At 33.2% G+C, this 72,089-nt stretch overlaps 1 protein-coding gene across 1 annotated transcript; it reads left to right on the top strand.

Moving 5' to 3' along the window:
• Positions 1–25,468: 25,468 nt before the first annotated feature.
• LOC129797952 (uncharacterized) lies at positions 25,469–51,220 on the top strand. The gene is made up of 3 exons (XM_055840847.1): positions 25,469–25,829; positions 48,519–49,454; positions 49,512–51,220. Exons 1-3 carry the CDS (start codon positions 25,827–25,829, stop codon positions 50,757–50,759), a joined length of 2,187 nt encoding a protein of 728 aa, XP_055696822.1. The 5' UTR covers positions 25,469–25,826; the 3' UTR covers positions 50,760–51,220.
• Positions 51,221–72,089: the final 20,869 nt, after the last annotated feature.

Below are 72,089 nucleotides of genomic sequence, written 5' to 3'. Positions count from 1 at the left end.
TCCCCTATTATTGTAGGCAGAAACGTCAGAATTTTTTAAAAAGACAATTTTTTACAATTTAAATGTCTAATGTATAGACAGCATTAAAGTTTGAAACGCAATATTAATATTACAATTTGAATTTTTTATAATTTCTTTTTAAGGAGTGTTGTTTGGAACCTTGTAGATAATAATCGTCTTTAAAATCATTCTCATATTTTTTCTTTAAAGTCATTTTTAATACGTTTTAAAGTGAATAAAAATATACATATACCTTTGGGTAATATTTCGCCCATTTTGATTCTCCTAACTCATTGACCTTCCAAAGCCTTTTTCGCATCATCTGGTACGTTAAAGCAACATTTTTTCTATCTTTTTGCATTATGTAATCTATAGACTATGCATAAACTATAAATACTTGAAAATTTGAGGAACAAAAGAAGTGGCCGAAATTGCAAACTGGCCGAAATTTTGTACAGTTCGCCTAACGCTTCTAATTCAATGAAAAAAAAATATTTTTAACACTTTACTGTTCTCAAGAGCTTCGACTTTTCTTTGTTGGTTCCTGTCACGACTGTTTGGTGGTTCCGGAATACGATGATAATTAGGGAAAAAAAGTCGAGACAGTAACCATTAAAAAGAAAATTCAATTATGGAGAAGCATTGAGAACAGTCATATGTTACTAAAAAAAAATGTTCAGAAGAAAGACTTCCCTTTTTCAAATATTCCCTTTGGAATAGCATCATAAGACTTTAAAATTAAAGATTTATTATTTAATATTTCCAATTGAGATTTCGAACCGAATGTCAGATGATAGAACGCCCAAGAAGCTGCTGATGAATGCGAAGCCGGAAGGAGTTCGTTCGCAATGAGGAAGTTCATGAAAAGGACATTTATCTTAATAAAATTGCAATTCAAACGTTCTGCTATCCTGAAATTCCAGAAAACTACACAAAAATTCACTTTTTGCAGCAAAAGTTTGCACAATTTTGTTGATATATTGACGATTGAAGTGTAAAGAATTTCGAAATTCGAAATGGTAGAACAATCAGCGCTAACGCGGTGAGTAAGTAAATTTGAACTTTAGGCTTCCGGTAGATTTTCGAATAGGTTTGGGTTGACTTTGTCTCTCCGAAAGGTTATTACTGAACGGAGCCAATGTGTCTCGGCTTATGAAAATCCTTTTTTTTATTTTTCAGGATTTTTTGTCCTTTTAAATTATTTTATGACACAAAGTTTTTAAAATTACAAATTGTGAATGCTACGAAAACACACAGATTTATTTTATCATACTTAATTAATTGGTTAACAACCTCGAAAAAATTAATTTATTGAGCCATTCAAAATTTAATTTAGTAATTTAATTTCCAAAGATAATGACTTAAAATAATTTTCTTTTTTTTCATATAAATGTAATTATTAAATTTAAATTTTACACGAAAGCATCCATCTGAATGGTAATAATTCACCCCCAAGTGCTCATAGGTTCACCCCAGAAAAAAAAATACATAGGAATGCGCATAAAAAAATATTCACAAGTGAACAATCACAATGGCATAAATTCCAATTTGGCGTATATTGAGTGCAATAAATTAAATTGACAATCAAATGAAAATATATTTATTTATTTTGATGCTACCCAGACCCCTATACTAAGTCTCCCCATTTGCAGCTCATCCTGGTCAAACACTATGAGCATTGAATTTATGGTACGTGACAGAATTTCCAGTGAATGTGAGACATGATCTATAAAAGCGAAATTCCATTTATCCACAATTTTTGCCCACAAGAAAATTAAATAAAAATGAAATTCATGTTTACAGCACTATCTTTTTCTGCCACTGTCATCCAGGATTTTACAGTGGAAAAAGATGGGATACACAACTATATGCAATTTTTAATTCAAACAACTACTAGTCAGGCTTCTTTTTTCAGTGTTGCAATTCTTGGAACGACTGATTGAATGTCTACAAATCTTTGTAAATCACTAGAGGAAGCAGTTTTATTTTATTTTAAATTCAACACTCGTTCCACGCATTTTACTTCCCCAATTTTAATTTTTGTAAATTTTTCCGGAAATTTTTTATGGTATTTTGACCGTCTTCTTGCGCAATGAGTCGATGTTGTGGGTGAGAGCGAAAGGTGGAAATTCCATTGCTTCGGTGATTGAAATGTTGAGATTATTTACTCAAGATATATTGATCACTGTTGGTATAAGTTAAGCACATTTTCACTAATTGCACATCTTACATCAGACGTTGAATTTTCAGCGAGAGCGAATCTCAATTTCAACCCACAAAAACGATTTTTGCTTCAGGCCAAAGAGCCGTTTTGGACAATTTAATTCAAAAGTGAATTAAATAATTTTAAATTGTTCCAAATTTACTTCAATCACATGAAATCAAATTAAATGGCATAGAGAAACAATTTTATTTGACAGGTAGATGAATAAAGTGAATAAATTCTTTATCATCATTTTATATTGGCATTTTTGAATTCATTTTGAATCATTTTTAATTAATAATAAATATTACAAAAATATCATCTACCTCAAAATTCTCTTTTATTGATTTAAATGGGGTTTGAAATATTGATAACAAATTAAACTTTTGAGTCAGAAGTACGTTTTGTTAGTTAAAAGGAAATTATTTGCACTGGAAAACAATCGTGACCTAATTATAGGAGCTGTAATTTATTAATATAATAAGTTAGGTTACCATAAATATTTTCTGAGTGGCTAGAATTTCATATATTCAATTCAATTTATTTAATTTAAAATAGGACAAACTATCCACTGTTCAAAAATGGCCCTATACAATAAAGTAAGATAAATTAGGAGCCTGCAGAGGCCACATGACTCAGGATAAGCTCCCTCTCTCGCTCTCTGGACAAAGTGTTCCAGAGTATGACACCCTCCACAAAAATGGAGTTAAGAAAATTGCGACTCCCTGAATCGGGCACACGGAGACACGAAGACCTGGAGGATGATCCAACCACTACAAGCTCTACGAGGTACCGCAGCTTACCAGTGGAAAGAAGCCTGGAGATGAAATCCACCACACAGATATCGAGATAACCGGGCAGTGGAAGACCGAGACTGGAGTCGGTAAATGCAGAAATATGATCATACTTACGAAGTCCGAAGACATACCGCGAACATAAGTTAAATGCCAGTCTCAGACGATTTAAGGCGTCATGGTGTGTTCGAAAGAACAGCTCACACCCATAGGTGAAGAAGGGCACAATCAGCGCCCCGACTAGTAGTAATATAGTGTTCTATTCTGGGGCGTAAAAGATTAAAAGCGCCGCAATGTACGCAAGGTAAGAAAAACCTTTCCTTGGTAAGAAAAATAGACCTCTCTTGATTTTTACTCTTTAATTCTTCCGTCCACTATCTGCTAAATCTCATCAGACCGAAAATTCATTCAGTATATCATAAGAGCCCACCCTGTACATTTGTGGATAGAAAAGAGGCGGAAGACCCGGAAAAATCCCACTAGAGTGACCTAGCAGGAGACAGACCAGGGAGACGTATACCACATACCCCAAAAGTGTAATTGAGTTTATGAGATATCTCGAAGACAATGCCCGTAGGACGAAAAAACGAATTCTGGGAACATTCAGGAGCGTCAGAGCAATCTGGTTCCACTGTGGGCTCTCAGGTTTCGTAGGAGATCATTGTAACAGGAAGGTTACCTGGAAAATAAAACACTTTCTAAACAATTTGCTTATTCGGATACGATAGAATATTTAAATAAAGGCTTTGAGAGAATCAAAAGGAAAACCCCCCGAGAAAATTATCTGTGCTTTATATTCTTTTTCAGAATTTTTTTGGATGCTTATATAAGATTAATTCCGATTAATTTGCCTAAAAATTACCAAAAAACCATCTTGAAGTTGAAAATTGTCCAAAAAAAGATATTTTAAAAATGATTAATATTTTAATTAATTTAATTTCATCAAATCCGTTGAAAATTAGGCCCTTGCATAATTCAAGATGGCAGTTTAACCGGTGAAAAGTGTCGATATTTTAATGTTCAACTGGACTAACTACAAAACATATCCGAAAATCATTGATATCGCTATAGGGCCAATTTTGTGTAAAGTTAGAAAAACCCAACCTTATTTTTTTACTTATTTAAGGGGGATAGGGACCGCATGAAACGGAAAATTAAAAAAGAAAGGGATTAACTTCGCGATTATATGTTATTTTAGGAAAGTTATCGAAATCCGTAAGTCTCCGTAAATCTCTTACCCTTTGAATTTTATATAGGTCAAAAGACTGAAAATGTTTCTTAGAATAATATCGATTCTTGTTCATACTGTGTGGGAGAGCCGATATGTTTGAGTCAGTTTTTTATGTTTATACTTAAGACATTATTGCTAAAACTAGTAAAACTCAGAAAATTACCTTGAAGTTCTATTTTGCGCTTAGTTATACTCACTAATTATAGACTTTATTAAGAAAAACTCGATTAGGGTAAAATGACGTAATTTGGAAGCATTTACAATTTGGGACATTTGAGATTTTCTCACTGTTTTAGAGATTCAAAAGGAATAAAAGCTGTTATTTTTCTTTTTAATCGTCTTTTTCTTCTATTTCGCTGTTTTTTTTTTTGTTTTCTATTCGCTCATCTGAAACAATGAGAAAATCTCAAATGTCCCAAATTGTAAATGGTTCCAAATTACCTTATTTTACCCTACTGGTTTTCTCATATTTATTTAAATATTCAAAGAATAAAGCACCGCGCCTCAAACTACCCACGTCTCAAGCATGTACGGCCCTCCCTTATTGGCAAAACAGAATATTAACCCTTTAAGGAGGATTGGAATGCCGGTGTTCCATAAAAAAAATAGTTTTTCCTAACTACCTAAAATTTCTTTTTCTAATTTTAGTTCGTAATTGCAAAATAAAAGGTTGAAAGAATATAGGGCAATTTTTGCAAGTAGATAGAGATCTATTTACTATCTAGTAAATATCTAAGCTCACAAGTGAAGAAATTTTAAATTCTCGTATTCATAATTGATTTTAATTATTTTTTGTACTTCCAATTTTTTTAAGCAAACTCCTTTTAAGAATAAAAACTATTATACAATACTCATAATTAATGTTTTTCTAGATCGAAAATTATTATTCATTATGGTATTGTCAGAAAATTGATTTAAATGTTTAGGCTATTTTTATTCATATCTCCCATAGAGGCAGAAAATGCATCATATCAGACTCTGTTGTACTTTTCAAAATTAGATTTAAGAGTAAGACGTTTCACAAGTTTTGTTTATCGATTTTATTTTTATTGTTGATTTTCGATCCCAAAAAAGTCTCTCGCCCTTAAAGTGTTAAATTAACAAACAAATATACTAACCGAAATATAGGGTAACAGGAGTACCTATTGACATTTTAAGAACTCGTGTCAGGACCTATTGACACCTTACTCCGCACCATTTGGAATAAGAAATTTGAACACTTACTTATCCTTATCGAAAAACGTTGATTAATGAAAAAACGCCATATTAGTTACATCTTATTAGATACATTAAAAAAAATCAACATTTTGATAAAAGTGACAACAAGGGTTCCCTGTCGAAGAGGTGTTCATTCGACCCTACTTTCGCTTTTTTTTCGTTTGATATCTAAAACTGATAGGAAATCTAGCTGTTCTAAATTAGACTTGATTCCAAATTACCCCACCTTACCCTAGGAACTATGGAAAAATTATGTAAAAGTTTTGTTAAAGATTATTGGGATCTGTTTTTTTATTTTAAATTGTAATATATAGATTTTTATCTATCTAATTACGTACATACTTGAAATGTGACGAGTTCCTCAATGAATTGGCTTAGAAAAAGGCGTACCCTTTATATGAAAGCATGTCGTTATTTCTTTTTGGTTTTTTGTCAATGGTGTCAATGAGTTCTATCAAACATAGTATTATTTCTAAAGCAAATTGTGTCGGGAGAGTGGCTTAATTGTTTAAGCCACGCCCACAATTATAATCGTAGGAAGGGCTTATATTATTATTTCAGTTTCTATAGCATACTTAATTGCAAATTCTGAACGAATAACTTGTGAGCTTAATTAAATGTGTTTTCTTTAAATATGCACTTAAAAACCTTGGTTTGTTTTGATAAATAATCCTAATTACAATGAAAATGCTACCCTTACAATAATTCACATTCCATCAGAAGAAGCTATTGGGTAAAACTTTCGAACAATTCCCTCTTAAATTTACACAAGTTGAGCAACTTTTCAATTAACTTTCCAATTTTGGTGATCAAAGCCAAAATTACTCGTATGTTTGGTTTCCCGCTATTAAAGCAAAGAAAGTCTTTTCCATGGTTATAACATAAATTCACATTCGTCTTCATTTTCACGTGAAAATGGCAGAGGTGATTTTTTTTGTGTTTCAGGCAGAAGGGGGAAGTACCAAAGAAAATTTATCTCTAAATTGTTTGAGTTCAAAAAGAGAGATCACATGACACAGGAAGTAGTGAAAATTTTCAAGGAAATTCATGAAGAGTTTGATGCAATTTCTCACTCTTATCTTGTGGGAGTTTTCTATGACAGGGAGTACAAAAACTGAGACATACATCCATTCAATAAAGTTAGGGATGCACTGCAAAGTGATGCACTGATTTATTGAAAAGTTTTGCAGATCCTTTTTTTTTTTGCTTCGGACATCACCCATAAACATCTCAATCCATGTCTTGCAGCGACATGGGAGAAACTTTTAATGGATTTTGCATTATTGAACATTCAGGGATGTTCCATGTGCAATTCCCACTTGGCAAGGTGAACAGAGAAATCGCAGGGGATTGTGTGCACACAGATTTTCTTCATAAAGACACCCTTTTTTGGTTTTGAATTCTGTGCCAGGAGGAACAAATGCGAAATCAAGTTGAATTTTGCTGAAAAGTTTTCCCGGAAAAGAGTTGAAATTGTAAAGTTATGAAGACTGTTCTATTATGGTAATCGAAAATTTTTGAGTATTTTAGTAATATAAAGAGACAAAGAACAAAAAAGGAAATGCAGTACAATATATAATAGAAGACTAACCTAGTTTGCCTTTGAACCATAATCCAATAGGTTTAAGATAAGGACTTGGGGTTTAAGGAGCCCTATCCCCATCATTAATTTGCCTCTAAATTAGTTTTTTTTAGAATAAAAACTTATATCTAAATATTTTTGGGTATATTTCAAAATCAAACTTGAATGAATTGAAATAAACCCAATGAAACTGGTTTTAACTTACAGTAGGTGTCAAAAGTTTGTTGCCTCATGTATGATCGGGAAACCAGGTGCAAAAAATTATAGAAAAAATTACTTTTTCGAATTTTTCTTATTGCAAATTAGTTACCTGTAATCCGTAGATCTTATTTATATATTTAAAAAAAATTAATTTTATTTCATATAAAAAATTATTGTTTTCCAAATGTTGATCATTTTTGATTGGTCAAAAGTTTGTTGCCCCATTCAAAAAACTAATACAAAATGGTCAAAACATGCAACCAACTTTATGTAAACCGGTTACATTTTGAGTTTATGTCATTTCAGAGGCAAATGGTGGGTTTGTATGTTGGTAAAGTTGTCAATGGAATGTATATACATATAAAAATATTGATAAATAACAAGAAATAATCTGTTTTTTTTTATAATTTATAATTTAGATTAAAAATTGCAAATTACTAAAACTTAAAAGGAGGGAAATTGTCCAGATATACTGCTGGAATGAAATTTCGTCATCAATTGTTTAATTTTATGGAAATTCTCTACAGGATATACATAAAATCGGTAAAATATATGGTGATAAAGTAGGACCACATTTAAAAAAACGTTACTGGCAGACTTAAGGTTTCGACTCAGAGGGTCGATAACAGCATTATAATTATCACTGATAATGACACTATGATGTCTGCTCCAAAAATTCAACGTCAGTTGGTTGCTGAAAGGACACAGGCCCCTACTGCTATAACGTTTCCCTTACATGAACAGAAAGAAGACTTGGTAAGATTGGTTCATGAAATGAAGAACAATGGGCATCCTGTTGAGGCGGATTAGCTGTCCAAATTTACAGCCAAGTTGGACAAATTAATAAACAAGTTGTCCAAAATAAGAGCCAAAGTCACCTCTACATATCAATTCATTTTTAAACGTATTAAAACTAATTTTAATAAAAATAAGACGATAAATAGCTTGCTAAGTTTCTAAACAACCCTTCTGAAAACAGAGTAACAAAAAAAGTTTATTAGTATCGAAAATATTGCACTTCAAACTTGGAACTTCGATGCTTATAAGCAGCCTGGGCAAGATTATGAGCCCTTACCCTATCTCTGGACGATTTCCGACCTTTTAACTCCTTCTAACTTGCCATTTTAACGTAAATTATTAATTATCAAAAAACAGATTATTTCTTGTTATTTATTATAACTCTTATACAACTTTAGAAATCTCAAAACCCATCATTGTCCCCTCAAATGACATAAGCTCAAAATACAGCCAGTTTATTTTAAGCTACTTGCATGTTTTTGACTATTTTGAGTAACTTTTCAAATAAGGCAACAAACTTTTGACGCATGAAAAATGAACAAATTTTGGAAAACAATATATTTTTAATGAAATAAAATTAATTATTTTTTTTAAATATATAAATAAGATCTACGGGCAACTAATTCACAAAAAGAAAAATTATAAAACGTACTTTTTTCTTTCATTTTTTGCACCTGGTTTACCGAACATACATGAGGCCACAAACTTTTGACACCTGCTGTAATTTAACTTAAACAAAACTTTGTGAACTTAACTCATCCTCCCCTATCTCGAAAACTTGTTGTGAATTCTCTCTCATTCTTGAATACATTTTAGAGGTCGCCTAGGCATAATATTTCCTCGATATACAAAAATGCCCTTGAATTCCTCCTTCTAATGATTTCAGGCGAAAAATTATCATCATGAATACCGAAAACTATAAATTTCGACAAACTTGCAATATTTAAATCAAATATTAAGAATTGCAATCTAATTATTATATTAAAACATTTTGAAAATGCTTTACACTTTCACACATGCAAAAATAAAGGAGAATAAAAAGCTCAATAGTTTGAAATTCAAATAAAAATCAACTAACTAAAAGCATCAAGTGTTTAAAAAAAACTCATGCGTACAAAACTGTCCTTTATGAAGCATATAAATATTCTGAGGGAAAAATGTAGCTATTTGTAAAACAAATAACGCAAAAATAAGCCTACAAATTACCCTCAATCACGAACGAGATGGTGAGAAGGCGTAAAAAAAACAGAACGACAAATTCAATCCAATTAGGGTTTCATCAATTATAGCACATCCAATAATGAATTCAGAATATTGCACGAATAATTGGGAGCTTTTTTCCCCAGATTTTTTCCCATGTATTAATCATCTGTGTAACAATGCTCCCGGAACTTTCATTAATGAATGACTGCATTTTTGTACAACACATCAAAATGATTTCATTGCAAAATCCACCCTTTCTGTTTGGAAAAGCTCACTGAGCTTTTTCGATGTTTTTAGTTTGTGAGTAAATGCGAATGTTTGTAATTAACACCCATCAGATTTATTTTATTACGCCTCTTTGGGATTTATATCTTTTTGTAGTTATAATTATTCCACAACACTTGGTATGGGCTTACTTATTAATCAAACATGCAAATATAGGTGCTCAGCGGGAGCTCTTCTGCAACCATCAACATTTTGACAACAGTTGAACAAACAACGAGCTGAATTATTGCCAGGAATGTGATGAAATTTAATTAACTCCTAATAAGAAATACTCCGCAGAACTTGTTGTGATTTCCGCGGGATTTTCCAGAATGCCAAAGTGCTTCCCGCCGAAAGATCTTCATGTTTATTCAAGAGACTGATGAGTAAATAGGGTGAGATTTTGAATGTGTCATACTAATAAAATCAAGATAATTGACTACCGTTAATTCATTATGTTAGGGGGACAATTTCTCCAAGAATTTGCCTAATTTACCTCGTTATTTCGCCATTATTGGAAGATTTACAAAATTAATCAGGTACCCAGTTAAAACATGACACACGGGATACCTTTAATATTCATATAAATCTTTAAAAAGAATTAAAAATAATAATATTACATTATTTAAATGAAATTTTTTAAGGACATTGGAACAAAAAAGAATATTTTTCTGATTTTTACACAAAATAACAAAATTTAAACATTGAGAAAAAAAGGGTGCGATTAACATTTTTTCCTCAGAAATTTAACACTTTTTAGGTGTAAAAATATATCAACATTTTTTAATGTTAATTTTACACCTTTTTAAGGGTAAAATTAATATGAAAAAGAGTAACTTTAACCCCTAATACACCTAAAAAAGGTAATATTTACACCGATTTTGGATCACTACTGCAGGGTAAAATTAACATTTCCGGAATGTTATTTTAACTTTTTCGGATTTCTCTCAGTGAAGGTACAGATAATCTTTCGTGGTTTTTGTGCGTCTCAAATTTTAATAATAATTTGCACTTCCTCATTTTAATAAAATGTCCATGAAAATATTTCTTGTTTTTATTAATATTAATAATATTATTAATAAAATCACTAAATAATTAAAGACAAGTAAGAAATATTCACATCAAATAAAATAAGGCTATTAACATTTAGACGCATCCAGATGAAAATTGTCTCTCTAATTTCTATAAAACACTAAATCTTAGTTTGAACATTTAGCTCAAGTCTCTAGTTTGAGCTTAATTTTTAAATAAACTCAAGTTGACTCAGGCTGATCCTCGAGAATATTTAGCTCGTAAAAGTTGTTGGTAAAAGATTTATTCAGAAATCTCAATTGAATTTAATACCAGTAATTTCATTTATTCACAAATTTTTATCGAAATTAATTTATTTGATTTAATTGCAAAAATTTCATTTGTTCATATATTTAACTCGAAATTATTGCATTATATCCCCATTTCTAAATTGAATTTGCATTCATTGTCAGTTGGCTCACATAAAAGCCTAAATAAACGCAGGATGATACATAAAAATATTTAGTTTTGCAAGCCCTGATGAAAATATGGAACTGATGTTGTCACCCTTGTTTTAACTTCTTGAGAGTGAACTGTCCACGGCAACTGATGCTCACTCACTGAAGTACTGATGTTAATTATCATAAGCAACAAAAGTACCATATAAAACCTTTAGTACCCGTTTTGGGATGGTAGGGGTTGGGCGTTAATAGAATAAATGATTTAGATTGGTGGAATACAGCCGTCGACAGGGTTGACATGTGTCAAAGAGGCCGTACGCTCTACTGTTTGTAAAATTCGGCAATACGGATTTATTCCAAACTATGATTTACAAAAATTTTGGGACTAGGGATTAGGTAGAGAGATAGAGGGAACAGATTTTCTCTACGTGATTCTACACTGAGAGAAATCCGAAAAAGTTAAAATAACATCCCGGATGTTAATTTTACCCTGCATTATTGATCCGAAATCGGTGTAAATATTATGCTTTTTAGGTGTATTTGGGGTTAAAGTTACCCTTTTTCATGTTAATTTTACGCTTAAAAAGGTGTAAAATTAACATTAAAAAATGTTAATATATTTTTACACCTAAAAAGAGTTAAAGTTATGAGGAAAAAAAGTTAATCGCACCCCCTTTTTTCTCAGTGTACACTTTCCTACATATTTACACTCTTTCCATAAATAATTCATCCCATTAATACAAGGAGCATTTTAAATCAGGAAAAGATTTTTTTAAAATTCTTTTTAAGATAATTTTTGACGCAGGTTATATTAGTTAAAAACTAGTACACAGTACACATCCTAAATGAAAATGACAATATAAAAAAAGAACTTTTCATAATGTTCAAAGTGTGTATCTCCTAACATTCAGCAAATTATTTCTCGCCCATCTTTTCCCTCTTAAAATTCTGCTTATCTTCATGTTTTTAGCAAATTTATTTGTTTGAGAGGCCAGCTCAAGTGAATACCAAACATAAAAGTTCGGCGAAAGGGAATGTTTGTTAAACTTTAATTAACATGACAAAAAGAGCGTGATTTGAGCCTATAAGTGGCTCCTCGACGATGTTCAAGAGATGGTATTAAGTGGTACGGAAAATGGTCTGAAATAAATTCAAAATGTATCTCAAGAAGCGCCACAATGAATGGCAAAAAGTAAGAGAAATTGAAAGTGATTTTGTGGTTTGTTTCTGAAGAAGCACTTTCTAATAATTGCACATACGCCAGACTAAACCTGAATTACCTCTGAAAGACTTTTTGACTCTAACAGAAGCATCGTAAGTGAAAAAGTCTAATGATGCGCCAAGGAGAAGATGAGATTTTTATGAGTGATCCATTGTAGAGTAAATCGAGTTTCTTGACCATCACGTGCCTCTGTTGGCATGTTGAACGGAGAATGGGGGAGATTAAAAAGTGCTGGAAATGCTTGTCATATGATGTACGATTGTTGGTCTATTGTTGCAAAACAACCAATTCACGATCCGCAAAGTGTTGTGCACCATTTCAATGCGATGGCAATTCTTCAGAAATGACGGGTACAACGCTCTACCGTGTTGGTCGGGAGAGTCATCGCGATTCTATTCCATAAATCCACCAACTATTTCGAAATTTACCGTCAAGAAGGAAATAGCAGAAACTGACTGTCGCCAGAAATGGGAGCCGAAGTGGTGGATATGAAATATTTCAAAATATAGATCAGTGCCAAAAATATTGAAATCTAACGCAGACTACATTTAAGACTGACATAAAATCTTACAAAAAAAATTTTTTACGCATTTATTTATTGCAATCTATATAAATAATACAATAAGCAACCGATTTGTCTTACAAAGATTTAAAAAATGACACGAAAACAGCGAATACAATGATATGCCTTCAAAAAAAAAAGTTTCATAATTACAGTAGACTCTCTCAAATTCGGGCATATAGGACCGAAATGTCAGCCGAATTGGACAGAAATTCGGGCGACAAACTTTTTGAAATGCAACGATTTTTTATTCATGTGCATATAGATATTGAGTTTACACACTCAAATATAACGTAAATTGCATGAAAATCCTTCAATAATGCAAAATCACATCAAAACTAAGACAAATCATAGCACATTTGAGCATATTTGATTCATTTGATAATCACAATCAAACTTGAAAAATGACAACAAACGTTTTTCAAATGTAACCGCTGCCCGAATTAAAAAGTAGCCCGATCTTAAAAGAGCCGAATTTGCGAGAGTCTACTGTACAAACTTCAATTGTCAAACTCCAAGGTTCTACTCCTTCTTAATATTCCCATAGGTTGGATATTAATTTGCGGAACAAAAAAAAGATAGATAAAGATAAAAATAAAAATAGAAAATGTCACGCCCCTGGTATCGATCGTAATTCGTAAAGGATCGGTAACCTTTTACAATCTTGCTTTTTGATTGTTCGTATTATTGCTATCGAATAAGAAGCTAAACAATGACAGATATCGACGTATAGTCTTGGTTGACCTCTGTCTCTATTAGTCAATATGTCCTAGAAATTATTTTTTCTTCATTGCTTCGAGTCTTTCTTTAATTTCAAAGCCATGTTTTATCTTTTGTTTCGCAAATGAGTTTGAAAATTGTCTTTCTTTTTCTGATAAATTTTGGGAATTTTTATTTCAAACCTTTAAAATTGAAAACTATATAGGGAAGTGGGGTACCTTTGAATTGGGGCAGCTTTAAAATTGGGCAATTTGCTCCAATTTTAAAATCAAATTGGACATTGCGATAATATAATTTAGCTCTACAAACCAATTCCGAAGCTAAATTACAATATGATAAGGCTCAATTCCATTTGAATATAGGAGAAAAAAGTCCTTTTTCAAAGCTGCCCAATTTAAAAGTGTCCCACTTCCACTATATCTTTTGGTACTATAACTTTTGGTAGAATACTGACATTAGCAATAGCACATGTAAATCAAGGAGATGAACTACCTCTGAATGCGTCAAGAAGTACAATCCTTTCAGAACAGGCAAACACAAGGTTCTTTGCCAATGTTTTCGGTGCTTCAACGTGCTTTCCTCAGTGATCTAATCTGTGATTTTCTTTTAGAATTTTGTCCGCAATCCCTATCCATAACTCCAATTGAGGATTTACATTGAAAATTTGGAAATTCATTGCAGATGCTCATTCTTGGACAACGATCTGAGTCCAACTGATCCTATTGGGGGTAGATAATTGCGGAAAAAATTTCAGAGATAGGGTAAGTGTGCCCAATTTCGGCATAGTTGCATGCAAGCGCCAAAGTCTCAAGTTTGAAATGTAATATTTTTAATAAAAATTGATTTTTTTTATTCTTTCTTCTTAAAGAGTGTTGCTTGGAACCTTGTAAAGAGTTTACTGTCTTTATTTACTCTAAAATCATACTTAATATATTTTAAAATGAATAAAAATATAGACATAGCTTTGGTGCCCTATCTCAGCCACCTTCATTCTCATAGACCTTTGCCCTTAGGGAATTCTTTCAATGTCCTTTTCACGTCATCTTGTTTGTGGAAGCGACATTTTTTGTCATTCTTTTGCATTGTATAATCTCTAGAGTATGTAAAAACTAAAAATTCATGGAAATTCGAGGAACACAAAAGGTGGCCGGAATTGCAAGCTGGCCGGAATTTGGCACACTTACCCTATATCTCTTTTTTGAGCAAAAGAAAAGCTTTTTATATCCCAGCTTCTTCATGGAATACGGTGGACAAGGAAGCGGTATTCAGACTAGTGTTGTAACCCAGTTTCGAAACGTCTAAAAAAATCCTAAATAAGAACAAATTTTATGAGTTTTTCAGTATATAATATATCATTTGTAATTAATATTCCAGTCATAAGTTATATTTTTCCAAAAGATTTTAAACTATTACGAAATTATAAGCAGTTAAACCATACGGATACGACACTGATCCATCTATACGGATATCCATACGGATACTGTGTTGGCGGGAAAACCAACTACAATAGGTGTAAGGAATTTGCTTGAATATGGACATAAATTTCTCCAGAATGTAGAGGCCGTAAAGGTCTAAAGATTATCAAATGGTCCACTAAGGTGGAATCACCACTTCTCGCCAGTGCCCCACTTATCGCCACTTGTATTGAGATCGCTATTTTTTGGAATTTGTGAAATAAACGAGCCACAAAGTTCTTATTATTTTTACTGGTGCTACGTATAGAGTCGAAAAATAATTATTATTCTTTTTGTATTTACGATTTTGAAAATTTTTAAGAGTAATATTTTAAGCAAGTGCATCGAATCCAATATTTCTTACCAAATTACTAAGTGTTATCAAATTTTCATCAAGCAAAAGATACTTTTTTGGATAAATAATTTGTCTATTGAATATTTAATTACACTTGTGGAATGTATAAAATTTGTATTTAGTTAATTAATATTTCATTTTATATTATTTTTATATAAAAATGAGGCATGGCGGAAAGTGGTTATCTTCTGGAATTGATTTTACTACCTGTCGCCATCTATTTTCAATAGGCTACGCTAAATTCACTTCATAGATTCTCAGTTGTCAAATTAGCATTGTTTACTTTCTGCAATAGACCTGTAATTTGATTTCTCGAATAACAGTGAAGGAAAATCGTTTAAAGTGAGAAATAATAAGGTGATCATGTGGAAAAAGAAATTCTGAATGTATTCTTTTTATAACATTGTCTAAAATAATCGAGTATGGATTTTTTTAAGTGGGTGGCGAGAAGTTGTTACAAAACTGGCGAAAGGTGGTGAAAAGTGGCGACGAAATAGTTATTTTTGCATTGTTAATAAAAATCAGTTTTTTAAGTAGTCCGGTGTTAAATTCTAGGACTATTGTTTTCACGAATCTATAGCCAATACATCTAAATAGTTTTGTGTCATATTTGAATTATCTTGTAATAAGAGTTCAAAAGTTATAATATAATTAATTCCTCTTTTTCCTAAACATGGTGATAAGTGGTTACACCACTTACACCAAAATTGAAAATAAATAATTTTAATTTAAAAAATCTTTTGTTACATTTTTTATTTTATTAATTTGGGTAAGTTGGCCAAAGTTTAATTCCAAAGAATACCTAATAACTATAATTCTAATTTTTGAATATTTGTTAATATTTTATATATTTTTTTAAGTGGAATGAAAAAAATATTTTTTTTATTTTTCCAATTAAATTAAAAAGTCACGACGTATAATAGATAAAGCCTTGTTCATTAAAAAGGATTTTGAAAATTTTCGGCTTATTTCTGCGGCTGTTAAAGTGAATGTCTGATGCCTTTTGCAGCCTGCTCGACTCTCATCTCACGATCAAAGCTCTTGCAATGTTTGATGACGGCACTGGTCTGAAAGGGAACGTCAATGGGAAACGAGAGGTAGTTTGAGAATAGAAGAAGACAATTGCGTATTTGACTTATAATTGCCATGAATTATTTCCCATTACATCCACCCACTTCTTCATCCAAATTGCCAGCATTTATGCCACTTTGCGGAATGTTGCATAAAGAGATCACGTGCTCAGCACATAATCATGCAAAGATTTAGTGTCTCTTGCAACCTGACAAATTTTCTTGTGATCTTTTGAGCAATTGTTGTGCAAGTTCCAATGGAGACAACGAGGAATATTTACTGAAACTCCAGGGGATCTTCCGGCAATTGTGGGTGAAAATTAGAAAGGGGCAATATGGTGTCAATTTTACTTTCGTCGAAAAAATACCCATTTAAATACACTGATACCTTTTTTTGTGCATGGCATAAACATAAATAAATCATGGCAGACAGTTAGAGATTATAAATTACCTCCAGGTCCCTCGTGAAACATTTGTAGCGTCACTAACGACCGCCTGCATTTCATTTAATTAAATATTGCAATCGCAACAAATCGGCATTGGAGGAAATGTGGCAAGTACACTGACAAAATTCTATGCACATCCAAAGGGGCTTATGCCCATCCAAAAAAGAAGCTCTGGTATAAAAAAAGCTCCACGGGTAATAATATTTTATTTTATTGTCATACGACAGTTGGTTTTTGCTGCTGCCGCTCTTTTTTGGCATTTGCGCCTTCGACACGGAAAAAAAATATCGGCTTGTTTATGTACTTTCTCCATGCCACAATCAGCAAAATAAAATGTTTGCGGTCGTTTATCTCTTCACTCTTCACCATCAACTGATACATTCCAATTTTGGCCAAGTTCCGGCAATAATGTGGGTGGGTTGAGGCATTTTTCCTCATTATTTCCCCAGAGGAACATTGCCCTCAATCCCAAACCATATTCCTCAGAATTTTCTTAGAAAGATCCAAAAGAGCTTTTCAGTCGCAACAGCATCAGAAATTGTACAAAACAAACTTCTCTCTAATACTTTATCATGGTTACGTTTATATGCTGTGTTAAAACCGGATTTATTTTTAAATAAAAAAAATGTAAGAATGTCTGACATCGTATTCTTTACTTTCTTTAATAAAAATGATTCTGCTAATAAACTTAATTATGACAAAATTACTAAAAATTTCCGCTGCCTTCGGACGACTCAAACTTCGAATAATTCAATTTTTCTCTAAATTTCTAATGGATTTCACCCTTTGCTCGTTTCTGAAAATTTGAAGCAATGGACTAGCTATTAAAAATTAATATTATAATGCGCCAAATTCATTTATAATACATTTAAAAAAAATAATTTGTGTGAAGCATTAATCGTCCGAAGATAGCGCGTTTTCCCCTACCGTTAATGTTCGAAAATTCAAACTGATTGTTTATACAGTTTTCGGACATTTTGTAAAATTTTACCTAAAAGGTGATTGAGGTTTAATGGTTCATGAAGAATAGTCTAATGATTCATGAATATTGTATGATTTGTTGATTTGATTTTCTTTACAGAAAAATACAACTGCCAGACGACAGTTCATGACAGTTCGAAATTCGAACTTAAAATTATACAAGTCTTCAAATAGATCTCACAGCAAGTAAATTTTGTATTGAGAGCAAATACCTACCTAATCAGAGGTATAATTTAGCTCATCAGTCTGTTCTGAATGTTTCTTTTTTCAAATAATAAATAACACTAGGTTTAAGTAAAATATTTTTGATGTTCGAAAATTCAAATAAACCTCCATGAATTTCTGTGAATTTGAAAAAGAAGTTTATTTAAATTAGGTTGGAAAGGTATGGCTCAATGGTAATATTACCAAATGTATAAGGTTTAAGAGTACTAAATACTTCATTGTTCCTAATGGTGCAGTGGCAACTGTTACTATTGATGTTTGTTACATTTCGGAATTCTAAGAAAAAATATACGTGCATTCTTTCGAAATTAAGATGAAGTATAAAAAAATTTCCTTGATCGATCTATAAATGTATTTTCTTTTAAAGCTACAAGACCTGTAATTAGGCCAATCGATTATAAGAATTCGATATTCTGAGAGGAAAATTTTTCCATTATGTCTCAACTATTCTCGATTTGTCGCTATAGTGTTCACCTGAGCACCATATGCTGTCATTATTATTTAGGATCATTGATAAAAATAACCTTATCCCTATAAGAGTAACTTAAATCCTGTTCCAGGCGGAGGATTAAAAAGGTTCCAAATAAAATATCATGTCGCCGGTCATCAAATATTTTTCTCCTAAACGCCTTTTCAGCATGTTAAGAACCCCTTGTATCAGAGCAAAAGAATGCTTTGGTAATTGCAGATTCCAATTAATTCTTAGGTACATATTATTTCAAATGGAACTATTACATTCTTAATATTTGAAACTAAACTGAATGCAGTTTATCTTCGTTAACAGTTAACACTAAAATTTCTCCTGTAATAGTTTTAAACCAAGATTATTTAGCGTATAAACGTACTCAATGGCTAAAACGGTTTTTATAAGAAGATTTCGCCCAGTTTTCGAAGGTGTCGAAATCATAATTTGAATGCAAGTTTAGTGATATTTCAAAATCTATTGGACCATTTGTCCTCAGTAACCAATTCTTTATCAAACTGTTCCCAAAAATCTTCTCTAATGAAATTGGCAAAGTTACACTATATGCTTGAAGCACAGGTCAGAAGCTTGTATAAATTCTATATAGAATTGTTTCGAAATTACAAACAATTAATTAAAGTCCGAAAAATATTCTGAATCCCTAATTAATCTATTTGTCAAAACTGTTTCCATTTTCGTCGAGATTTAGGTAATCTTCAGTAGCACCCCAACGCCACTTTATCAATTTCTGCAATTTTAAAGCTGGTTGGATCTAAATTTAGTACGGAAACAGTTTATTTCTAATAATTCCCCATTACGAAAAATATCGCACGTTTGCTAGTACATTTTGTATGCAACAATGTACGATTTTTTAGGAACAGAGGGAGTATTATTTAGCATAAGCATTAAGTAAATTAAATAAAAACAATTTAAGGTAGTGCGACTTACGGTGCCCATCCATTAAAAAATAACATATTTTTTAGCACTTTACTGTTCTCAAGTACCTCTACATAAGCGAATTTTCTTTGTTTTGACTCAAGTTACGACTGTTTGGTGGCTTTAGAATACGATGAGGACTGGGCAAAACGATTGATACAGAAACCAACATAAAGAAAAGTCGATAATGCAGAAGTATTTTAGAACAGTATAGTGCTAAAAAAAAGACGATCAGTTTTCACTGGGTTTAGAACTATCATGTTAAGGTATTCTCCGCAATTTATTCTATCATAATGATCATAATTTTCAACCACTTATCTAATTCAACGTTATTGCGGTCGCGGGCCCATGACATTCAATTTAGCAGCGCACGCTTGTCAATCCTCCGTCACTCCACAAAGATGTTTTTGGTGTATCCCAAAGCGCTACTAGACAAGATCCTGAATTTGATTCAGCTACCTTGTCCTAGTTCTGCCTCGAGGTCGACACCTCCTCACAATGGCTTACATAGCTTTCTGGGATATCCTGCAACTTATTCCATGCTTTCCACAACTGTTCCCATTTTCTCCGTAACTGTTCACAACTCACAAAGTTAATCCGAGATTATCAAGCGTATAAACGTAGTTAATGTTATCCCAAAAAAAGGTACTAAAAACCACAATTGCTCTGCAAAAACTTCCAACAACACCTCTTGTCAGTGAATCTTATTGCAATTGCAAGAACAATGAATTCCTTGGTAAATTTCATCACCTGCAATTTGTCACACACCTTCTCTTCCTTGCTCTAAATCTTCCACCGAAAAAAAAATTAGCAAATGCTTTGCGAAATTCCCAAGAGATTGACGATATAGCTAGAAAAAAAAGTTCGCGGATCATCAAAGTGTGAATGAGCTCGTAAGTAAATCGTAAAGACTGAATGTGCAATTAAAGATTTAGTAGCACAAAATACAGAGAGAAAAATATCTAGAAGACTCTATTAAGTCTGGTATTAACTGTGGGAATTCCTGCATTCGTTGACTTTTCCACTCAACAATTAAAACAGCAACGACTCTTGCAAAAAAAAAAGCCAACATCCGATGGAGCAGGAAAATACGATTTTCAAATAATCCATCTCCCAGGAAAAAATATTGCATTACAATCACAAGAAAGTATTAATTAAATTTCGATGCAAATGATTGAGTTACTTTTCCGACTCTCGTCGATCACAATGATTCATTAAAATATTGCGGATTTAATCACGTCTTTCGCTTTCGGCAGACGCAATTGTGAGTTTCTGGTTATTTTATGCTCAATGAGTTTGAATTAATAACTAAAAGTGAATTTTATGCCAAGACGTTAGATTGTGAGAAACTTTACATCACAGTTTTGTTTTTGAATTTTAATTGAGATTTTTATTGTTTAGGGATGGTTTTATAAATGTTTTAATCAGTGTAAATTACATAATTCTGGTTCAAAATTAACTGTAGATATAATTGCACTGTTGTAAATTGTTTTTAAATTGAATTGAAGAAAGTGATGTAGATGATTTTATTTTCTATTGTACATAATCTTGAGATTTTAAATACTAAGATTAAATTTGAAAAACATTTTAGCACAGATTGACCCATTGTACTAAATTTAACTACTAATTTATTAATTAGTACTAATTAATTTTTACTACTGCTCTAGTTAAAATTTCAAAAAACTATATACTTCAAACTTATCATTAGGAATTGTGAATTTTAAATAAATCCATTCACAATTTTTATTAATGGAAACTTTTTTCAGTCCAACACTGTAATTTTAATTTAGTACTCTTTATTAGTTTATTAATATATATGTTGTAATTATTTTTTATAGCTACTAAACAACTTTAATATAATATAATCCTATTTTTAAACTACTACTTTTTAAAACTAAATATTATTATTAATTATATTTAACATCACGTTAAGGTACTGTACTAAAATTTAGTGTAGTGTTTTTCTTTAAATTAAAAAATATTTGTATTGATATTGGTTAATGATTTATATCAAACCCAAAATAAAATTATTTAAAAATATAAATTTTGACTCAGAACCTGTTCTAAATTTACTGTCAAATATTATTTTTCTTGTAAGAAAGTTATACTAAATAATTTAGTAATAAAAAAATTGTATTTTGCATGTTATAAGATATTCATTAGCATCCTATTCAAGACAGATCTTAGTATTAATTTAATGATCTTTATAGTGCTATTGCAATGAAATATGTACATGTTTTTTAGCACTTTACTGTTCTCAAGTGCTTCTGCATTATCGACTTTTCTTTGTGTCGGTTTCTGTCTTAACTGTTTTCCTGATTCATCGCCGTGTTATAAAATAGCCAAAAAGTCGTGCTAATAGCCAATATAAAGAAAAGTCGATAAAGCACTTGAGAACAGTAAAGTGCTAAAAAAAATATGTTCGCTTTTCATTGGAATAGCACAATCAAGCGTATATTATCAAAACAACTATTTTTTTTTCAGTGTCTTGTACTCCCTTTAGAAATCTTTCCTAAAATTGTTCTGCAAATGTTACAAATCCACTGCACTACTTTCGATTTGAAGGCGTGCGCAGCGTGAACTTAAACTAGATCTCTAATCGAACATTTGTGTACTCTGACGCAAATCATGGCAATATCAATTCAGACATCTGCCTGATACCAAAATTCGATTCGCTTGGCATTTTTTCAATGACCTAAAAAAATAGCCAAAATAATTCAAATGACTTTTAGAGTGACAAGATCAGCTCTGTCGAAAAAAAATACCTGAAATTCTGACATGAACTTTGGAGGTTGATCAGAAGCTGACACCTTTGTGATTTAAATTGCTGAAGATCAGCCCACGGGTTCGATCGCGCAAGAAGTGATCTGATGTCGTGAAGTGCTAATTTCCGTGCAATATGGAGTCATAAATCACACGTGATCTGTGCTGACAGGAAGCGTGGGTGGAATGGACAGGTAGAGGGTGATCGTGAGTGTGGAATCCCAAGGTGATCCAAAACTGAGTCACTGGTGTTGGTGGTGGTTTGGTGATCGCGGAATTGCGGCCCCACTTTCCATCATTTCTCCTGTTCGGAACTCTGCTTTGGGGCCCCCATCTCGACCCCACGAGATGTTTCTCTCTCTCCATCACTGGCATTAAATTACGTGGATCTTCATTTAACTACATTTGTTTGAGTAGAAAATTCATATCTTTTCAGCCAAATACTATAAAATGATATCAGTATGAAATCTGAAGTAGTACTGCATAACTTTTTATTACATTCTTCATGCTTACAAAATTTTGAAATTTTATTAGAGAAATTGTGAACATAACCTCAAAGTTTAATGCTGTGCAATACTTTCTCTAGTTGTGAAACTTTGTCCGTTTAACCTTTATTAAAAAATAATTTTTCAAATTGAAATTAATAAATGCTAATAGCTCAACGAGATTGCCCGGGGGTAGAAGTGAAAGAACAAAATTTTATAAAATATTTAAACTTTGACAGGAAGATATTTGGTTACCGAAGAAAGCCTAGAAACCATAACCTAAAAAAATCTGCTTTCTGCTGTTAAATTATGGTAAACTTAGCTCAAAAGGAAATTTGTATTGAACACTAAAGGCATAACGATTTTCTCAGTTTAATAACTACGATATTTGTACATAACCTCAAAAAGAAAACATTTCACTAGTAGCCATTTGAACACCAAGATGTAAAAAATCGGTCGTGGTTCACATATTTCAAAAAATAAAACTTGAATTATAGCTTTATGAACTTTAGAAAATTGATCACAAAAATTTATGAAATAACCTAAAAAAGAAAAATAAAAAAAATAATAAAAAATAATGGCTTGCAAATGAAAATTCGGTGTTTAAATTCTTATAAAAGGCATTGTTTTTTCTTGCTAACGCAACACTTCACGTATTATTAAAAATCTCATCTACTACATATAATCCTACCAAAATTTCATGTCCTCCAATCGGGTCCAAATTTTGCCAAAATGTGTCTCTCTACTTTCTGATCACGAATATATGAGTGATTAAGTAATGTTCCCGGCCGGTCGCTCTTTGGAGCTTAATAGCTTCCTAACCAAGAAAGAGGTTGACTTACGGTTTTCACAAAGGTAATACAATGCCCGCTCTTTAATCCGGAACGGCGTAATCCGGACGAGTTCTCGACGGTTACATAAAAAACAATTTTGAGGTTATGTATGCATGTCTGTTCAAAAATGAAAATGAATTATCTTCTGAAGTTTTTGTTTAATAAATAAAGTATAATAACATAGAATTCTTTAATTATGTCTTTTTAATCTTCCTTAAAACTTTTATACTAATTGTGCAAAAAAATCTTGTATTATATTTTCGAGACGTTAAACAAATTCAAAAAATTCATCCGGATTACGAAGCGGACATCTGTCATATTGTCTCCCAGTCATCCGGATGACAAAGCGGGCACTGTATATCGGGCGAAAATTGTCATTTTTTGTTTTCTCAATAGTTCCGCTCCTATGGCATCGATCGGGCTCAAATTTTAGTATTTTATAGCTGTCCTTAGATCTTTCGATAAATACCAAACTTAAGGTTTCCTGACCCCCCTGACCCGAGATATAATGGTCCAAAAAATTTATTAAAATGGCCATGACTCCGGTTTTAATTGTCAGAATTTAAAAAGTGAGCGCTTTTTGAAAAGCTCTCGTGAAATGTCACTTACCTTTTGATTTCGGAAGTTTCTCAAACCGCCGCTAGGGGCACTATTATTAATTTAAAAAATTTTCAATTTTTTAAGTTAAATAAATCAAAAACACCCTTATGCATCGGGCTGAAATTATAGTACTTGTAGTCGCAGATTATACCTATCTAACAAAAGAATACTTAGGTCGATCGATAATCTCTGACCCGAGTTATAAGGGGCCAAATTTCGAAAATTGACCGGCCTCTATCTTCGGTTCTAATTAACATTTTGAGCCAAATTTTAGGATTTTTCAGATGTAAGTTAAAAAAGTCACCACAGGTGGTTCGACGATAGTGGTAGAATTCAAACTCATTTTCCTCAAAAACGCCATTGGCATTATGATCAAATTTTAGAGTGTTGTAGTCTAGGCTATGACGTTTAAAAAATAGTGGCGTGGGTTTGCTGTGGTTACAATAGAACCGGAGATATGAGGGGTCACAGTGAACGAAAGTTAAACCGCCATATCTAAACGTAGAACAAAAACTGTAGAGGAAATTCTGGTCTATATTCCACTATCATCTTTCTACCTGTTCAGTTACATTCTGGATATTTTGATTTAAATAAAAAGTTTGCAATTTTTCAGAAATTTGATTCCAAATTGCAGTGTAATATCTCTCATCTTTGGTTCCAAATCGAATTTGCATGCTATTCGAGTTTGCGTATGTTAAGAACCTCACTTTAAATAAGCTGATCTAGGCTTATCACTAGTTTTCAATTTTTCTCTAATTTCCCAAATGTCCTGTTCTATAAATTGCAATTGAGAAAGACTCGATTTCGGGGCAGACCGGAACTTGCCTTGGAGCGGCTTGGAATACACTGAGACCATCTTTATGAAGTGGCAGAGAATCGGCGGACTTGGGTTACTAACTTGAAAATCCTAAGCCCACGACTCCAATAGGGATAAGAGGTTGAAAATAATGATGATTTTATTAAATTCGACTAATATTCTTCGAACAATGCAGCATTTGTTTTGTAAAACCTAGAAAGCAGCTTTTCGCATTTGGCTCAAGGGGCTATTTCTAAGGGTAAGACAGCGGTGAACAAAATTCAATCTAGCCTTTTGTACGAAAATCACTGTACTCATATGATTTAACAATGTTTTCAAGACCCTTAATTAAGTAGTTTATTAAATAAATTATCTAAATGCGCTGCCTTACTTTAAGATTTTATTAGAGGTCCATTTGGAAGATGATTGCCCAGTGTAATGAATACTGTAATATATAAAATGTATTTTAAACCCAACGTCTTTTAATCGGGCATCTCGTCCAGCAGAGTGAGACAGAGATCTCAGGTGGAATGGAAGGGATCCCGCGTAAATCTTCGATCAAGTATAATAGCGTGGTATGCGACCATCTGAGTGGCATTTCTTCGGCCAAAGTGGAACGAGAAAAGGTGTTCTTTCGTGTGAGAGTGTTTCGAAAAAAAAAAAAAAACCGTGTGCAAGTGCTCAATTGGACTCTTGAGCCGCCATCCGGAGAAGACACACGCGGTGTCCGAAATAACGTTTTTCCGTGTGAAATGCTTGTAAATAGAAAAACAAGCAAATAGTGTGTGTTCTTGTTTATTTTTTCGCAACAGCCCGTATAATTGCAAATTGTGTGGAATAATTTGATTATCGGGATAGAGCAACAAAAACCCGCCCCACTTTGGATTACTTTACCAACTTCAAGTCACTTCAGTTTGGATTACAATTGAGCAACGATCACCAGTAAAAAATGGTACAAATCAATCAAAGTCTTTCCATTGCGGAGAATTTATCCTCCCCCAAATTAACAATTGCTTTAGTGACTTGGTGTATCTCTTTCATCTCATTTTACGCGCAGCAAAAGGAGCTTTCAGAAGCTCAAGTGATTGTGCAAGAGTGCAATGAAATTGCTGAAAAATCAGCATTTTCCATTTCATTCAGTGAACGTAATTTTCAATTTAATTCCATTTGGGAGAGGAAGGCAAGAGGTGTAGATAATGAAAGTAATTGTGCGGTGCATCTTTTATTTCCGTGCCACTCCATGGGAAATTTTTTTTTCTCCATTTTGCTCCACACCATCAGCAACTGTTTTACAATAATATCAAATGAAAAGAAAAGATCCATCGAGAGTAGAAAAAAAGACGTGTCTTTAGATTCCGCTTCCACTCCTGACAAAATCGTTGAAAAAAAGAATGCTTTGTGCGCCAAAGAATGTTTCGTTTTAATACCACTCGTTGATCTTTTTTTTTAACTCACACCTTCTGTCTTCTTGTCGTAAAATCTCACCTCAATTAAGGTGCTTCTTTTAAGAGCAAATCAATTAATGATTTTTTGGGAAGTGCGAAAAAAACGCGAAGAAAGTTTACTCAAGATTAGGGCATTCAGTGTGTACACAGCAGCACTGAGAGAAATTTTAAATTTATTGATATTGACAGGAGTGGTCTAAGAGTTGAGCTGTTAATCAAAATTTATTTATTGACTATTAAAGTTAAGTTGTGTGCAGCACTTAAGGCAGAAGCAGAGTTTGTGACACTTTTGTTAATATATTCAAAAAGTTGGTTAATTGGTCGAACTGGTATAAATAATTTGAAATTCCTAAATCGAAGATTTTGAATAGAAAGAATTATTTGAATTTTGTCTAGGACTGTGGTTTAAAACTTGTATTTAATTATACCAAATTCATAAGAAAAAAAATAGTAAAGTGGTCTTCAGACTGGAGCTTTATCCCAGTTCCTGAAGTTCTCAAAATTCTAAGTACCAACCAATTTTATTGATTTTTCAGAATCTAATAAGTTATTTGTCCTTAATAATTCGAACCTAAGTTACATTTTCCCAAAAAATCTTAACTGATAAGAAATTATACCAATTAAGCCATATGGATAAGTCTTTTGTCTAAAGCCCGTATAAGTGACAAATGATTTGATTAAAGAGATTAACAATAAAATTAAATATTAAACTTAGTTTCATATATCTTATATTTGATTCCTAGAATTGATATTGAATTAGTATTTTACACAAAATTTTACTTCTCAATTTTTTTTCGGAAACTGGTATAAAATTTATACCATTCCAGACTAAAGTAAATGGTGTTAGGATTGTTTCACTTCGTGACTACAATTGTCATTACTTGACTCTAGAACAATCATCACTAAAATAAAACATGTTGCAAAGTCTTTTCTACTATTAGAAAATTTAGTATAAAAACTGGTATAAAATAAATATGGTTCCTTGCTTTATAAATAAATAGTTCATATAAAATAATTATTTTATTAAAGAATAATCATGAATACTTATTTCACTCTTTGAAATATCGCTACTGAAACTGGTACAAAATTATACGATTTCTGATGGAACGCGACATGTTTTACTTGGGTGTGATTTCACTTTTGATTAAAAATCACTTATTTCATTGAAAATGAATTTTTCTATTGAAGTGAGTTCAGAATAATTTATTAAAAAATAGGAGCTCATCTAAAATTCAACTAAATTTAATATGTGTTCTTGTGGTGTTCTGGTGAGGTGTAAATTGATCTTGCAGAATAAAAAAAACTTGTCCAACGTTAATGTTACGTTACTCTTTCTTTAATATTTTAAAAATACTGGTATAATGTTCATTTATTATTTTTGGTCAAAAACAAATAAGTAACCATCAATTTATGCATTACTCGTCGTTGTTCTCGCATAGCTGCAGTGGAAAAGCCCATTTTCAAATGATAATTCAAAAATTTATTGAATCTTGAATAAAATTCGACCATAAATAATGGTGTAAGTGTTCGTTAAGTTTCTTAAGTTTGGTTGTCTCTGATAGTCAAAAACCTGAGTTGAATTATAACTTTTCGATAGTATCGAATCGATAAAATCGATAAATCTGTGTCTGTTAGATTAAGTGAATGATAACTTTGTGAGCATTGTTAAACCACACAGTAAAAAATAAGTACCACTATAATAGTAGGTAATTTTTGACATCTCTATTATAGTGGTAATTTTGGGAAAAGTGTAATTTTCAAAACGTGTAATCTTCAGCGTGCAATATTTTTTTGCGTGTAATTTGCAGAATGTAATTTTAAAAATGTGTAAAAAGGAGCGTGTAAAATTAAAACAACCTGTAATTTCTAGCGTGTAATTTTATTTTTCTTGAAAATTTCTTTTCATAATTTCTCCTTCGTCGTTTTTTAGGTTCCAGCATCAAATTTCCTCGGTTATTTTTGGCATGATTTCTCTATTCAGGATGAGATTATGATGATCTGTAAATTAGAAAAAAACAATCAGTTTTCAAATACGGAAAATAGATATTTATGATTTGTAGTTCCAGGAGCGACATTGACGCTATTGTGAAAAGATTAAAATGATAATAATAAAATCTCTTATGGATTTGAGACTCACTAAGAGCACAAAAGGGCCCCACGGGGTAGAAACACTAGGGGAAATCGTCTATTCCGGGAATTGAACGTGGAATTATGACAAGTTGTAACATGTTCAATACCCGTTGAAATATATGGAGATTTTCACACTGTAGTTCTTAAAGATTGGACTGAAGGACTGATGATCACAAGGGGTGGTTATTGTGGGGGCCACCACTGGCAGAAAACTGCCCTTTGGACAAGATTCCGAGGCAAAATTTGCGCAGATAGAATACAACTCAAAGTGACACCACGTAAATCACAACACTGGATTTTTTCACAATCACTCATATAAAACATTAAAAAATACAAACTAGCAGTAGTATTCCACTTTTTTCTTGAGGGATTTGGTATTTTTCACAAAATTAGAGGCTATAAAACTGAAAAAACTAAAGAAAATACTCACCGAGGTGGATGCTTCCAGCAGCTGTCAAACTGTAATGGCGATTTTACACGTTTTTGAGTACATTCACCAAATTTTACACGTTGTTGAATATTTACCACTTTTTTAGTGACACTGTTCCACTTGAATAGTGGTAAAAATTACATGTTTGAATTACACGCTGAAAATTTTTACACAAATTATTTTTTACACAAAATTTACCATTTTAATAGTGGTAAAAATCAAAATTTACAATTTTTTTAGTGGTAATTTGGAAATTACACGTTATTTTTTTTTACACGATTTTTTACTGTGCATTCATATTAAAAATCTTAAAAGAATATATCTATTGATAAATATTGTAAGGGAAGAGGACTCCGGATCGGAATGGTAAGAGGCATGCTCGATATTTCGGTGACAATATAAACCTCAAAATACTATTTGATATTTTTGTGTATGCTAATCGATATATTAGTGATCCAGTTAACTATATCTGTGAATTTTTAATTTTTAATTTTTACAATAAATTAATACTAAAAAATAGGCGTAATTGCAAACTTGCACTCTGTGCCTCGGATCGTCACGAATTCAATCCGGTGTCTCACAGAAAAATGGTTTATTAATTAAATCTGAGCTAATAACAAAAAATAAAAAGCAAAAATTTTTAAAATTTAATTTGAATTGGTAAAACAATATGTTAATAACGATCTGAGAAACACTGCCGTTCGCTGGTGCTCTTCCCTTATGACTTGCAAAAAGTACAGCTATGTTTTAATTTTTTAGCGGCAGTCGATACTATTGAAAAGAAGTTATCATGTCACCCCTGATCTAAAGTTGAAGTATCTGTAGCTATTTAATCTCTTTAATATTCACAATGATACTGGAAAAACATTTATACGAATTCTCTCTACACAAAAATTTAATAAGTTTGCTTTTGTACTATTCTCTACCTTTTGGAAAATAACAAAATCTTGATTATAAATTGAAAAATTAAATAAAGGCATAAAAATTGTGAAAACTCGTCTAAAATTCGACCGAAAAGCAAGTATTTGATTCCTCTTTAAATATATTTTTAAAATTCGGGAAATTTCGTCTAAGGTTCAGAAAATGAAAAGTTCTCAATAAGAAAACTTTAAAGACATATTTTATATTTCTAGAACTGGTCTAAGACCTGAAAAGAAAGTTTTAGCATTTTCTGAGAAATACAATTTTTATCATTCCTCATTTCAGAAGTAGGTTTTGCTGTAAAAAAAAAATAAACATTTTACAGAATCTTTAGACCAGTTTAGACCAAACGTTTTTTTTTTAAATAGAATTCAGTTAATTGTTTCTAATACTCCAAATAATGAATGAAAGTAATAAACGTCTATGACAATTCTTACATAAATTTTGTTTCGAATGAGTGATTTTCTTCTCAGTGAACTTCAGAAGCCGCTCATGTTACTTAAAATGACATTGATCTTAAGCTGTCCCATTCATCTTCCAAGTCAGTTAAACTCTTAGTGCTGTAATTGAATTAATCCCAGCATGGTCAAATGTAAACCCAGCCCATCTTCTCATTGAGAAAGAGTAATAAGCGGAACTTGTGGCAACAAAAGAGTGACACTAATGAATTGATCTTGATCTTATTTAGTCCGATTTATTCAAAAAAAAAGCTCTTTTAACTTTTCCACACGCCACAAAACTCTCAAAATCTTTTGAATCACAAATGAGCTATTGGATTCTTTCTCCATCATCTTCTTTCTATAATTTTCTTTTTTTTCTCGATTATTTTCTTCTCTTCAACCTTACTAAATCGGACAATCAAGCGACACGCCGGAGGAAAGGTGTCTTGGCATTGTTGAACTTTGCTGGGCAATTGAGGAACTATATCTTGTGCTTTCTTTCTATTGTATTAACGTGTTTTTTTTGCGTGTAAAAGTCTCTGTTCATGTTTTATGAATGAGTGTTTTTCTTCTGCAATTTGCTTTGAGCTCAAAGGCAACAAAATTGATCAATTCTGCACGATTAAAATTCATACAAATCTCTTTGGAATTGATTCGCGTGATTGGATTGTGATACATAATGGTGCAGAATTGTCTAGCGCGAGCATAATCGCATTTGAATATGATAAATTTTATCTTATTAGCGAGTATCGTGTGTTTTCTCTATCTCACGTTAATTGCTAAAACAAATAATTTATAATGAAATTCACATAAATTTAATGGATTTTATCAACTTACCAGGCATTTTGGGAATTATAGAGAAATAACTACCATAGCTATTTCATAAATTTGAATTGAGAAAATCTTCTCTCTGTCACACCACACTTTCTCACCATTTAAATGCAAAATGCTGAATTTATTAAATTCTTAGTATTTCCATGCTAAATGAGCCACATAAGAAATCACCCAAAAATTTTGCAATATATAGTGCTTTATGGGAAAATTCTCATGCAGAAAACTTTCCTCAAATTGGGCCAAACGAGGTGATGCAAAATGAATCAGTCTCAACATCGACAGTATCGCGGAACAGCAGCAAAATCTCTTATCTTAGTGTTAATATCGTGTGATCCGTGTTTTATAGAGAGCACAGAATGCTCTGTTGTCTAAATAATAGAGCCTTGCACGTTTTCCATAAATTATTCATATCGTGCTCTCAACAGTGCAATAACATTCAATGCGGCACTTTTGGAAGATTCTTACCATTAACGAGAAGATAAATAACTTGGGAATTATAGAGTTCTGATTTTCCATTACAATGGGGATCCTTCACAAATTGAAATCGAAAGCACGAAAGCCCTGCATTGGGGAAGAATTTTACCATTTGAGACTTTCTGCAGAAGGAGCTTATAGGAAATCCTATTCGATTTTTAAATTTAAACACTTTAAATGTAATTTGAAAATATGCATCTTGAAATAAACATAAAATTTAACTTACCCAAAGTGGGTGAATTCGTCGCTTTACGTTATTTTCCTGCCACTTCTTGCTATTTGGAAAATTTGCAAAAATTGAACAAACACATTACTTTGCAGGGGGTATTGCAACTTAAGAAAGACTTTAGAGATTCTCAGCTAATTAATTGGCGAAATGTGGTTAATTCAATTTAATCCCATTTTCTTTGGATTCTACATCTGACGGAGTTTTACGTAGTCGCAGTTCTTCTTGTGTTCACTAGAGAATTCGTTCCTTTTTTAAATGAAAATACTTCTAATTATTTCCGAAAACTTTCAACCCTTGATGTGGGTCTACTTCAGTGGGTCAATTAAAGTTAATGCCACTCTAACTTTTATTTTGGCATCTTTTTAATTTAATTTCAAACCGTTTTTAACTATTTTTTTTAATTATATTTCTGATTAGCATTCTTCTTATAATTCGGCATTTTGGATAAGTATAGTTTCACATTAAAAAATAATGAGAATCCCATTAACTTTTCGCATAAGTGCTGCAAATCAATTTAAACGATTTTATCTAATTGTTATGGGTCAAGACAGAAATCACACTATACGATAAGATTGTTCCCAAGAAAAAAGTTTCAAAATCTAAAACTACATAATAATTTAAAAATAAAGAAAAATATATTTTTTAAACTTTACTACTAGCCCCTTGTAAGTTTCCTGAAATTTTAAGCCATTTTCTCATACTCCCACTTAAATTTATATGGGATTTTTTTTGCACTCGCGACCGTTACGCTAAATATCTAAAAAGTGAGAAGTTTTTTCGCATTATAAGATACATTGCCGTATGGAGGGATAAATATACTAAATTTTTGTTTAAATAATTTTTTTCCTTGGAGCACTTTAAGCTGAGTCCGAGATCAATTTGGGAAATTGGCTTCAAATAGCTCCATATAAAAAGGCCAACTTGCCAGGCGCTTGCTTTACTATCATGATTGATTACTCAGATACACTGTTCTTTTTAATCAATATTTTGATTAGTAAAATTTCACAACTTGTTCTTGACTCCTCTTACCAAGGCCTTCATAAAATCATCAGCGCGGTCTTTGATCATTTTATTCCACTTTTTCTTGAAGTACTTGATATCCTGGATAGCTTTGACATTTTTTTTCATGTAGTTTTTAATAATTAGCTCAGTATCTCTCAATAGAATGATTAGTAGAAGTGTTTGGTTGCCTTTGTGTAGTGATATTATGCCAAATCTGGCTAGAAGATCAGGGGTCTGCCATGGCTTCTTGGCTATCCAAGAGATCGATTTATTTCCGAGAAAAATCATAAATACTTATGGAAGTTCCTTCTTTGCTCCCGTTTCTGTACTGAGGCTATAGGCAATTTTGAACGCACTCCGTGACGTAAATAGACGAGTTCGTAGTGCCCTGCATGAAGAACGCCCAAGAAGTAAAATAGCTGCCTTATAGAACCAAGTATTGGACATGATTTTTAGTGCACTTTTAAAAGACTTAAAGTGAGAATTTTCCGTTGAAATTCCTATAGAAGATCTTAAGATCCTTAAAAGTGTCCCACTTTACTTATAGTAACCTCAGTGATGGAACCAAGAGCGTTAGAAGCGAATAAAACGATTTTTGGATCCATAATGCATTACTTAGGAAATTCTACAAGACTATATTAAGAAAAAATTGCTTCTTGTGGGCGCCTTGCTACGACGATCACATGTGCAGATCGCAATCGAAACCAAGATTTTTTTGGAAACTTTAGATAAGTTGTGAATCTGTATTTTTGTCGTATTCAATGCAAGACTTTGCAGTGTAATATTGCTGTCCTGATAAGTGTTTCAAGGACTTTAACAAAAAGTGAAATAAAATTGTCTGACGATCTTATAAGGGCCTTGATAAGAGGAATCAAGAAGAAGCTGCGAAATTTTACCAATCAAGAACTGGAATAAGAAATCAGTATGAAGTTTGAAAAAATATTTATCTTTTCTTTCTTATTAAACTTTTGCCTTCGAATCAATCTTATCATGCACACATTTTAAAGCTAAAATCCATATAAGTTTAACATAACCCAAATAAAAAGGTTTTGTTTAAATCAGTATTAGTTTATTCGGTCATCCAATTAAAATATCAAAAAAAGAAATAATATAGAAAATATTACTCATCATAATTTGTATTAGATGGGTAACTCATATGGAGAAATCCTTGTCAATTTCTCGAGAAACGTTTAGCAAAAACCGAGAGGGTTAAAAACTTTTTTAGCGAAATCCAAGGAACACAAAAAATGTATAATGATACTCCATACAATCGAATATTGCTTCGTTAAAACAGATAAACCGAAAAATTTTATTTCAAAGTCGGTGAAACCCGAAAAACCAAATGGTGAAGCAAGATAAGATCGAAAAAATATGTTTCAAGAAACCCTAAAAATTCCAAAAATTGTATCATTAATCTCTAAAAACCTAAATATTCTTTCGGGAAACACGAGAAGCCGAACAAATTATTATTATTATTATTATTAAAAACTGTGCGAAACTCTAGAAAATCAAAAATTGTATTACGTAACCTTAAATCTAAAAATTGTATCAGAAAACTTTTACAACCCAAAAACTTGTATAGCGAAATTCGAGAACCACAAAAAAAATTTTCCTGAAATACAAGGAACGCAAAAATTTCTTTACAAAAGCCGAAAAACCGAAAAACGTTACATGAAACCAGAGAAGTGCGAAAAATTATTTCAGGAAACATAAAGAACCGAAAAATTGTGTCGCGAAACGCTGGAAACCCGAAAATTTGTTTTAATAACCGAAGAACACAGAATGTGTTTCATGAAATCCGAGAAATCCAAAAATTGTTTCATAAATTCGAGAAACTCAAAAATTGGTTTAAAAAACCCGAGAATCTCAAAAAATTATTCGCGAAATCTGAGATACTCTCATTCTCATTTTAACTTGACAGTGAAAATAAGAATGAGTTGCCCCTTTGTTTATTATCTCAGCTGCAGTAAATGAATCATAAGCAGCCTACAAATAGTATAGTTTTTTAAAATCATTTCTCGATCTAGATGAACTTTATCTCAGCACCATTATCTTTCCCAAAAATGAAAGAAAAATTAGATAATATGATAAAATAATAAATAAAAATTAGCGTAATATTTTATCTTTAGATTAGATAAAGCATGAAGCATTACAATTTGCAATATGACATGATTTATTTAGCATTTTTTACATGAATAACCGAGAAAAGATGCAAATGTCATAATTATATGTTAACAATTCTGGGAAAATATTTCGCAACAAAATTCGTTTACCTTGTTCAAACAAAACTGTATTGTATTTTCCAGACATAGAAGTTTTGTACAAAGTCCATTCGGACTAAAGCGTCTTATTCTATTACTTTCTAATATTCATTTTATATTTTATTTCCTTTACCAGACAGTTCAGCGTTAATTGTCTATTACATTTTGAATTATCAATAAACTGTGCATTTTTTTAATGGATCATAACTTTTTAATTTTTTCTTTGCCAAGAATATTTCACTATTATAAATCATTTACGATTTGAGTTTTATTTATCTAAAAATAAATTTCATTTGCAGATTTTTTATTAAAATACTTCCCAATCCACTGGAGCCAATTTTAGATGAATTGCTTGTTTAAATAACAGATATAAATATATAATGACATAAATTGAATTTCATTTAATTAGCTATTTGGCTAGAGTCATTTTAATTTTCATTATTTTCCACCTCAATAAATTTCCTGAAGCTACCCAGTTAAGGTTCCGACAAATAAATCCATCACGTACCAATTTATAATGGCGTGTTTTCGATCGTTGATTTTAATTAAACCGCTTTGATGAGTGAAAGACATGCGTGTAAAAAATTACCTTCCCAATTTTTGCTTGATGACGGGAAATTTCACCACGTTTAATTTTCCACACATCCAATTTCCGAGATAATTGACCGTGTGCGGGTGCTTTAAGGCACCCAAAAATGGCAAAATAATGGCTTGAGGTTTTTTGGCAAGTGAAAATAGGGGTGAAACTGGGGAAAAACTATAAGTCACATAAAATGAGCACTGCGTGTAATTTATTGCTGGGTGAATGTGATAAAGTCATTAGGCATAAATTATGATAATATCTTTTGCATAATCTCACGTCTTTTTCTCACTCAATAACTTACCTTCTGTCATGGTGTTTTGTAGATATAAAATATGTTTTACAAGTCATCGACTTCTGGCAAAATAATCACACAGTGGATCTTTTTTGTTATGCTTCACTTAACTTGCCATCAACTTCTTTGGTTCGGGTCACCATTGAACTAGACCCTGAAATTATCAGATGTGGGCGGAAATTGGGTGGCGAAAGTTTGTTATAAGTACAGAGAGAGAGGCGACTTTTCATTCCCGGGGATCACTATCATGTCATTATTTACAATTAAAGCCAAATTAATGACATACTCACTTACCCGCGCGGGCTCCTCGGGCCAAAATTAACAATGAAAGTTTTTCCACTTTCGATGGTTCTTTTTTTCGCGCAAGTGAACGCCTCATTGAGTAAAAGCTTGAATGAGGTATTGGTACCCAAATAGCCAGAGCATGAATCAACAATCTTTTTTACCACGACTTTGTCTCTCGTTTAGTCGCTTTTGATTGACCGTAGGGAGGGATATCGATAAAAATCTGCTTAAGCAATTATGAAGACTTTTTTTTTGGCTGGAAGACAATTGATTTCTCCAAAAGTTAATTCAAATCTTTGAGTGTTGACGAGAAATTAAGAAAATGGATGAACAAAAAGAGCCCAGAGAGAGCTCATGATGATGCCCTAAAACTTCAAGTCAGAAGAAGCTTATATCCAGTATCTTCGAATGTGTCCCACTTTGCAGACGAAAAATGCTACAAACGAGATTCTCGGTGGAAATGACTTCGAATCACGACTTGCCAGACAATTCAACCACTGAAATTTAGTACCTTCTTCCGATTATGGCAATTCGTGGCATTTGGTTTCAATTAGCTGGATTCCGGAACCATACAAACAGTGATATTAAAATACATTTAGAATGTAATTTAAACGAGTAAAATATTTGACTAATGCAAATAAACTTCGGGTTGAAACGCTTCAGTATTTTATAAATTTATACAATTTTGAAAAAAAAAAATACTTCAACCGAAAGATTCCAAGTGATAGAATAGAGTGATTATGTCCAAGAGAGGACAAGTGATTGAATCAAATTCAGAATCTTGCCTGAAAAAAATGATAAAATGAACAAATAGGCAGTTAAAAACGATGATTCCAATCAAAAATAAACGGTATTTCAAAAACTAAAATTATGATCGATTGTTTTTGGGATAAACGACTTTAAACTGAAATTTGAAGAAGCTTGGATACTTTGCCATTAATTTTTCAGTAATGTCTTCTATTCGATCCTTCTCATAACCTAAAACAAAAAGCTAGAAGAGAATATTTAAAAATTTCAAATCAGTAAGGTTATGTTCACAACATTTTTGAGGTTATGTTATTTCACATGTTAACATAAGTAAATCAAATGCGAAAATGTACTTTCCCTTTTATAAGATCGTAGATTTAAGATCGTATTCTGTTTAAGGGATTTAAGCATTCTAAATAAACATATAAAAAAGTTTTTAAGGCAAAAGCTCAAAAAAGTTGACAATCATTGAGATTATCTCTAACTAAATGGACACGTAGAACTTTTTTTAGTAAAGAAAAAAAGAAAGTGAAATGACCTCAAAAATAGGATTTAAATTGGCGTTTTCGCTATCTTTATTTTATTTTCGGAAAATTATTTTATATGAAAAGTAGCAGAGATTTTTTATTCGAGCGCCCGTTCCGTTGTAATCTTTAAAATTGGAAGCCTAACCTCTAAGGTGAAAATATTATTTTGAATTTTAGGTTATATTTGCTTAACCTCTGAAATACAGTAATCTCTCAAATCTGAATCTCTCAAATTCGGTACTTGGATTCAAAATGTCAATTGTGGGGTTATGTTAAAAAATTCGTATTCTGGATGAATGAAAATCATATTAATGTGCATCTCCCTGAATGTTTACATACATTATAATCGTATAAAATGAAAGGAAATATGTTACCACTAAAACTTATGGGAAAGTACGGGAATTTAATTCAAAGTACAATTTAATCTCACATAAATTTCGTTAGATTTGAAAAAATTGTTCGAATTTGGGAGGTGAGAAATGTCAAAAATACCCCCCGAGCATTCGAATTTAAAAGACTCTACTGTACTATTTTGAAGTTTGAAGTTTTTAAATAAAGTTTATTCAGAACCTTGAACATTTCTATGAACAATAGCTTGCAATTTTACATTTTTTGGCAAAATCATACAAAAATCCCAATAAATCCCGAATACGGAAAACGGAATTTGAAAAAATGTAATTTTTGTTGAGGCTGTCTTTAAACTGAATTAGTTTTAAAAAATTTGCAAAAGATGTAAAAAAAAAAGTTATTAAATAAAAAATATTATTAAGATAGAAAAAATAAACTTCGGAGCTTCTATCTCTCATCTAAACAAGAGGCACAACAAAATGATCAAAATCCAATATGATGAACTTGAAATAAATGACGTTTTGATGTTTTTAGCATTTTTTCTAAGCTTTCGAGTCTAAAATTGTCCAATTGTTTAATTGTTTTAAATATCCTGTAGAAATATAGTGATCAATAATGCCAGTCATATAAGCCTGGATTACCAAAGCACAAAATATTAAATCATAAGTATACATTATGTTAAAGTTTGAGATTATGCGTAACTTTTTATGAATATTGAACACCTCTGATTTTAATTTAACAGAGTATAAACTCTTTTGAAAATAGTTTTTTTTAATAAATGAGATCCTTCGGTTAATCCTGTATGTTTAGAAATATTAACTAGAACCAAAGTTAAATAAAATTTCAGAATGTGAGGTTATATTAATTTTTATGCGTTGGAAATTAAAATTCAGTGACTGACTGAGAAATTCTACAATGCTTTAATAAAGTATTTACCTATAGTCTTTTTTCTTAAGCTTGAATAATCAAACACACAGAGAAGTGATTTTGAGAAAGCGGTGTTGAATTTGGGGTTGAATTTGGTGTTGGTGTTGCTTGAACACCAAACGTAGTAGCATTCACACCAAATTAACACCTAGTTTTGAATCAATGGTGTTCTATGAAATGCTTTGGCGGTGTTGTATTAACTCCGCCACAGAAATCTCTGAAATGGTGCAAAAGTAACACCATCAATTTTCTAAACAGTGCTGTTGCAACGCCAAACGGTGTTCGTCGCTCACCATCGACCACACACACAGAAAAATAAAAAATTCTTAAACAGAAACACCCAGGAATTTAATTTCAAATCCCATCCAATGAATGCCAATGCCCTAATTCTAAATCCTTGATCATTTAGTTTTAGTTGCAAATCTGTAATTCTAATTGTAATCTCTAATTTTGGAATATCGTGTGTGCCGATGCAACGGTTCCCGATATGCTTTGAATACATTATAGGAGTTCGTGGCGCAGCTGGAAGATGCTCGACTGTCATCACAAAGGTCGCGTGTTCAAATCTCGGCGCAGGCTTAAATGTTGGAAAAAGATTTTCACGCACCAAATGGCTTTGAAATACAGAGAATATCATCCAGGGAGGGCCCCAAGCCCTCAAACAATGGTCAAAAATTAATAAAAATCACGCAGAAAAATGGAAAATTCTTAAATGGAAACACCCAGGAATTTAATTTCAAATGCCATCCAATGAATGCCAATGCCCTAATTCTAAATCCTTTGATCATTTAGTTTTAGTTGCAAATCTGTAGACATTTTTCATTTATTGGTGTAAAAGGAACACGTATATTTTCTTGAGATGGTGTGATACAAAATCCACAATGGTGTTCCAACAACGCTAAATTTGGTGTTAATAATTGGTGTAAAATTGGTGTAATCAGAAACCCAAAGCCGGTGTTAGTTACTTTGTGACACCACTTGGTGTATTCTGAACACCGAATTGGGGTTAGTTGATTTTGGGGTTGAGGTTGGTGTGTCCGACAACACCATTTGGAGTTGTTATGCCACTAAAATTTCTCTGTGTGAAGGCTAAAGACTCAAAACCCGGACAACAAAATGTGTAATATTTGGAATTTGAAGTTATTATAGAGATTTTTTAAAACTCAAACAGGTTTAGGACACCTAAGGGTGATAAATTTTAAATGTTTAACGATTTTTTTTTTAAATTTGTTTATTGTCTCGAAAATATAATACAAGATTTTTTTTTACTTTTCTTGTAGAAATTAGAATAAAAGTTTTATAGAAGATTAAAAATATATAATCAGGGTATTCTATGCTATTATACTTCATTTATTAAACAAAAACATCATAGGATAATTCATTTTCATTGCTAAACACACAAGCATATATAACTTCAAAATTACTTTAAACGTAACCGTCGAGAACTCGTTCGGATTACGCCGATCCGGATTAAAGAACCTGCACTGTATGCTTTTTTATTGTTGAGGTTATGTTTATTTTTCTGGACACTACAAAATTAAATTTCATAAACATTTTTATTCTAATCGGAATATTTGAAAACAAACCGATAGAATTTTTGGTATTCATTTTATTGTTGTTGAATTTTTATATAACTAAAATATTTTATTATTTTAGGTTATGATGAAAACTTTCTTGGTACGCAAACACGTATGTCTAAGAAATTTTGTAAATTATTCGAGTGGTAACTAACGTTGTGTAGAATTTAAAAAAAAACTCGGGGAGATAACCTCCTTTCGGGTGCGTCAGTGGTGTTTCTCCTTTCAAGGACACGAAAAACACACAGGATTCTCTTTGCCAAAGCTTTCGGCGCTGCAGTGCGCCTTCCTCAGTCAGTGTTCAAACTGTGATATTGTCTCTGAAAATTGTCTTAAATATCTCCATTACTCCTAATGAGGGTACACAGGGAGTTTTGGGATTTCTCTGCGGGAGCCCTTCACTGGACATTGGTTATTATAACGTTTTTTTTTTATATTTATTGGTTTTAAGATAACGCACCCAGAAGGAGGTTATCTCCCTGAGTTTTTTCTTTAATTTTGTAAATTAGTAATATTCAACGAAACTTTGTTTATAATCTTTGGTTTAAACTGTTAATAAAATATTAACACAACGAATATTAAGGCATGAAACTTATAAGATTTTAAAAACAAATAGGGTCGAAGGAAGACCTCTTCGACAGGGAACCCCTATTGACACTTTTGTCAAAATAGTGAAATTTATTTAATGTATCTAGTAAAATGCAGTAATATGATGTTTTTTCTGTAATCCCTTTTCCTATAAAAAGAAATGTTAAAATTTCATATCCTAAATCGGTACTGAAAGTTCCTATAGCATGATAAATTTTTAAAGTGTCAATAGGTGTCCCTTTCACCCTATTTGAATTTGTCCGAATTTTCATCCAAATTCCAAATTCTTGTTAAAAGCCATCTTCTCCTAAAAAATAAATTCACAAAATTCATCTCTAAAAAAAGTTGTATTATAAAACTTTTACCTCTTATTAGATTGGGACCTATCTTTAATCTTAAATTCACGTATATTATCGTATATTATAATATCTTCTACAAGCTACAACATACATATATTCACTTCGTTAGGCAAAAAAAGTAGCTAAGTAACAAGAAAAACACTCAACAGACCAAAAATCTGTCGCTCTCAATTTCAATTTAAATTTAAATACCTTGCTCTTGAGCCCATGAGATGCCGAATGTCCATTTAATGTGTCCGGTTTTGTGGCAAGAGTCGCAATGGTCAATAAACTGCACCAAATTGCTTTCCCATCCAAATCACCGGTGTTTCATTTTAATTCAACTTAACACTCCATGCTGTCGGCCAGAATTTACCATCGATCTCATTTTCTATATCTCAACAGCAACTTCTAACGAGAATTTATCGACGACACTTCCTCAATGGCCTTAGCTTCATCTACATACCTTTTTTCCATGGTTTAGCTATAAGACTTTCATCTCAGCCTTGTACCATTCACTAGAAAGTTATCCAATGGACTTATTAAATTGAGATATATTGCAGAATTGCGCGAATTCTTCACTTAATCACTTCCCGTCATCACTTTAAAATTGTCCGAATAATAAGATAATTCAATTGCCAAGTGGAAGTGATTGTTGAAAAAGTGCACAAAATTTGGGTTAATTATTTTAAATAAATCGCAAGCAATTATGCGAATTTTGCAGTGAATTGAGGTAGAGGTGCAAGATAATGCTTAATTCAATTTTAAAATTATTTAAAAAAAGATTATTAAACAGCACTTATAATTCAGTGAACGTTATCTCACTTTCATTCTAAAAATAAGTAGAATAAATAAAATTAACAGAAGTACATTTCAGAGAGCAACTGGAGAGCGATAAAACGTTTATTTATTTACATAAAAAATTCTACTTTATTTTTTGCAAAATTAATTATTTTTGATATAATTGTAAATAACTTTGAGTATTATTTCATTTATTTTATAAAATTAATGAATTTTCGCAAACAATTTTAAAATTAAATACAAATAAAAGTATATTTTCTAGCAAGCTTTTCAAGTCCAATTTATTTTAAAAATTCTTATGCTCAAATAATTACTTTTAATTTTTTTTAATTCTACAAAGATTTGAATTAAATACTTTTTTAATGTAATACTTATAATTAAAAAAAATAGTTCAAAAATACATTTAAAAAAATATATTAGGTAAGGGCTAATAATTTTGGACAGTCTGCTTATAAGCATCGATGTTTCAAGTTTGAAGTGCGATATTTTCAATACTAATTGACTTTTTTTGTTACTCTCTTTTCAGAAGGGTTTTTTAGGAACTTGGCAAGGGTACATTGTCTTTGTTTTTAGTATAATTAGTCTTAATACGTTTAAAAATGAATTGATATGTAGAGGTGAATTTGGCTCGAATTTTGGACAAATTTGTTATTAATTTGGACAACTTGGCTGTCCAAATAATGAGTCCAAAATTATGAGCCCTTACGCTATTTTTCCCTTTTGTCCGCAAAAGGTTATTCCCTAAAATTTCATGTGATTTAAAAGTGATTCTAACCCGGGACACTTCCATCATAGAGCGAGAACTCTGCCAAATAATATACTGCTTCGAAGAAAAAAAACTTAAGTGATCTAAAGAAGTCTCAGATGTTACAATATGGCTTTGCCTTACCTCATCTGCATTTTTGGGTCCGGTAACCCAACTTCTTGTGATGAGAAATTTCCACATGAATAAATTTTGTCCATTTTACACGGCTCTCAATTTACAGAAAAACACCTCCGAGGTGCGTCTTATATTTTTTATCATCTCTCTGAGTTGTTGTTTTTTTTTCAATGGACCAAAGGGCCTCGAAAGAGATAAATCTGAGGAAATTTTTCATGAAGATCTGTGTAAGGAACTTGTTTCACGGTTGATGCCTCTGAAGGAGAAGAGAGTTTGTAATTGCTGGAGAAATGTTCCCATGGGGAACATCCTCCAGGTGAATTCACTAATTACCATATTTGAGGTGGATGCTGGCGCAAGAGATGATCTCCGGCATTCCAAAGTGCATTTGTCGCAGCACTTGAACCATTGGATTCTTTTCTCTTGCAGAGATGTCATCTTCGTCATTTTCATGTGTGGTCTTTGCGAACGGTGAAAGTTTCCATGCTGACGGCATCTCTTTTAAACCACCTCAAAAAGAGACATATTCTATGGCAAATGGCAGTGAATATTTTTCAAGACAACCCAGGTCGATCATCAAATCCACATATTCAATAACTTAATGTATGATAATGGACTTGGTGTTAATTTCGAGGTCATAAATTGCCTGAATTTTCTCCTTCATTTCTTGCGGACGTGCTTGAATTTTTGCATCAATGGCAATATATGGAGTTTGATCTACTTTTGAGCCTCCAAACCTTCCACCAGTGATATCCGAATGCAATAGAATTTGCGTAATTTAGTCAATAGGGTATTGATCCTATTGATATTGCCATTTTATGCAGCAGCAAAACAGGAGAATGTATCTCTCTAAACACTTACATTTTCTCTTTGAACATTCCTAAGGTCGATCTAAGATTAAATACACCTTTGTAGACCATTTTTGATTTCTCGAGAAAAAAAAGACTTGCTACTTTCGAACAATAAAGGAAAAGGTAGAAAATAAAGATTGGCATATAGTACAACCTTCAAGATCTTATTTGATTGAAGCTATATAATATGGAATGTTAAATATTTGACTTTGTCTTTCGAATTAAGATAACAACTGTCATATTTCTTGTTAAATGTTTCTTGGTATTTTTTTCACTTTTTTTCATTAAAAAAAGGATTTAAAAATAGGGTTAAATTTTGCTAATCGAGCTGAAAAGTACAAGAACACAAAACTTCTGTTACAAAAAAAATTGCTAAATACTCTTCAGCTGGTCAACAATTTTGCGTTTTAAAAACAAAATCAAAAAACAAATCAGAAGAATAATTTTTAAAAAACATAAAGAAAATCGAACACTTTTAATTAAAGCATTAGAAAAGACAATATTTGACCGATATTATGCTACATGATTGTGTGATTCACAAATTTTATATATCCCATCAATTTTTTAAATTGTTTATCGGATTATAAAGAAATATTTTCTAAGGAACCAGAGACATTGAGCCTTGCAGTTTTCGTACAACTATTTTTACTTTTCTATTTTCTTAAAATCATTTTCAAAACTTTTCGGTTTTGTAAAATAATTTTCGATCAACTTTTCGATTTTCTCAACACGAATCACTTATATTTTATTGATAAAATGTTCTGAACCTAAAAGTTGAATGAGTCATTGTAGCCATGGTTGGCATGGAAAATTTTTTGTGTACTCAATTTCACAATTTTAGGCATTATGTCCATTGAATCATGAAGACCAAAAAAAAACAATTTGCTCTTTCATTTTGATTCTGAGTAACCTTGTCCAACGCGAAGTAATTTTTTTTCAATTTTTTCCGAAAATCAGATCCCAGCTACTGAATTTTTAAATAAAAAAAAATCAAAAAATAGAGGTTAAATGTAGTGTTATTAATATTTGCATAAGAGCTTAAATATTTTTTTTTTATTCTGAAAAAAATTATGTAGAAATTATGTTCTTTTTTTAATTAACCTGGTACACGTAATCCACGTAATCCCTTATTGAAATTCATTTTAATATTCCGCATAAATGCAGAAGAAACTAATTTGTAGTGAAATATTCACAAATATTTAATATATACATAAAAACTATGACTTGATTGTAACAACTTATTGTAATAAATAAAATTAGGTAGATAATGAACACTTTCTGTCTTTTTAAACTTTAACATTCTTGGAAAAGTTGAAATTAATTTTAATTTAAAATGAAACTTTTCACATGGTTTAGATATATTTATGAATTGACCTAAAACCATTTAATCTAATCTATGTATCTAATCTGTGTAAAATATCACATTTAAATCTAAATTAAAATCATTTCAAATTTTTAAAGGTTATAAAAAACTTGAAGTGGCCCAGAGTGCTTACTGTATTTTATTTATTATAAATTATCATAATCAAGAATTATTTGTATGTATAATGTATAGCCTACCCTACCTTGGGGCAATTATTGTCCTAACGCTGTTGTTTTCAATCTTAGAGCTTAAATATTCTCCAGCAAATTTTCAAGAATATTTAGAGCGTAAAATTTTGTGTTAAAAAATAGCAAAAGCTATCATATACTGTGATATTAGGATTAGAGATTAAAGGTGTTTCTTACATTAAATTCTTTTGCATGATACTTTATACAATTAAATTTTACAGGCTGAACATTTTTTAGGGATTAAATACTCTTTACGGATTAGATAATCAATTCAAATGATAAATTTAAATATGAAATTCAACAACTGTACAATTATAACATAAATCTAAATATGTTGATTCCTATTCTTTCATTTACTTTAGAAAGAAAAATAGATTCTACTTTATCGTGAATATTTACTAGATGCCTTTACTTTACGTTAAAGCACAATTGAAAATTAGTACGGTGATTTTCCCACCCTGCTGTTCGTAAGCTTTACTATAATTCTATGACTTCAGCTTAGACCGATCGAACATAACAAACATGATCGATGAAGACCGTCCTTAAATGCTAGAATTAAAGAAAAGCTTACGAAAAGCAGGGGGAAATATCACCCCCAGTGGCCAAAGTAACCCGATTCTACTTATTTAGGTGGCTGCACCGTGTCTTTAACTCCTTTAACTCTTTAAGGACGAATGGGATACCGGTGTCTTAAAAACAAAAACATTTTTTTTACTATAGAGCGTTATTTTGTCCTCCAAATAGTCAGAAAAAAATTATTTTCGTTTATAAGACTCCAGTTAGTGTCCCATTCGTCCTTAAAGGGTTAAGGGACCAGGCCTCTCGCACTAGTCTTATCCAGTTCTGGTGACTCTCCGTCAGGTCCCTCCAGAAACGTAGCATAGGTCGCTGTCGAAAAGTCCGTCCTAGTTCGTCCTTGCGAGTTTTCGTAACAATCTTGGATTGGACGAGGGATTGTTAACCCCTCGCCCAAACCTCTTCAGAAGAACCAGATCCCTTGTTCGTTAGCCTCAGGTTCGTGACTTCTCAGTACACTGGGTTTGGTTACCCAATCTTCCATCTCTCACCTGAGTGTACCGGGGCCTACCAGGCATCTGGCCCGCGTGGAGGTGAACATAGGAATTTAATGGGAGGATGGTGTGTGGCTTTACTCCCCCCCCCCCATTAAAACCCATGCTGTTCCAAAACTTGACTTTAATTCTATAACTTAACTTTTTCCGGACCACAACATATCCAGCGAACGAATTTCAGTAAAACTCACTTTATTGTAAGTCTTAGTGGTCAAATATGATACTTTTGTAGAGAAAGAATTTTTTCCGTCTCTGGGAAATTGGAAAACTCATGGGTACTCTCGTCCCCAAAGGAACGAAAAGTCAGGATATATGCAAGGAAGCAGAAAATCGAAAATTCACGATTTTTGACCAAAAATATCTAAGCTCAGGAGTTAATTAAGATCCTGCAAAAATATCTTAGATTTGGACATTCTTATATAATAGTTTGTAATTATCAAGAAGAATTTCATTTTTATCGATTCTAGATAGTCTAAAAAAATTGTTGTTTCCATGGGTACCCAGAGGCCCAAAGGAGACGAAAGAGTTAAGGATAGACCAATCGTGCATAATAGATAGGATCGACGAAGGTGAAGACCCATCCTTAAGGCTTTCAGGCTTCGAACACTTTAGATTTTTTCCACATTCCTTTAATAAATTTGACCAATTTTTTTCAGTAAATGCCTAACTTAAGACTATCTATTAAAATATAACACCATGGATAGGTCAGATGAATCAGATTCCTTAAAGGAATATGGGAGAAATATAAAGGGTTCGAAGGCAGAGTGTGTGATAAGCTTAAAAGCCTTCTCCTAATGCAAAAGCCTAGACTGTTTTAAGAAATATTCTAAGATAAAATAATAATAGGTTCATACTTCACATTGATTGAAGTCAAGGTTATCTAATATAACAAAAGTGATATTTTTAAGTAAATTACGTATGATTAAGGATTCCAGAGTAAGAGATAATAAACCTTTAAAAGCTTTTTGGAATTCACAATAGGTTCATGGTGTTTGTAAATTTTAAAGACAGTTGGAAAGAAGAATAAACCTTAAATATAAAGTCCCTATAATCTTAGAAGATGTAAGAGTTAGTTCTCGTAAATTTAAAAAAAAAAGTCAGCCTATCGAAACTACGAAATGGGATGAATGAGATGAGTTCTTTAATTTTATGCATATGTTAGATTAAATTCAATTAATTTCTAAGATATACACAAAATAAACTTAATTGAATAACTCATTTACAAATTAATCTACTTTCTGAATATTTATAAAATTAGTATCACACTGACAAGATTTTCAGTAATATTTTTGTGCATGTTTCCAATTAGTTGATAACTAAATGATTTATCAAAGTTAAAACTAACTTTCCCCCCTTTTCCCACAACATGATTGAAAGTCTTCTGAAGATTCAATTGAAACTCTTAATGCAAGGAGCAGAAATATCAAACTTCCGACATCATGTTTAAATTGTTTTTGCCACCTTTTTCACACAGTCTGTCTGGGATATCTCAGTAAATCATCCACGATATGATTGAATATCCAATTGCATGATGCAGCACCATCAGCAATTACGCATCAATTTCCAACCAAAGAAATCTCTCACATTTCGCCCAGCACTTTCACTTCACCAATGCTCAAATATTTAACCTCAAAATCACCTAAGAAAAAGGTGCAAAAAAACATAATGACACAGGTGTAAAAATTTCCACGGAACAATGGCAAAATTCTTCAGTGTACTTTGCAATGCAAACACTCTAAATTGGTTTGTCTTTGATTTTTGTGGCAAAGGCCTTTTGTCCAATCTACCGAGATTGAAATGTACGATTTGCAGAAAACCACAAAGAAGAAGACTGACGATGGTATTTGCGCCATTATGCAAATTATAGCAGCATGCAGATTTTCGTATGCTTGAGAATGTTTTTCTCTTGGGTGTGGTCCTCCCAATGCACCTCATCAATTTCTCTCGGTAAAATCTTCACGCATCTGGGATGATGATTTGTCCGGAATTAGCACATTTGTATTAGCAAGTCTATATACAATAGTAATAGCTCTAATTGATATGCAAATCACTTACACAAATTGCCGCACGAGACAATCTTTAAAAAAAAGACTCTTTCATTGATTTGCAGATTGGTCTACCGGCGATACTCTGGTGTACTCTCCTGGGAAGTTTGCTAACGCCAGCAGAAAGTGTGGTTAATGACAAGGCACAGCGACGTGATGCTCCTATTCTGGACTCTTACGCACCGCCACCGTCAGGAGGAGAGTCCTTGGGACTCCCTGTTCCTGTTTATGGAGCCCCTGATGCACCTGCCATTAAGTACCCAGCTCCACCTCCAGACATTCCTCCTCCACCACCCTCTCAGCAATACGGCGTACCCATCCTGAAGTACGGACCACCAAAGGTCCAAGTGGAATATGGACCCCCACTCCCAGCCTTTAAACCTGTTCAACATCATCATCACAAACAAATCTTCCATTCAGCTCCTCAACAGGACTTTTCCTTCTTCGACCAGATCAAATCATCCCTCGGTTTCTCCGGAGCCAAACCCGTATATGGCCCACCTAAACCTCATTTCCCCAAACCCTCCTACGGACCCCCGTCCTTTAGTCATCAAAGCCACCAAAGCCATCAAAGTCATCAGAACTTTGGGGGCGGAAGCTCTTATCAATTCCTAACACCTCCAGCACCTGGTTTCGGACCAAAACCCTCAACTTCCTACGGACCTCCCTCCCTAGGCAGACCATCAGGTCCCTCCTTTGGTGGACACCACCATGGAAGCAGTTCTCTGCCTCCAACACCTCCAGAAATCCGTTGTGACGGATGGAAGCCAATCCCTGGACCTGCCATTCAGCCAGAGACTTCGTACGGACCCCCAGCTAGTGGACTCCCTCAATCAGCACCTGCTGCTGACCATGCAGCAGATAATCACATCCACGATGATATTGGGGGACTAGAGCTGCCACATTCCGAGCCCTCAGTTCAGTTCCATGGAGATCTGAATGGATTTGGACTCTCAGGAGGAGCAGCTGATGTCAGTGTGATCAAAAGCAACTCATTCGAGGTGAATTTAATTCTTATTTTCTAATTTTACATGATTCTATTCGGGTTTCCTTTACAGCTTTCTAACAATCACCTCGGAGACAGTTACGGACCACCTCCTCCTATCTCTGTCTCCACATCTTATGGAACTCCTGCGCACCATGGTGGACCCCTAGTCATCAACCATGGAAGTTCTCATGGCAGTTCTCACGGATTTGGAGGAGGATCACATGGTGGATCTCATGGGGGTCATCAGATCTCAACATCCTACGGACCCCCTTCGTTCTCCTTCTCCAAGCCCGTATACAGGGGTCCTCCAGTTGGCCTGATGCCACCTAGTGGGGTTTATGGAGTTCCTCCAGGAGGCACTTATGCCGGCCTAGCCATTCAGCACGGAACAGTTAGTGGGAACCTGAAACCCTGGCCAGTGCCTGGATCTGCACCTAAAAGACCAATACCCTTCCGACCGCCAGTTCCACAGGGTCTACTGGAATCCATTGGGCACAATGTTCAGCATTTGGATAATTTCGGAGTGAAGCAACATCATGGTGGTGGAGTTTACTTGCCTCCACCTAGCGAGATCCCAGCTCCACCACACGGCTTGAATGCCCTACCTCTAGAAAACTCTCAGAGACCCTTCCTGAGTCAGCACAACATCGGATACAGCCATGAGGGTCGAGGTGGAGGTCACGATTGTGGACATGGACCTCAGGTTCTGCAGGACAGCTACGGACCTCCGCCTTCGGGAACAGTTCAACCTACATCTGAAGGAGGTTCACATGGGACTGGGTTTGATTTAGGTGAGATACCAGTTGGACATCAACCCCATGCGGTCTATGGAGTACCAGATTTTGGACCAGGTCCACATCCATCAGGAGGAGACTCACTAGCCTACGACACTGAAGTTAGGTCAGCTGCGGTTCCCGCGGGGCAGAGTAACCCTGAATCATCGGAAGAAGAAAAGACCAAGGCTGAGGTATCGGGTTTGACTGGATTGGATGTGATCTCAGCTCAGAAGTCCCAGAGCATTACAATTCCAGTCCAAGGTGCTTTGGGAACGTATCAACTGCAGTTCCAGGCTGCTGATCCTCTGGCAGGAGGTGATGGGAATGCAATCGATGCTCCGCATCAGCAACTCCTATCTCAGGGACTTCTGCAGTCCATCCTCTCGGCCATTGAGCAACCAAATGGGCAGAACCAGCAAGTAACGCATGATCAGCACAATGATCATGATGATGTTGCGGTATTTGTAAGGAGTCCTGAGGGTCAGGAAGCCCTAGCTGAGCCTTCGCAGCCAACCCCAACAGACCACGATGAATCCCGATGAATTCCGATGATGCGCGAATGGTGAAAAAGTGTGAGAGAAAAACCTTCCTAAGAGACTCTATTAGTGTATTTTATTTAAGCGATGCACCAGAACGAAGTGGATACTCTTGAGATAAACTAGTTATGAGGATACACTCGGGGCTCACGTTAACTTGCAAACTCTAGTGTTGCCATATTAAAGTCCTCAAACACCATGCGAACATTTTGGGATAATTAAAGGGGTGGGAAAAATGTCGCGAGGGGATTGCGACAGGCGCTACTCGAGGGGATTATTTCTGGCTGGGAATCAACTTCTGAAATGACTGCTTTTATTTTCTCAAAAAATAATATGTATAATGGTAATAGGAGTGCCTGATGGACACTTTCTTAGTAAGTTTGTAGTAAAACTCCATGGATTATCTGATGGAGTTGGTATAATTAATTTCAAATAAAGTATATTTATTTTTTTGTAATGTGTAAAAATTATGTTGTTCTGTCAATCTCAGTGTGACCATTAAAAAAAAAGAACTGGGGCTCCATTGAGGGATCTCTTTCAATGGAAGACACGTGCATTGTTAAATGGTGGGAAGTAAGCGTTTAACGAGCGAGTGTCTCACTTAAGCGGTGTTATATGAAATACAATCTCTTCAATTTAATATGACAACGATAAAAAGTTGCTGAGGATTGTGAATGAGAAGATTGCAGATTGTGAGGTCTTTTATTTTCTTTTTTCTTCTTTTTTTTTTTGTTGTGGTCCCGACCTCCAAACACGCATTTTTCGCGCTTTTTAAAAATTTTCCCAAAAAAAACAACTCTAAAGGCATTTCATTGTAAATTCCAGCGAGAGCTTCTGTGCGTGAGAAGAGGTTAAAATAAGTCCGCCAACAATGTTTGGATGAGAGATGATATCTTTTCACTGGACAAACAACTCTCCCACGAAGGAGTGTTTGGAAATGATAATTTCCCTAATAATGTAAAGAATGGCCCTCCATGGCTTGCAGAGAACGTACAATAAGTCGTCTAAAGTGTTGGCACACGCTTCTTCACCCAAAAAAAAAATAAAAATATAATACCCATTGGACTTCAAAGTTGCCAAGATGCTGTGCATCATCTTTCTCTCGGAGCCTCTTGTCTGCCGGTGACACATTGACCTGAAAACCTGATAATGACATCAGCCGAAAGAAAGTTGTCCGAAATTCTTTCCTCTTGCATTTTTATTTGCTTCTACCTTTTTCACCATGGACTCTCTGGGCAACTTGGAAAGTCAGCTCAACACGTGAGACGATGCTCAGGTGAGAGATGAGCAGGGGACTTAAGAAAGATGAGCACATGAGGCAACTTGTTTCCTTTTCCTCTTATTTATTCTCTCTCTCTCTCTTGCCAATTCCACTACCAATCAACCAAGATGGGTATATGCCAAGAAGGTTAAGGTTGGCAGAGACGTATTGTCGCTTCCATCACTAATTGTTGTAAAGGATTTTGGCATTTTTTTTTATAAATCTTCTTTTGTTAAAAAAATCAAATTTATTTGTTTTTATTTAAATATTTTATTATTCATCACCATTTAATAAATATAAAATAACTGGTAACCTGAAGGGTTTTCGAACTAGGAGTGTTTACAAATAATTCGCTTTCTATTACTTGAATAGTTGCTCTTGATCGTAACAGTTAATCGTAAAAGTGCCCTCAAGTCGACCGGTGGAATAATTTAACAAATTTATTTGCATTTGTAATAATATTTAAAGAATGCTTTAAAATCATAAAATGAATTGTTTCATAAATAATACAAATTATAGAGATTCCTTTGAAATTGACTATAAAACATTAATAAAACTGAATAAATCATTTCACCGGTCGACTTGAGGACCAACACTTTCCTTCAAGCCTGAAACATAGAACGAGTGCTTTACCTCTGAAGGGGTTATATCGATTTGAAAGCCTAAAACTACCGTTTTTTCTAAATTTTTTTGTGATTTTCCTAATAAAGCAATCAATATGGATTTTTTAAATTTATTTTGAGGATAGGGGGAGGTGGGGCTATATTGTAATGAAGCTACACCAAGAGAAATCCGAAAAAGTTAAAATAACATTCCGGAAATGTTTATTTTACCCTGCAGTATTGATCCGATATCGGTGTAAATACTACTCTTTTTAGGTGTATTGGGGGTTAAAGTTACCCTTTTTCATGTTAATTTTATCCTTAAAAAGGTGTAAAATTAACATTAAAAAATGTTGATATATTTTTACACCTAAAAAGTGTTAAAGTTATGATGAAAAAAAGTTAATCGCACCCTCTTTTTTTTCTCAGTGTAGGCTATAATGTAATACAGTTTAGAATAAAACAATTAAGGATCTAAATTAATTTATTTATTTTGTATCCAAAATAAATACACAATTATTTATTTATTTCAAATTTTGAATATGAAATGAAGGCGTACTAGTACACTAATTGGGCTAATTGAGAGAAATCCTTTTTTAATATGTTCCGCATTTAGCAGTAAAACTTGTTAAATTTTTATTCGATTAATATTTTGAGGATAACTAAAACTGCTTAGACAGATTCTCTAAAGAGATACACACGATCATTAATATTGATAAACAACTAGGGGAAAGCGCGCTACCTTCGGACGACTCAAGCTTCGGACCTTGTGGATTTCACCCCTAGCTCTCTTTTGAAAATTTGAGACATTGTACTAGCTATTACAATATAATATTATAATGGAGCAGATTAATTTAAACCTCATTGAAAAAAAAAATTATTTGTCCGAAGCATAAATCGTCTGAAAGTAGCGCGCTTTCCCCTACACTTAATATAAACAAATTAAAATAATTTTCTTAGTCCAAACCAGTTTTCTAGTTCTAAGTTTCTATTTTTTTCAAGAATATAACTAACCTGCTACCGAGATTATTTAAAACCAATCGGATTAAAATTAGTTGAGTTCTGATGGTAGCTGCGAAACGCCTGAAAAAAGAGATCGTTTCAAAAAAGAAAAAGTTTTTTTTTGCGTGAATGTTTTAGGGAATTTAAAAGCACTCACAGGAAGCTCTCTAAATGAGTTGGTTAATAAATTAAAACATAAATCAAAACCATTTAGTTTCAACATGAAAATTATTATAGGGATAAGAAATTTAACAATTCAACTCCATCAAAGAATTTTCTTTACCTTTGGCTACGTAGAAACGATTTATTAATAAAAATTATAATTAAAACTTGGAAATAACAATTTTGTATTTAAGAAGATTAAAGAAATAAAATTGTATTTCTCGTGATCCATATGCGTCTACCGCCGACTTCACAAGCGAAATGGGTTAATAGGTTTTGGAACATTGAGGAATGGGATACTGAATCAATGATAGCATATTTAGTAAGTAGAATTATTGATTGAATCCAGAAATCCAGTAAACTTTTAGTGTAAATTTTCTGGATAGCAGGTATAGTGAGATCTAGAACTTTAGTAAATCCATTGAATCCATTTCGGTCTACCACTGACTGATCTCCTATCTTGAATTTCGTGTAATGGACTTTATTCCTCGGCATCTTTGTGCCGGTAGGGCCCGATATCTTGTGGAGCTCGTAGTTCTTGGATATTCTGCCAGGTCTTCGCGCCTCAGTGTCCCCGATTCAGGGAGTCGCAATTCTCTTAATTCGTTCTTCGTATAAGGTGTCATTCATTTGAATCCCTTCCTAGGAAGCGAAAGAGGGGGCTTATCTTGAATCATGTGGCTTCTACCTATTCTTTAAGTCCAATATCAGAATCATAAATGCTTAGAGCTAACTTTTGTATAGATGACTCACTGTCATATTTTGTTTTTAAATAAATTGAAATTGAAAATGCAAAAGGACAAATTAAGGATTTGTGAAACCCTTTATCTTTCCTATAACCAATTTTCATCATTTTATTTACGCAATTTGCTAATTTACTGACCTGGGAAATAGGTTTCATCAGACAAATTTAAAATTTGGTCAGTAAAAAAGTCAAATTGGCATATTAGTAATTTGGTCAGTAAAAAAATCAATTTTATAATTTGGAACTACAGGATTAATTATTATCAGAAACTTTCTGAGATAACACAGAAAAGTAGAATGCTTAATTAATTAACGCAGTGTTCACCCAAAAAAAACATTTTTGTTCAGTAATAAACCGCTTTTTAATAAGAAAAAAAAGCAATTCTGTCAGTAAAATCGTTTTTGTCAATAAAAAAAATCTATTCGTTTCAGTTAATTATTTTGGAGTTTGCACAATAACTGATTAAACCGTAAGACTAAAGCTTTCTTCAGACTTGAGGTTTAGCCAAATTCTAAGATAAAGCTTAGGTTTATTGTCTTCAGTTCTTCCGGTGTCCGTCAGAGGATTCTCTGACAACAATTCTCTAACGAACATCGTAAAAACTGAAGACAACAACACAATTACGTCACGTCACATACAATATTCAAAAATATCTTAGGTCTTATGGTCCTATGACTCTTCAACTCATCCGATTCCTAATTTTAAGATCTGTAAAGTTAATTAGATGATTTAGTTGCTGTTACACTCTTAGAAAAAATTAGTTCGTACAAGCTCATATGCAGTTATTAGAACTATAAAATATAGTAAATATAGACCCAACTATATATTTAGTTTGGGTAACTAAATGAAATAGTTGACCACAGTTAGTTAAAGTATCCTTTTCATTTAGTTATCAAAACTAAATCAAAATAGTAATGGGTACTATAACATATTAGTTCCAATTACTAAATAAATGGGGTTGATACCCATCTTATTGGCTGTAATAACTATATCATATTAGTTGTGGTTACTATATAGCATTCATTGTGTTGCATATTTCTTATTAGTTGCTTAAAATTCGAAAGAGCTTCAACGCATTACTAAAATAAAAATCACTCTTTACTATTGGAAAAGTAGTCATAACTTTATGAAAATATAGGCCCATCTATTTACATTGGTTGTGAGAACTAAAAGGAATTAGTGACCAATATTAGTTGGGATAATGATTTCATTTAATTAACACAAGCAAATATAATTGTATGAAAGCATTATGAAATAATTGCCGCAACTTATCCACGTAAATATTGTCTTATATTCTCACTACTAATAAATTTATTATGAGTATAATGTTTTAAGAATATAAGAACTATTTTAAATAGATTTGATAATAATCGCCCGAACAACTTATTTTCATTAGTAATCACGTCTAAACTTTTCTAAGAGTGTATTAAGGTTTTATACACATTTATTTGAATTTCAATCAACTTAAATATTGCTATATATCACTGTATTCTATGATTGGATAGTTTGGAAGCATTCAAAGTTTTATCCATTCAAAGAACATGAAAGCGATTAAAATAATTTATTAAATTAAATATAAAAACGTGTGGACAAAGCAGTAACTTCTATATCAAATTATATTTTTTCAAAGCACCTTTGACAATTCCAAAGAAAGTATTTACACAATTTCTTAGAAAAATAAATAAAATTGAAATTTCGCACAAGTTCTCTACAAGCTTTACAAAATTGTATCTATGCAAATATATCTAGTTAATTGATGAGATGTTAATTTAATCTAACCTTTAAATCCGCGTAAAAAACGGATAATGTGAATCTGATTGAGCAATTTTCTTGCTCTCGTAGTGATTATAAAGCAATTTTGATAAATCATGCCTTCACTACTTCTGTGATATGCCTAAAAAAAAGGCTAAAGTAAATAAGTAATGTTGCACTGGGTAATGGTATCAGAGAGTGCAAGCAGAGCAGATAATTGGCTGGTTAATAATCCGGAGCGAATATGAGGTGCAAAGCCAGTATTAAAACACAATTTATACAACAATTAGCACTGTTGTACCACAAATTTGCGGAAAATTGGATTAAAATGCGGAATTTATTGCAGAAAAGGATTTTAATTCAAAGTTCTGGTCTGGAAATATTTTCTAGCAGTGCATACGGGATGTATTTGGTTACAGAAAATCTGCAAATGGTCATGAATGTGGGTGACATGGTACATCACGATTCTGGAGGAGTACTTCTTGGCCATCAGGCACATGCTTTACTTTCACTTCATTGTCAACCACACAGTCGTTCTCGAGCTGGGAGAATGATGAAGTGGGAAAAGGTCAGGAGTTCAGTGAGATTCTCACGAAGTTGCATTTCATGAAATCTTTTGGAGAGTTTTTCCTGAGCAAGATGACCGAGATGCTGTGGTATTTTTTTATTCGTGGGTTCACAAGCCGGATTTTGAGAGAATGGGACACTTGTTATCTAATCGAATGCAATTACCGAAGAAATCCCACATTGGCGCGATTGAAGACAATTATTTGTTATATGAACATCCGGTGCCACATTCCGCTGCTGCCCAAGACGGCCAGAAAAACATGGATCTCAAATAAATATTTACATAAATAATTGTGACTTCTCACTGGGCAGCCCCATGAGACTTTCCGTTGAAGAAATTCAGGTGAAAACTTTCACTTGGCGTTCACTCTGTCTCACCATCTCAAAGACACTCACTCTCCAGGTGAGATTGGAGTTGGTTGGGTGTAGAAAAAAAGAGAGAATGGTTGGAAAGAGCGCGAGTCTGGGGTCAAGGCCCTGACAATGACACACATCTTCGCGGTTCAGCCCGCCAGACAAGTTCAACAACTCTTCTCTGCCGATCTCCTAAGTGCGACAAGAGTCTCTCTGCCTAACCACAAACCAGCCATTCAATTTCTAATTTCATCACCCAAGTTCGCCCCATCCGTGCCGTCTTGGAAAGTCCTCCAGAATTCCTACCCAGGATACTTCGCTGCGCAGGAAACTTTGGAAGAAATACCTTTGCCAAGAAGCAAAAGTGCTTCCTTTGGATCGTTTAATTAATTTAAAGCGCCGCAGCACGTCTAACTTTGCAAATTGTCAGTGTCAGGAAGCTCCATTGATGGCCAATTTTGTCCTCGTAACTTAATTCACGCTCCGTGAAAGTCTCTCCTCTCCATCCCAAAAAAGGGTCAGGAGGAAATTTCATACATGACTTCCGATACATGTAACAATGTTTCTGATGCTGCTTAGGGGACAAAAAAAATTATTCTCTAGGTGAATTAATGGAATACAGCATCGAGTGGAATTCACAATTAGCAGGAGCTTCTTGACGGGTTTCACTTTGTATGGCAATTATGTGTTGGAAAAGAGAGAAAATTGAGGAACTATCCGCGAGAAGTGTTTAATTTGAACTGTGTTGAAAGTCAGAGTTGAGGCATACATTTAGATAAAAGATGACGATTAACACCTGACTCTGATAGAAAGTGAAAAACTTAAAATAAATCAATTAAAATAATGATAAGCAAATGAAAAATAAAATTGAAGTAAACTCCAAGATGTAGATTAACAATGATAAATGCACATATTTGGGTACACTTTCTCAAAAACAAAAATATTAATAGGGTAAGGGCTCATAATTTTGACTAATTTCTTATTTAGGACACTTTGAGGATAAAATTGGACACTAAAAATAAATTGATTAAAATTACGGATTTTTATTCCAATATTTGATGAATAATGAATTCTAAATAAATATTTGTTCTCTTTGGAAGATTATAACATTAAATACGTTAACTTTTGAACATGATTTGAGTTGAAATTGCTTTGTTGAAAATTCAGTGTGAGCAATTTCCAACGAGAAATATGACAAAACTTTGTGTTTACTTCAGTCTTATTTAGCTGTGGTGAAGTACTAACAATGTTTCTTCGCTTTTTTGAGTGATATTATTGAATATTCATTGAATATTATGTTGATTCACGTTAGTGGTGATTTGTACATTTGATCTGAAGTGAGATTTGCCTTGTGAATTAGATTTTTCGTGTGAAAAATGGGACATTTTCTAAGACATTTACCAGTGAGGTGATGGTTCTTATTTTGGACAGGTGTATTTCTCACGATATTTCGTGAAGTTTTAGCTTTTGTGATGACTAGGTTGGACAAACGCCTGGAAAAACAAAGGAGCATCATATCTACGAAAGAGATGTAGCGAGAAATGCCTTGAAAGGCTTCCGGAAAGGCCAGGGAATGAGCGCATCTGGGAGTACTTGAGTTACCGAAATCAACTCACTTTAATGAATGATGTGGAAAGTTTCCGGGCTTCTTGTGACATTCCACGTTTCCCTTACATGAACAGGAAGAGGACTTGGTAATACTGGTCCTTGAAATGGAGTACAATTGGCATCCTGTTGAGGCGGATTATCTGTCCAAATTTACAGTCAAGTTGTCCAAATTAACAACCAAGTTGTCCAAAATTCGAGTCAAACCAAAATTCGTCAAACCAAAATTCGTCAAACCAAAATTCGAGTCACCTCCACATATCAATTCATTTTTAAACGTATTAAGACTAATTTTAGTAAAAACAAAGACAATAAAACCTTGCCAAGTTTCTAAACAACCCTACTGAAAAGAGAGTAACAAAAAAAGTCGATTAGTAGTCGAATACCATACTAGTAGATTAGTAGATTAGATTAGTAGATTAGTAGTCGATTACCACACTTAACCCATCGTGATACCTAGCTTTTATGGCCTCTTCAATTTGTGAGTAAGGGAAACTGGGGCACCATCAAATACGAGGTAGCACAGAACACTGAGATTTTTAATTAGGGATTAGACTTCAGAGGACGAGACCTATATGAATTCTTAAATACCATAGGGATGCTTGTCCATCGAAAAAATGACCGTCATTGTCCAAGTAAATTAGAAAGAAAAAAACAGTTATCAGTGGTATCGTATGTTCGGTAGTACTCTAGTTTCCTCTAATTTTTATTCACTTGGAGCACTTGGAGCATTTTAACACATTATAACGAGAATTATGTAAGCACTATGCATAAGAAAAGGGATGGCAAAGCGTCTCAGGCTTTGCGAAATACTAGAACTCGTGATTTAGATGCTATACCACAAAAGTACTTTCGCATAATTTACCATTTACCATTTCCTCCAAAATTATTTTAAAAGTAATAGAATTGATTTTAGGATAAAAATTAATTATCGACTACGAACCGGTCCATTACCAGTTCAGAACCGATTGAAACCGATTCAGTTTTATAGGAAATTCCAAGACTTTTCCACCGAGCCAAAATATGACCTTATTCGCTTGATGAATGCACTGTCTAGTGTCTTTTTAACCATTGACCTTGAAAAACCATTATTATGAATGATTCAATGGTACTTTCGTCTAATGGCCTCTACAAACTAGAGAGAAATTTCTTTAAAAAAAGTGCCTTTTTAAAGAAAATTTTCCCTATCCTTGTAGGCATAAACGTCAGAATTTTTTAAAAGAGGCAAATCTTGACGAAAATTGCTTTTAGTGTGTAGACACCATAAGGAAGGAATGTCTACCTAACATATCCAAAATTGAAGAAAAATCGCACTAGGGAAAAGCGCGCTACTTTCAAACGACTGAAGCTTCAAACGGTTCATTTTTTTAATGTGTTTTAAATTAATTTGGCCATTGCATTGTAATATTATATTTTAATAGCTGATCCAATGCCTCAAATTTCCAGAAGAGGGCCAAAGGTAAAATCCATCAAGAACATAGAAAAAAACTGAATTGTCCGAAGCTTGGATCGTCCGAAGGTACAATGTTCTCCCCTACGCGTTTTCAAGCTATTTAAAAAAAAACATGGTTTTGGAGAGGAAGGGGAAGTGTGGTGTGAAAATGAGGGGCATGTTAACGATCCTTAGGTCGACTTATGGAGGGTCCCCCGAAGGTCTCAAGTCGCTATCTCTAACCGTTTGGCCTCTAGAGCTGACGACCACCGGACGGATAGACGGACAAACATCGTGACGACATTTCTCAGAAATCGTCTAAAACACAAAGGTTTGTTAGCAAAAGTGGTCTCCGGGGGTGGAAGGTGGAAATTTTAAGAGGGGGTAAAAACTAGAGGGATAATACTGCTCTCTCCATGGAGTGTCAAAATGCACCAATTGGACAAAAATGAACAAAAATTACTTACAATGTGTAGAGACTTGGCATAGCCTCAAGCTTATCTGCAAAGCAAGTAAAAGATATTCACTGTGAAGTCTCTCATTGATCTCTATCTTTATCTATTTATGAATTCAATTGTTATTTTTCACTCGTGCCCGCAATGGAGTGAAACGTGCCAAGAAACTAAGAACAAAACATCACTAATAGACACATAAAATGTGGTCAATTCATTGGAGTTTGTGCAATTTGCGCAGAAAATACACGTCCATTGGAAATACATACCCGGAGGAAACTCAATTTGCACCGTGCCCTCAGCATCATCTCTTGAGTAATTTAATTAAACATCCAAGCCAATTAGCATAATCTAGCAGGGGAGTCAGGAGTCAGGAGCAGCGAGGTTTGGATGGACAAAAATGAGGATATTAGGAGCAATATTTCCCAGCTTATATACGCGCACATCATATGGGGTAGAATTATTCATGAAGTTTTCCCAGAGCAGGAGGGAAATTGTATGAGATTGTCATCTGAGTAGAAATTGGATTTTCCCCGAGTTATATGATGCAAGAATGGAAATTCGAGGGAGTATAGTAATTTTGGATGTCATGACTCCAAATGCACCTCACTTGTTTATGTCAAGCCTGGGTTATACCCCATCCCCATCAGGCTCTTCCACCCCTCCTCCCAAATTCCGCACAATCTGTCTTTCATGTGACTTTATGTCGGCGATAATGGATCAGTTTGGGTGTTGCAGGTGAAACCACACCGTAGATTTATTTCTCAGAATCACATTTGGAGACTCAATTAATTTGTCACACCAAAATGGGAAAATACTACTCTTATTAGCTAATAAGAAATTCATCGAAATTAGCACCCTTAAAGCTCTGTACAGAGAAGAAGTATTGAGGAAAAGTTCCACAGCATACAACGCACCACAAAATGTTTCCAAAGTATTGAAGTTTACTGAAAATTAATTGGAAAATTCAGTGCAAACCCCTTTTGGGTCTCACCCCAGACAAGAATGTTCTTGTGGCTTTATCATGGCATTTAATGAGAATATTTTGGTGAAATATTTGGCGTAAAATGTGTGGCTTGAGTCTCTCAAGTCATCAGCAAGACCACCAGCTGATTGAGCTTCCCTCGACAAAACAAGGCGTGAAAAAAAGACAACCTCTGAAGAAAATTGCATATGTGGTGAAATTGAAGACACCAAGAGCGCCATTTGAGACGGCTACAGACTCCTAATGATGATACTTTAGATGGAAAGAAAAGCCCGTGATCATATTGTAAAGTAAATCCATCATTAACATCTCTTGCTATCTACTCAATCTACGCAATTGAGCAATAGAAGAAAGCTGGCAATTGTAACACAAAGGCCTAGTGAAAGATATGACATTGCCAGAAAGAGAGAAAATACATGCTCAAAAGACATGAGCTTATTAAGGAAAATGATCGACAGGTGATCGATAGGAAAAGCATGTGGTCGAGACTTCTAGGAAAAATCAAACAGAGACATTTCCATCCAATAATATATTTTGCTTAACAGCTTGACAGTGATATCCTGGGACAATTTTGGCAACAAAGAAAGACAGAATTTTCTCAGGGGATGAAAGACTTTGAAATTTCACGAGGGAAATAACCACAAATCGCGAGGATGATAGATAACTTAACAAAGTGGAGACGCCTGGTAAAACTTTCAAGTTTTCAATTTTATGCTCCATTTTCTTAGCTGACGAAGAGATTAGTTTAAAACTTTGTTATCGATTTTAAGAATTGTAGCATCGTTCGAAAGGCCTTGAAATTCCCTATAGTTTATATAATTGAAAAGAAATAAAAAAAAAGCACGCATGAAAAGCTTTATGGCCTTATGGCGCCTACACACTAGAGAAATTTATGTCCATATTGAAACAAATTCCCTAAACTTGTGTCACAAAAATTCTTTAAAATGCACTTGATTTACTCCAATGTGTAGAAGTCATTATAAGTTGTGGCCTCTACACACTAAACAAATGTATGTCCATATTGAAGCAAATGCCTTACGATTGTGTAGGAAAAATTCCTCAATATGGACATAAATTTCTCTAGTGTGTAGAGGCCATTTAATGTCCATATTTGAAAGTTTTTCCTACAAAAGTGTATGGAAATTTGCTTCAATATGGACATAAAGTTCCTTAGTGTATATAGGCCACAAGATGCAGTGATATCTGATTAAAAATTCCAATATTTTTCAGTATTTAAAAACATTTACCAATTGGTAACATTTCTAACTATTGCATCTGGCATTTCTAATATTTTACCGATATATACCAAATTTCAAGTCGATCAATTGGATTCAATTTTATTCTACACCATTTATAACATTTGTAGCATTGAACACTTTTCCAATTTTTTTTTCTGTGCACTAAGCATTCATTGATTCTGTCAATAAATCACAAAATATTATAAATTTTCTCATTTTTACCAAAATTCTTTGGGACTTAAGAAAACTTCCTAATTCGATTAATATATACTTTTATGAATTTTGATCAAATTTTAAACAAACTTAAAATAAATTTTAGGAACTTTTGTAAATATTGAGCAATTTATTATAATTATTTTTGCATAGGGGAAAGTCCTCTCCCTTCGAACGTTCATGCCTTCGAATAATGTGAAATTCTGTTCTAAGAGACTTGCACATAATTATAAATAATTGATTATAAGTTAATTAATATTTAAAAGAAATGTGTAAATATCTTAGGAAAAATAATAGAAAATTCACATTATTCTAAGGCATGGACGTGTGAAGGGAGAGTACTTTCTATTACTTATTCTTAAAAAAATTAATTATTCCTCTTTTTTGAATTTTTTTTGAATATATTACGATGTTCTAACAAATTTAAATTTTTAAGAGTAGATAGGCTCATGAGTTTTGAACACATAAAATTCTCTAATATTAATAAATAATAAATACTAAAAGCTGTTTCACTAAGGGAGGATGGGGTAGTTTCACGCATGCATTAATTTTACAAATAAATATTTTCAAGACGAAGAGTAATTATTTGGGAATTGTCTCGTCAGGTAGTCAACACTTAAGAGAAACTAGCGGAACATAGTTCATTTGTTTAGCAAATGAGTCCTTAAGAAAGTTCAGCTGTGTTAAATTGCCCCATCGTTCCCTACAGAAAGATGTTCGATATATTTACAAATAGCAAATAATGTGGTCTTAAATATTTTTTTTATTGTTTATTGTAAAAAGGGGTGGCAAAGTGTCCCAGGCTTTGCGAAATATTCGAACTTGTGACTTGGATGATATACCTCAAATGTACTTTTGTATCATTTACCGTTTACCGATTCACAGACGATTTACTTAACACATTGAAGCACTCAAAATATTAGTCAAATACCACTCAGGAGTATAAAAATTAGTTGTCGATTATGAACTGGTTCATTACCGGTTCTTGCTGATTGGAAACGGTCCAATGTTGTCAGAAATTCCAAGACCTTTTCAACAAGCCCAAACGTGATACCATTCGCTTAAGAAATACACTCTCCAGAGCTTTTTTAACCTTTGATCTTGATAAACAGTTATTAGGAATGAATCAATGATATTTTAATATAAGGACGACAAGTTGTCGGCCTGGATAGCATCTAAAACCATTTGCTTTTACTGTTCTTAAGTCCTTCTAAATAATCGACTTTACTTGGTGTTCGTTCCTGTCACGACTGTTTGATGGTTTTTGAACACGGAAAGGACTGAGAAAATCAGTCGAGGCATGAAACAACACAAAGGATTGCCGATAATGCAGAAGTTCTTAAGAACAGTAAAGCGCTAAAAAACGTATTCATTTTTGAGTGGAATAGTGCCAAAATTCATTATACCCAATCGTTATTATGTATAATAATCATAAAATCGCTGTTTTTAAAGTTTACAATAGAACTGATGAAATTTTAGTATTTGCAAATCAAGTTTAATTTTTTATTGCTCTCTTGTTGTACTATTAAATTCTTGTATAGGAAGGTGTGGGGCTGTTTCACTCATGCATGATCAGTGCAAAAGTTCTTTCTACAAACTACTTAAAAATATAATAGGGCAAATACTAAAATAAACCTTGAGTCTCATAAAATAAATATTTTTCTGAAGTCATGCACGCATAACCTGTTCAATCCTTCCCTAATTCTTTTCCATTTTCTTCCTGATGATTTGAGTTTATGTCTGACATAACCTCACATTTTAAAATAGTTCATTAAAATTTTATTCAAAGACTAAGTCATTTTATCAATACTTTTTCTAAATATCTTATTACATTTTGTTTTCCTTTTTATCTTTCTGTATATTTTAACTGGTATTTAATATGCAAGTTTTTAGAAGGAAATAATAATCAGACATTAGCAATCATAACCTCACTCTAATTTTATACAAACTGATAATTTGACTATCGCTCTTAACCTTTTTCTTATTATCCTGAATCTCTTTTTTGCAATCTAAAATTTCTAAATCTATTCTGTTTGTGTTGTCATTACCCCTTAATATTGTGATTGGCCTTGTGAGCCCCTGTGCAGCTTTCGATGGCACTTTTGACTGACATGAATATTTCGTTATTACGTTTCAGCGGGAGCGGTATAAAATACCGCGACTTTCACTAAGAATGTCAATATTCCATTGAGATTTCAATCTGCCAAAGTACTTCGTTTTCATCCCCTTTGCTTTGATGTGGGACCCGGAAATCTACTTTACGGAAATCGTATCTGTCTTCAATATCAAAGGGTTTTCAGGAAAAGAGAAGCCTAAATTTTGTTCGTATTGTAATGCAAATACTTGCGTCGAATTAAATGCCATTTCATTCCCTGATTTGAATCCACCTGGATAGAAGACAGTGCAAAATGTTGCATTCAGCGTGTCCTTCTATCCATTCGGGACTCTTTGGGGATGTATTAATGTGAGCTGTTAGCTCAAATGGTCTTCCATTTATATGTGGTTTAAGTTCGAATTTCCATTGACCACTGACGGAGTACTTGAAAGCCATTTCCATTTCCCTCATTTCTCCTTCTCAATGCACAAATCGCCAGACAAAGTGAACTAAATACAATTGCAGATAAATTGATGCTGTGCCAGACATTAAAGCAACTTGCATCGATTGCACGGAATATTGCATAATCTATTTATGGAATTTTTCAATCAGCTCGAATTTATCGCTCTGGAGGAGCAAAACAACCCCATTGAGACCAATTCACGAGGCTCGTAAAATCATATGTGACATAAATGTTATGCCTGTTATGCCTAATCGTACATTATCTCGCCAGATTAATTACAGGTTGATTTTCGCTTATGAATTTACAGCTCACTTTGCACATAAATCATGATTATTTCAAAATTTAGTCTTCCGTATCGATTGATGTCCACTTGTGTAAAGTTAAATGCATCGCTGAGCTAAATGACATACTCCTGGATTCAGAAAGGTAGGTCATCCATAAAGGGATGAGATATTTTTAACAGCATTTTTTTTTAAAAGCTTTTAGCAAAAGTGTATTGCATTTATTATGCAAAGGGATAAAATTGAACATCGATTTTTGAACTCCATTAAGGTTTTCCTTAAGCCCATTTTATTAGCTACGAGTAGTTAAATTAATTTGATTTTTTTATATTAGGTATGAAGTTTAAAATTAGAATCCGACAAAATAGACCGAATAGATAATTTCTCTAGATAAGTGTTCAAGCTATTACTATTCGGAGAAGCGCCAAATGGCCCCGCCAAATACTAGAATTACTTTAAAGGAATATTTCCATAGAATTATTTATCCTACCGTAGATTTTGTACCGTAGATACTGGAGATTTTGTACTCCGCACTCCGGGGTGACTTTGCAACCCTGCTATTCGTAAACTTATCTTTAATTCTAGCGCTTCAGGATGGTCTTTACCAATTGGACATGATGGATAGGATCGGTAAAGACCATCCTTAAGTGCTAGAACTGAAGAAAAATTTCCGATACGACCAGACGAGTAAAAAAGTCATCCTCGGAGCGCACAGTTACCTGCATCTACGATACCAACTATTCTTCAGAATGATGGATAAATTTTTAATGTTATAAGTTTGAAAAGGGGGGCCGTAGTGCAATTGATAAGAGCATTCGACTCATGGATGGTGTGACTCCTGGCTCGACTATCACAGTAGTTGTGAATTTGAGTCCTACCCGGTGCAAATGATTGAAGCGTCTAAAAGGACATATTTCTCAAAAACAATGTGAACCGAATAAATAATTGTAAACTGAACAATGCACAAAAAATTGTAATAAAACTCGGCTTTATAGAGAATATGGATTACTTTTTCAAAGAATGAGCTGGAAGAACTTTTCCTTTTACGGACTTCAATTCAAATCTAATGCCGGCTTCAGACTGGAGGTTTAGTCCAGTTGCCGAAGGTTTCAAAAATCTAAATAAGTAGCAATTTTATTGATTTTTCAAAATCTAATGGATCCTTTGCCCTTAATATCCAATTCTAAACATTTCCTAAAAGAAATCGTGCCTCATAAGGAATTACAGGAGTTAAGCCAGATGGCTAAGCCTGAGGTCTGAAGCCAGTATAAGGTTTAGCCCGTTTAGTCAAACGGAGCTTTACATCCTTCTTAACGCATTTAATTTGGACTTAAGTTTCGATATTAACACCCTTAAGGATTAAGGACCAGGAGAAATAAGTTTTTTTCTGAATGTTTAGAGATCCAAGGCAATTTCTCGTTTTTGGGTCACCGGTGTTCCGATCAACTTTAAACTGTTAAATGCGATTGGCTCATTAAGTTTTGAAAAAACCGTAAATTTGCTTGTTATTTAGGAGACAAAGGTAATACAGGTTTCGGACTGCAAATTTAGTCAAAATCCCGAAGGTCTCGATGTTTTAAAAAATTTTAAAAACTTCTTGTAGTAATAAGCAACCTCAAGCTACAATTTCATCGAAAACCCTTTGTCTTTTAAAAAAATTACAGCAGAAGATAGATGGTCATATGACTCATATGACTAACTCTTTGATCTGAAGCCCATAAAAGGCAGAAATAAAAGGCAGAAATAAATATAATCATTAACTACTCGATTTAAATATTTAAAAACAGTGATATTTGCATACAAATTATGGTAAAGGGATTTAAAGACATTTAAATTTTAATTAAAACTATTTTTTAATGTTATTTAAAGGTCGTCTCAAAAATTCGCTTAAAAAACGTGAAAGAAAAATTCATACTTCTAAAATTATTTTTTTTCTACTAAAGAATCTTCTATAATTTCAATGCACTTGACCCAATGAGCCATCAATAATTCTAAACCATGGCGGAACTGTGTTTCTGGGAAGGTCTACAAAATATGCTTCTACAGTTGCTATATCTTCTTTATTCGATTTAAACTGTCAGCCATGGAGGAATTACTTTCCGTTTCTGAACAGATAAAAATCTAATCTTGGAGGTAAAGCCTGGCGAATACGCTGTATGATCAAGGAATGTATAATTTGAATCTCTGAATTTCTACATTGTCGAATTTCTACATTAACATCTTTGTGGACAGTTTCGTAATCTTGGTAAAAATCTGAAAATGATTCTTTACGTAAACTCAGATTTTTTTTCTCAAAATCTTTTTGGTTCTATTAATTGAAAAGTTCACAGTAATATTCAAAGTAAATTGTTTGACATTAGTCAATATAATCAATTAACGAATATCCTGGAAATTAAGACCAAAATGCTTGTAACCGACATTTCTATTTCAAGCTTTGATCGATTTGGAAGCAAATATCCAGCTCCAGTGAACTGAAATAATTCTTGTATCAACAACACGATGCATAAAATCGATTTCAGTGTACTTAAAACGGCACAAATGAGGCTAGTAAACTTCCACTGGAAAGGATTTTTGTTGAATTGTTAACGTACGCGACACGAGTTCTTTTAGCTTTGTTTTTTTAGTATACCTGTGGAATGAAATAATATCTGATTATCCGGCTCGAAGGACCAAATGGATATGTGTGAATCTAACCCGTGATAGAGATACCAAACAGATATGAATATCCCTAATCTATGTTCTTCCTGAGCCTTCAGCTGAGACGACTGGCAATTACAGGCAGTAATTGCATTCGCTATATTTTCAATCTTCATCCTTTAGATAACGTACCCCCTTACTTCTTCCGAGTCTTGGGGAGTACCCTGCCACTCTTCCTGCAGTCACGGACTGTCGATTTCATATCTTCCGGTCTCAAATACCGTCAGTATAAATGTCTGGCTCAATTTTTTCTTTTGGGTTCATGCGTTAGGCCTTTGTATCGCGTTGTGCCCAGATCAAGGAGCCGGGGGAGCCGCATTCTTCATAACTCTCTCTTTGTCGAGGAAGTTACACTCTGGAATGAACTTCCTAAAAAAGAAAAACGGCGGCTTATCCAAATCTTTTTGACGCATTAACTTGCTTTTTTCCATTTATTTAAATTGCCAGAAAGTTTTCTTTTTTCAAACATTGCAGATGACTTATACAACCTGAGAAAAAGCATTTCCACTGTTTGGTTCTGGAAATTGATCACTAACGCGAAGGCGGCGGTGGACGCAAGCTTTGCTTTCTGACAAATCTTTATACTTTTATACATGTATTTTTTGTTTTCAAGAGCACCTGCTCGAATTTTACATAAATGAATTTTAAATAAATAAATAAACCTATTATAAGACACCAAAGAGCATGACAATCCCCTTGTACCTCGAATTTTTTTTGCTAATAAATGGTTTGTTAAAAAATATTCCAATATATTTTAGGGAAACATTTAAATTAGGAAAAAATCACCTGCAGTTAGGGGTTTTGAATTTGAAAGGGGTGGCCAAAATATACTAGGGGAGACTGGGGCAAAATTTGTCTAAAACGAAAATTTCAATATTCACTATTTTCTAAAATAAAAGAGACTGAGGCTTGAAATTTTTATTATAGATAGCCTTCATGAACCTTCTTAAACTTACAAAGTTTCAAGGGATTCGAGGAAGGATTATGTAAAATAAAAAATAATGAAATTTTGAGCCCTATTTTTGGAATATTTGGCTTACAGAAAATATCAATACTGATTAGTTCAATTTAAGCACATTTCTCGTTAAGATAGAGAAAAATTATCTTAGACGAAGTTGTAGAGGAATAAATTTCCTATAAAAATATGTCTATTTGATATTTTTAACGTTTGCGAGAGTAAAACGTCACAAATTATCCGAAAACTGACAAAATTTGCCCCAGCAGTTTTGAGTATACAAAATCGACTTTTAGAAAAAGGTTCGGAAATCACATTTCTTTTGAGATAGAGGAAAATAGTCTTCTGCAATGTTGTAGAGCAGTAAATTTCCTGCTTGACAAGTTTTGCCCCAGTCTCCCCTATAAATAGGGGTTTTAAAACATGGACTCTTCTGAAATACTAATTACCTTACATTTGGATTAAAGAACATTTGCATTAGTGTTATCTTGAAATATATTTTTTAATATATTTTTCTATCATTAGCAATGCAAAAATTATTTACACCTTAGTTAAATAGTCTACAAATTTAAACCATTTAAAAGCTTTCCAGGCTGATTATGTGCACTTATGTTGATTTACTTCCAACGTACAATGTAATCATCCAGTGATGAGGCATAGTTAGCTCTTGAAATTCACTGCGCTAGAAAGTTGAATCACAAAAGTTGTTGTGCATTTTTCAGAAAAAAAATGCAAATAAATCATAAATACATTTCCCTTTTCCCAAAAGAAAATTCCAATCTCTCAATCTGTAAAAGAAAATTGCTCCATGCACGTAATCTCAGTCTCAATCTCGATCCATTCTTTTCTCCAAGAAAATATACCAATTTTTCTTACCAACACAGAGATATCTAACATTGTTTTCCCATTATCCCCTTTTTTGTACCCATCCAAGCAATTTTTCTTATCGACAAAAGTATGACGCGAGCGGATGATAAAAATGGCAAGTGAATAAAATTGATTCTCACATGATTTTATGGTAATTCAGCAAGCTCATAAAAAGGCGCCTGAATAAATTGTGCCAATCCCACCCATGCAGAGGGAATTCCATCTGCAGGATGACGGTGTTGCACAGCAGGTGCATCCGGCAGTGTATTTGAGACGATGCGACATAACTCTGCAGTTTTCAATGTCTTGCGGAAACTGCAATTTTGTCCAATTTTCCCCTAAATACTACACCAGGAATTAGGGGATGTTGCCGAAAATTAAACAAAAGACCCATTCGGACATGGAAAGAAAGCCCATATCATGAAAAATGCATGATTTTAGAGCTTTCAAAGTAGCGCACGCATATCTAGAGATTTTATGGTGATTCAAAGGAAACTTTTTAGACATCATCCTCATAAATAACTCTTTTAGGATTGAGATTCAGGGAAGGTTTTTTTTCTGGGTTGTAGAAGAAAAGGGCAACGTGAATCCTCCTTGGTATATGGGGTTTTGTGTACTTTAAACGAAAATGGACACGAATAGTCCATAAAGATTATAATTTTATATGACTGCGTCATCTGAGGCGTGCCAAGCAATTCCGCACGCAGAAACGTAAGTCCCAAAAAAAAACGTATTTATATTTCACATGCTGAGCAAGTTTATGACTTTACAATTGTTGTTACTTGAAGAAACAAATGTTAAGAATAAACAAGCATTTGAAAATTTCAGAATAAAGAAGAGGTTGGGTTACGGTATCCAAAAAATTCACAAAAGGCACCTTGAAAGATTTTGATATCTTTCTGGGCATTTTAAGGTTATGTAAAGTTATTCAAAAGAATGTAATGGCCGGTTAAGGGAATAAAGAAATTCAAAATTTTCTCTAACTGTTTTTCTAGCTTTATGACGAGGATTTTAAATTTGCTTGTAGGAGTTTCTAAAAGTCTTAACCTCTTCACTTATAAGGGTCATCGATATCGAATAAAGGTTAATTTAACTAATTAATTAAAGTTAATTAGAGGTTAATTGCTCCCAGTGTGTAGAGACATTAAAAGGAGTTACTGTATCTGGAGGTAGATCAAGTGGTCCCAGTGAAAATTCCGAAATCTAAAATTCTGAATGAGTTGAAATCCTGAATAATCAAAATCCTGAATAGGACGAAATCTCGGAAAGCCAAAGTTCAGGAAGAGAAAATCCTCAAAAGCCAAAATCTTGAAAAGGCCAAAATTTCCAAAGCCAAAATTTTGAATGAGTCGAAAGCCCGAATAACTTCAATCCCGAATGGGTCGAAATCCCGAAAAGTCAAAAATCCGAAAGCCGAAATGCCGAATGTCAAAATTAAAAAAGGGCCAAAATCTCTAAATACAAAATTCTGAATGTGTCGAAATCCCGAATAATCAAAATTCTGAGTGAGACAAAATCTCGAAAAGCCAAAGTTCAGGAAGGAAAAATACAAATCCAAAATTTCGAAAAGGCCAAAATCCTTAATTGCTCAAAATCCTGAAAAGCCAA

Source organism: Phlebotomus papatasi, chromosome 1 (genome assembly GCF_024763615.1).
Source record: "Phlebotomus papatasi isolate M1 chromosome 1, Ppap_2.1, whole genome shotgun sequence".
Classification (NCBI taxonomy): Eukaryota; Metazoa; Arthropoda; class Insecta; order Diptera; family Psychodidae; genus Phlebotomus; species Phlebotomus papatasi.
Note: the sequence above shows the minus strand (reverse complement) of the source record. Positions and strands in the feature narration are given on the sequence as shown.

Coding starts and splice junctions, on each gene's coding strand:
- LOC129797952 (XM_055840847.1), top strand. Junction 49,455..49,511: donor TCAAAAGCAACTCATTCGAG/GTGAATTTAATT, acceptor TTTCCTTTACAG/CTTTCTAACAATCACCTCGG.